The 72,089-nt window shown below is 47.9% G+C and overlaps 2 protein-coding genes across 3 annotated transcripts; one reads left to right on the forward strand and one right to left on the reverse strand.

The window, feature by feature from the left end:
• Positions 1-12,543: 12,543 nt before the first annotated feature.
• Positions 12,544-25,016, forward strand: HAUS5 (HAUS augmin like complex subunit 5). Of its 2 annotated transcripts, none has more exons than XM_063942173.1 (20): positions 12,544-12,841; positions 13,368-13,467; positions 13,545-13,607; positions 14,174-14,206; positions 14,955-14,979; positions 16,642-16,774; positions 16,914-17,064; positions 17,155-17,233; positions 17,349-17,428; positions 18,003-18,060; positions 18,291-18,484; positions 18,632-18,698; positions 19,357-19,502; positions 19,882-20,044; positions 20,146-20,226; positions 21,102-21,247; positions 21,563-21,677; positions 22,039-22,177; positions 22,703-22,835; positions 23,550-25,016. In XM_063942173.1, the coding sequence occupies exons 2-20, from the start codon at positions 13,370-13,372 to the stop codon at positions 23,674-23,676; spliced, it is 2,031 nt and encodes a 676-aa protein (XP_063798243.1). In that variant the 5' UTR covers positions 12,544-12,841; positions 13,368-13,369; the 3' UTR covers positions 23,677-25,016. The 2 variants fall into 2 exon arrangements, with proteins under 2 accessions (XP_063798243.1, XP_063798244.1); XM_063942174.1 differs by having other exon boundaries at positions 12,546-12,841; positions 16,917-17,064.
• Positions 25,017-28,121: 3,105 nt separating this feature from the next.
• Positions 28,122-37,033, reverse strand: LOC134965809 (protein c-ets-1-B-like). Its single transcript, XM_063942175.1, has 7 exons — positions 36,904-37,033; positions 32,397-32,466; positions 31,588-31,758; positions 29,786-30,145; positions 29,347-29,484; positions 28,815-28,936; positions 28,122-28,656 (listed from the first exon to the last, which is right to left on the reverse strand). Exons 2-7 carry the CDS (start codon positions 32,464-32,466, stop codon positions 28,441-28,443), a joined length of 1,077 nt encoding a protein of 358 aa, XP_063798245.1. The 5' UTR covers positions 36,904-37,033; the 3' UTR covers positions 28,122-28,440.
• Positions 37,034-72,089: the final 35,056 nt, after the last annotated feature.

Raw genomic sequence — 72,089 nt, forward strand, 5'->3', positions numbered from 1 at the left:
CCTGGCCCATCTAGGAGTGGCACTGCAGTGTCAGACAGGATGGCACTTCAAAAAATAGTCCCCAAACAGCACATGATGCAAAGAAAAAAAGAGGTGCACCAAGGTCGCTGGATGGCTAAGCTAAGCGACTCAAGTGGCCGACACAAACACCTGGCCCATCTAGGAGTGGCACTGCAGTGTCAGATGAGATGGCACTTCAAAAAATAGTCCCCAAACAGCACATGATGCAAAGAAAAAAAGAGGCGCAATGAGGTAGCTGTGTGCCTAAGCTAAGCGACCCAAGTGGCCGACACAAGCACCTGGCCCATCTAGGAGTGGCACTGCAGTGTCAGACAGGATGGCCGATTTAAAAAATAGTCCCCAAACAGCACATGATGCAAAGAAAAAAAGAGGTGCACCAAGGTAGCTTTGTGACTAAGCTAAGCGACACAAGTGGCCGACACAAACACCTGGCCCATCTAGGAGTGGCACTGCAGTGTCAGACAGGATGGCACTTCAAAAAATAGTCCCCAAACAGCACATGATGCAAAGAAAAAAAGAGGCGCAATGAGGTAGCTGTGTGCCTAAGCTAAGCGACCCAAGTGGCCGACACAAGCACCTGGCCCATCTAGGAGTGGCACTGCAGTGTCAGACAGGATGGCCGATTCAAAAAATAGTCCCCAAACAGCACATGATGCAAAGAAAAAAAGAGGCGCAATGAGGTAGCTGTGTGACTAAGCTAAGCGACACAAGTGGCCGACACAAACACCTGGCCCATCTAGGAGTGGCACTGCAGTGTCAGACTGGATGGCACTTCAAAAAATAGTCCCCAAACAGCACATGACGCAAAGAAAAAAAGAGGTGCACCAAGGTCGCTGTGTGACTAAGCTAAGCGACCCAAGTCGCCGACACAAACACCTGGCCCATCTAGGAGTGGCACTGCAGTGTCAGACAGGATGGCACTTAAAAAAAAGTCCCCAAACAGCACATGATACAAAGAAAAAAAGAGGCGCAATGAGGTAGCTGTGTGACTAAGCTAAGCGACCCAAGTGGCCGACACAAATACCTGGCCCATCTAGGAGTGGCACTGCAGTGTCAGACAGGATGGCACTTCAAAAATAGTCCCCAAACAGCACATGATGCAAAGAAAAAAAGAGGCACACCAAGGTCGCTGGATGGCTAAGCTAAGCGACACAAGTGGCCGACACAAACACCTGGCCCATCTAAGAGTGGCACTGCAGTGTCAGACAGGATGGCACTTCAAAAAAATAGTCCCCAAACAGCACATGATGCAAAGAAAAAAAGAGGTGCACCAAGGTCACTGGATGGCTAAGCTAAGCGACACAAGTGGCCGACACAAACACCTGGCCCATCTAGGAGTGGCACTGCAGCTTTCTAGCGAGAGGATGAGTGCTTCCATCCTCATGTGAATCTGAACCACTAGCCATGAACATAGGCCAGGGCCTCAGCCGTTCCTTGTCACTCCGTGTCGTAAATGGCATATTGGCAAGTTTACGCTTCTCCTCAGACGCTTTTAATTTTGAGTTTTGGGTCATTTTACTGAACTTTTGTTTTTTGGATTTTACATGCTCTCTACTATGACATTGGGCATCGGCCTTGGCAGACGATGTTGATGGCATTTCATCGTCTCGGCCATGACTAGTGGCAGCAGCTTCAGCACGAGGCGGAAGTGTATCTTGATCTTTCCCTATTTTACCCTCCACATTTTTGTTCTCCATTTTTTAATGTGTGGAATTATATGCCAGTAATATATCAATAGCAATGGCCTACTACTATATATACTGCGCACAACTGAAATGCACCACAGGTATGGATGGATAGTATACTTGACAACACAGAGGTAGGTAGAGCAGTGGCCGACTGTACCGTACTGCTATATATTATATACTGGTGGTCAGCAAAATTATGCACTGTCCTACTACTATATATATAGTGCGCACAAAAACTTTTTTCAGGGCCCTGAAAAAACTTAACTGTGAAACACGTGTCAGCGAGACACACTGTGCTGCTGTGTATAATAGCAATGTGCTAAATGTATTGTGTTGTTAGGAATAGAGCGAGATCTATACTAAAGCTGAGCTGGCTATTGTGAAGCCTCATGACACTGATGGAGCTCACAAGCTTTCCTGCACTGAGAGGATTATTTAACCACATAAGACTCAGCAAGCTGCATGTACTAGCAACATTGTAGCAAGACTAAGATACACTGCTTAATGTAGCAGCTGAGCAGAAGCGGCTCTTGCCCCGGGCAAGCAGTACTTTTGCCCGGGGCGCCGCATCTACGAGGGCGCTGCCGCATCCTATTGGGCGCCGCCATGTTACTGTAGGACTGGAGTCCTGACTGAGCACAGCGCAGTCAGCGCTGACCCTCCCTCCCTTCCGCCCACTTTCCCGCCCACTTTCCCATGATGCATTGCGCACCATCGCACGGTGCGCGATGACATCATCGCGCACCGCCTGACGTCATCGCGCACCGCATCGAGGAAGGAGGCGAGCGGCAGCACTGATAAGGGCACTCTTGAGGCGGGAGGCGGGCGGCACAGCGGTCAGCGGCACGGCATGATCATGGCGGTGGGCGGCACAGCACAGCATCATGATCAGGGCGTCTTGTTCCTGCACTGTCCCACTGTCTTTTAACAAGTTCCATCATTGCAAAACTGCAAGCCTGGTGATTAAACAGTGATATATGAAGTACTTTTCTTCTATTAAATCTCAGCTTTCTGTGAGCTATTATTTATTTACCTCTGCCACCACCTCCGGGACCATGTAATAACTACTACTTTATGAGCTTCTAATTTCTACTGTACATATTATCTTTAATTTTCCATTCTATGACTTCTCCCTGAAATAAGTACTACTTTGTGGTAATGGGACTGTTGGACACCACTGTGGCATGTAATGTGAATTGGTGCAATTATGTGGCCACGCCCCTTCATCATTAAGTTACGCCCCTATTTGGCATGCACTGTCCCTGTTTTGAATGGGGGGCGGTGGGGTGCCGGGGGGGGAGGGGGGGCTGGGTGTGGCCAAATGCCACATGGGGCGTGGCCAATGAAAATGGGGGCGTGATACACATATGGGGGGAGGGGCAGATACACGTATGACCCCAATAGTGCCAGATACACATTGCCCCACAGTGCCAGATACACATTGCCTCACTGTGCCAGATACACAAATGCCCCCAGAGTGCCAGATATACATTGCCTCACAGTGTCAGATACACATTGCCCCACAGTGCCAGATACACAAATGCCCCACTGTGTCAAATATACATTGCCCCCCAGTGCCAGATACAGAAATGCCCCCACAGTGCCAGATACACAAGTATGCACCCAGTGCCAGATATGCCCCCAGTGCCAGATACATAAATGCCCCCAGTGCCAGATACACAAGTATGCCCCCATTGCCAGATATGCCCTCAGTGTCAGATATGCCCCAGTGCCAGATACACATGTCTCCGCAGTGCCAGATATGGCCACAGTGCCAGATACACATGTCCCCCCAGTGCCAGATATGCCCCCCAGTGCCAGATATGCCCCCAGTGCCAGATACACATGTCCTTCCAGTGCCAGATATGCCCCCAGTGCAAGATATCCCCCAGTGCCAGGTACACAAGTCCCCCCCCCAGTGCCAGATATGCTCCCAGTTGCCAGGTATACATGCCCCCCCAGTGCCAGATATGCCCCCAGTGCCAGATATCCCCAGTGCCAGGTATAACACGCCCCCCCAGTGCCAGATATCCCCCAGTGTCAGGTATACATGCCCCCCCCCCCTGCTCACCGCTGCCGCTGCCGTCGCCGTCCTGTCTGTGTGAGGGAAGGAGAGCGCAGCCTGCACCCTCTCCTTCCCCTCAGTCTCCGGCGGGTGTCTCAGTTTAATTCAGCGCCGATCCGTGAGCCAATCAGAGCTCGCACCGGCGAGCACTGATTGGCTCACAGATCGGCGCTGAATTAAACTGAGACAGCCGCCGGAGACTGAGGGGAAGGAGAGGCGCAGGCTGCGCTCTCCTTCCCTCACATCAGCGGCGATGCGGCGGGGACGGCGGGGAGCAGCAGAGGGAGGGAGGGAAGAGGAGCGGCGGCCCGTCGGTGTGGGTATGGCGTACCCACGGCTAAATTCTTACGGGTACGCCGTACCCACCCGTACCCACACACTTGCACCACTGCTTGGCACACAGCGCAGTTGCCCTGAGGGCGCACGGCCAGCGGCATGTAATGAGTCAAATTGACTCATTACATGCCTCTGAAGTCTGCGCCGTGCGCCGCCGCGCTGTGGAGGAGAGCTACAGCGCCAGGCAGGTGAGAAGGAGGAGGAGGGAGGGGGAGCAGGTATTGGCTGCCCGGCGCTGCTGTGGATGCTGGGATGCGGTTCCTCTATCCCAGCATCCACAGCAGCGCCTGGCAGCCAATACGGAAGGAGAGGGGGATGCTGCAGCGGCGCTTACTACCAATGAAATAGCGCTGCTGCGGCTCCAGTCCCCCTCCCTCCTCCTCCTTCTCACCTGCCTGCACCGAGGGAGCTGCACGAGGAGCCTGTCAGCGGGGAGATGGTAAGTATGTCTCTCTCTCTCTCTCTCTCTCTCTCTCTCTCTCTCTCTGGGGGACACCGTCTGCCATAATGTGTAAAAAGGGGGCCTGGCTGCCGCAATGTGTAAAAAGGGGGACTGGCTGCCGCAATGTGTAAAAAGGGGGCCTCGCTGCCGCAATGTGTAAAAAGGGGGACTTGCTGCCGCAATGTGTAAAAAGGGGGCCTGGCTGCCGCAATGTGTAAAAATGGGGACTGGCTGCCGCAATGTGTAAAAAGGGGGCCTGGCTGCCGCAATGTGTAAAAAGGGGGACTGGCTGCCGCAATGTGTATAAAGGGGGACACCGTCTGCCGTAATGTGTAAAAACGGGGACGCTGTCTGCTGTAATGTGTAAAAAGGGGACGCTGTCTGCCGTAATGTTAAAAAAGGGGACGCTGTCTGCTGTAATGTGTAAAAAAGGGGACGCTGTCTGCTGCAATGTGTAAAAAGGGGGACTGGCTGCCGCAATGTGTTAAAAGGGAGACTGTCTGCTGTAATGTGTAAAAAGGGGGACGCTGTCTGCTGTAATGTATAAAAGGGGCTCTACCTGGTGTAGTGGCGCTACTGTGCAGCGTAATTTGAATAATGTAGACTACTGTCTACTGTGGCCACGCCCCTTCCCCATGAAGCCACGCCCCTATATATTTTTCACGCGCCTACGGCGCGCACTGCCCCTATCTTACATGGGGGGCGCCAATGTCGTTTCTTGCACACAGCGCTAAAATGCCTAGTTACGGCACTGACATTGAGATCACTAATGAGGAGAAACACGGATTCACAGCTATATAAGCATATGAATGCATATAAGTGAGGGGTCATAGCGCCCAAACAGATTATTCACTTAAAGTGACACTGACTTCAGATATTACCTGCTGTAAATTGATTGAGAACAGCTAATTACATTGAGATCACTAGTGAGGAGAAACACTGACTCATAGCTGTACAAGCATGCACACAGTGGTGTAACTAGAAATTTTTCTCCCCCGAGCCAAAAAATTCTTTGGCGCCCCCCCCCCCCCCCCCCCCCCATAATTGGCACTAGTAAAGGGACAAACATGTGCGCGCCGCCAAAAAAGGGGAGTGGCTACGTTTAAATGGGCGTGGCTTCGCATAAAGGGACGTGGCATTGCAGGAAAAGACTACATTATACCCCAGTTTTGCAACCTGCACGCCCAGACGTTAGCCACCACAGGAAAGAATAATAATCCTGATTCATGCCCCTTACATTATTTGTCATTTTCCCTCCTCATAGTAATGCCCAGTATACATTATTCCACATACTGCAATGGCCTTAGCCATTATGCCACACACAATAATACACATGACACAATATGCACACACTGTAATGCCCCCGACACATTATGCCACACACCGTAATGCCTGTGACACATTATGACAGGAATCGCAATGCCCGTTATACATTATGCTACACACTGCAATGCCCCTGATACATTATAGCACATACAATGTCTGTGACACATTATGACACACACCGCAATGTCCGTGATACATTATGCCACACACTGCAATGCCCGATACATTATAGCACATACAATGCCTGTGACACATTATGCCACACACTGCAATGACCTTGAGACATTATACCACAATGCCCGTGATATAGTATACCATACACCGTAATGCCTGTGACACATACCGCAATGCCCTGCCCGTTATACCCTATGCCACACATCGCAATGCCCGTTATGTATTATGCCACACTGCAATGACCCTGAGACATTATACCACATACCACAATGCCCGTGATATAGTATACAACACACCGTAATGCCTGACACATTATGACACACACCGCAATGTCCGTGATACATTATGCCACACACCGTAATGCCCATTACACATTAAGTTCTACAGTAAGGCTTCTAATTACTTTTAAATTACCTGCTCGTTGCCAGGGGTTTCATGCTCTTGGTTCCATGCACGGTGCCAGGGGTTTTCATGCTCAGGGTGTCATGCTCGTTGCCAGGGGTTTCATGCACTGGGTGTCATGCTCGTTGCTAGGGGGTAGTGCTTGTTGCTAGGGCCGTGCTCCCAGTGCCACATATGCCCCCAGTGCCAGATATTCCCCCACAGTGCCAGGTACATGCCCCCAGTGCCAAATATACCCCCCCCCAGTGCCACATATGCCCCCAGTGCCAGATATTCCCCCACAGTGCCAGGTATATGCCCCCAGTCCCAGATATTCCCCCACAGTGCCAGGTACAAGCCCCCAGTGCCAAATATACCCCCCCAGTGCCACATATGCCCCCAGTGCCAGATATTCCCCCACAGTGCCACATATGCCCCCTCAGTGCCTGCTCCCCTCAGTGCCAGATATTCCCCCACAGTGCCAGGTATATGCCCCCAGTGCCAGATATCCCCCCACAGTGCCACATATGCCCCCTCAGTGCCTGCTCCCCCCAGTGCCAGATATTCTCCCACAGTGCCAGGTATATGCCCCCAGTCCCAGATATTCCCCCACAGTGCCAGGTACATGGCGCCAGTGCCAAATATACCCCCCCCAGTGCCACATATGCCCCCAGTGCCAGATATTCCCCCACAGTGCCACATATGCCCCCTCAGTGCCTGCTCCCCTCAGTGCCAGATATTCCCCCACAGTGCCACATATGCCCTCCTCAGTGCCTGCTCCCTCTACCCCCACCACTCCTTTGTGTTGGAGGGACACGGAGCGCATAGCGCGCGCCTCTCACGTGTCCCTCCTGGCTCTCCGGCCGGTCTAATAAAGGAAGTGCCGGTTCGTGAGCCAATCAGAGCTCACGAACGGCACTTCCTTTATTAGACCGGCCGGAGAGCCAGGAGGGACACGGGAGAGGCGCGCGCTATGCCCTCCGTGTCCCTCCAACACAGCAGCGGAGGGAAGGAGACCGCAGATTGACTCGCCCCCAAGCCACCGCGAGGACTACGGGGGCAGTAGTTACGCCACTGATTGCACATAAGTGAGGGGTCACAGCGCCCAAACTGAGGGGGAGCTTTCTATTGGAATATTGCACTTTATAGTACCCTCAGTAAGCCTATCTAGTACAACTGATCAGTGACTTCAAAGCGCCATTGGGCACTCAGCCTAACAAAATATATAATTTGATTCAAGGGTCATAGTACCTATAATATATTATATATGTGTAGCACTACACAGTTAGCACAGTGTGTGTGTTTTTATTCACACATATCACACTTTGTTTTGTCAATTTATATGTTTTTGGTTTTAATATTTCACAGCTACAGGTCTTTTTAACAAATATACTCTAATAAAAGTTATAATTTATGTATCAATTTAATGTTCAAGTGCGCCACTTCAAGTCCAATCCTTCTCTGTTTCTTTTTGTGCATAACTATATATTGGCAACAATATATTCAGTGGCAGCACCCCCTATATAATTCAAATATCTGATATAGGATATAACTAGGGGTTTCCTTTGTTCTAATTTGGAACTTTTCTATAATATGCTAGTGCAGTAGTATCCCTTTCCCTGCTAACGTATGGATGGATAGTATACTTGATGACACAGAGGTAGGTAGAGCAGTGGACTACTGTACCGTACTGCTATATATTATATACTGGTGGCCAGCAAAATAATGCACTGTCCTCCTACTATATATACTGCGTAAAACTTAAATGCACCACAGGTATGGATGGATAGTATACTTGACGACACAGAGGTAGGTAGAGCAGTGGCCTACTGTACCGTACTGCTATATATTATATACTGGTGGTCAGCAAAATTATGCACTGTCCTCCTACTATATATACTGAGCAAAACTTAAATGCACCACAGGTATGGATGGGATAGTATACTTGACGACACAGAGGTAGGTAGAGCAGTGGACTACTGTACCGTACTGCTATATATTATATACTGGTGGTCAGCAAAATGATGCACTGTCCTACTACTATATATATACTGCGCACAAAAACTTAAATGCACCACAGGCATGGATGGATAGTATACTTGACGACACAGAGGTAGGTAGAGCAGTGGCCTACTGCACCATACTGCTATATATTATATACTGGTGGTCAGTAAAATTATGCACTGTCCTACTACTATATATATATACTGCGCACAAAAACTTAAATGCACCACAGGTATGGATGGATAGTATACTTGACGACACAGAGGTAGGTAGAGCAGTGGCCTACTGTACCGTACTGCTATATATTATATACTGGTGGTCAGCAAAATTATGCACTGTCCTCCTACTATATATACTGCGCAAAACTTAAATGCACCACAGGTATGGATGGGATAGTATACTTGACGACACAGAGGTAGGTAGAGCAGTGGACTACTGTACCGTACTGCTATATATTATATACTGGTGGTCAGCAAAATTATGCACTGTCCTCCTACTATATATATACTGCGCAAAACTTAAATGCACCACATGTATGGATGGGATAGTATACTTGACGACACAGAGGTAGGTAGAGCAGTGGACTACTGTACCGTACTGATATAATACTGGTGGTCACTGGTCAGCAAAATTCTGCACTGTCCTCCTACTATATACTACAATGCAGCACAGATATGGAGCGTTTTTCAGGCAGAGAATCAGAGGCGGAACTACCGGCAGGGCAAGCAGTGCGTTGCACTGGGGCCCGCCTCTGTCCAGGGGCCCAAGCATGTAATGAGTCAAACTGACTCATTACATGCCACTGTGCGCTGCGGGCAACCGCTGCCCGCAGCGCACAGCCGCCCACAAAGGAGAAGAGCAGCGGCACGGACGGGGGAAGGAGGAGGACGGAGGTGAAGGAGGGAGCCGCAGCAGCGCTTTGTTACTGGTGGAGGCGCTGCTGCTGCTGCCCCTCTGCTTCACTATAGGCTGTCTTCTGAGAACAGCCTATAGTGAAGCAGGGGGGCAGCAGCAGCAGCGCCTCCACCAATAACACAGCGCTGCTGCGGCTCCCTCCTCCACCTCGTCTACTGCCCGGGAATCGTCAAGCTGCACGAGGAGCCTGAGCCAGCGGAGAGGGTAAGTATGATTCTACTTTCTTTCTTTCTTTCTCTTTCTTTCTGTCTCTTTCTTTCTTTCTTTCTTTCTGTCTCTTTCTTTCTTTATTTGTTGGGACTGCCTGCCGCTATGTGTAAAAATGGGGGACTGCCTACCGCAATGTGTAAAAAGGGTGGACTGCCTGCCGCTATGTGTAAAAATGGGGGACTGCCTGCCGCAATGTGTAAAAAGGGGGGACTGCCTGCCGCAATGTGTAAAAATGGGGAATCTGCCTGCCGCAATGTGTAAAAATGGGGAATCTGCCTGCCGCTATGTGTAAAAAGGGAGAATCTGCCTGCCGTAATGTGTAAAAATGGGGAATCTGCCTGCCGTAATGTGTAACAAGGGCACGCTGTCTGCCGTAATGTGCAACAAGGGCACGCTGTCTGCCGTAATGTGTAACAAGGGCACGCTGTCTGCCGCTATGTGTAAAAAGTGTACGTTGTCTGCCGTTATGTGTAAAAAGTGTACACTGTCTGCCGTAATGTGTAAAAAGGGGACGCTGTCTGCCGTAATGTGTAAAAAGGGGGACGCTGTCTGCCGTTATGTGTAAAAAGTGTACGCTGTCTGCCGCTATGTTTAACAAGGGCACGCTGTCTGCCGTTATGTGTAAAAAGTGTACGCTGTCTGCCGTAATGTGTAAAAAGTGTACGCTGTCTGCCGTAATGTGTAAAAAGTGCACGCTGTCTGCCGCTATGTGTAACAAGGGCACGCTGTCTGCCGTTATGTGTAAAAAGTGTACGCTGTCTGCCGTAATGTATAAATAGGGGGACGCTGTCTGCCGTAATGTGTAAAAAGGGGACGCTGTCTGCCGTAATGTGTAAAAAGAGGAATCTGTTCGCTGTAAGGTGTAAAAGGGTCTCTACCTGGTGTAGTGGTGCTACTGTGCGGCGTTATTTGAAGAATGGAGACTACTATGCACCGTTTTAGGAATTGGTATTATTTTGTGGCCACACCCCTTCCCCGCGAAGCCACGCCACTATGTATTTTTGCGCGCGCCTACGGCGCGCACTGCCCCTGTTTTGTATGCAGGGGTGGGGCTCCGATGCCGTTTCTTGCACACAGTGCTAAAATGTCTAGTTACGGCACTGTTGCTAGGTATCCATTTCTCTGGCCCTGAGCAGGTCCCCCTCACCAGATCCTCTCAAGCAGTGGCGCACCCAGGGGGGGTTTCCGAGTACCCAGAAACCCCCCTCCACTAAAAAAAAAAAAAAAAAAAATTTTTTTTTTTTTTTTTTTTTTTAGCTGCATGAGTATTATTAATGACTGTCTAGCGTCCTCTGCAGCCTGCTAACTTCCTGGTGGCACTTGCAAGTGCAATAAAAGTTAACTTTTTTTTAATTATAGTACATATATATCCATGTGCCTACAAATATACACATGTATATACATACATACATACGTACGTACGTACATACATACATATAAACACACACACACACACACATATGATATATATATATATACATGTGTATATATATGTGTACTGTATGTGTGTGTGTATATATATATATATATATATATATGTATGCATGTTTAATATGCTATGTATATGTGTATATGGATTCACTACGATCTCCCGGCGGCCGGCCTCCCGGCGACCAGCATACCGGTGCCGGGAGGCCGGCCGCCGGCTTACCAACAGTGTGGCGAGCGCAAATGAGACCCTTGCGGGCTCGCTGCGCTCGCCACGCTACGCGCGCCACACTATTCTATTCTCCCTCCAGGGGGGTCGTGGACCCCCACGAGGTAGAATAAGTGTCGGTATGCCGGTGGTCAGGCTCCCGGCGCCGGTATGCTGGTCGCCGGGAGCCCGACCGCCGGCATACTGAAGACCACCCGTGTATATGTATGTGTGTGTGTATGTGTGTATATATATATATATATATGTGTGTGTGTAGATATATGTGTATATATATATATATATATATGTGTAGATATATATATATATATACACACACAGACACACTAGTTTTACGGACCCAGCATATACTGGGTCACCTCAGTCCCCACCCCCGTGATTGGCTCCGCCCAGTTCTGGAAACCCCCCCAGGCAAATCCTGCGTTTGCCACTGTCAAGGGGTGAGGGGGTGGACTTGGATGGGATGGGGGGGGGCCAAAGCATTTTGTCGCACCTGGGCCCACCGCTTGCTAGTTCCGCCACTGCAGAGAATGTATAATACTGGTGGTCACTGGTCAGCAAAACTCTGCACTGTACTCCTCCTATATAATACTGGTGGTCCCCAGTCCCCACAATAAAGCAGTGTGAGCACAGATATTTGCAGCACACTGAGCACAGATATGGAGCGTTTTTCAGGCAGAGAACGTAGATATTTGCAAGCACACTGAGCACAGATATTTGCAGGTACACTGAGCACAGATATTTGCAGCACACTGAGCATAGATATTTGCAGCACACTGTACAAACTGAGAGAACGCCAGCCACGTCCTCTCCCTATCATCTCCAATGCACGAGTGAAAATGGCGGCGACGCGCGGCTCCTTATATAGAATAGGAATCTCGCGAGAATCCGACAGCGGAATGATGACGTTCGGGCGCGCTCGGGTTAACCGAGCAAGGCGGGAGGATCCGAGTCTGCTCGGACCCGTGAAAAAAGGGTGAAGTTCGGGGGGGTTCGGATCCCGAGGAACCGAACCCGCTCATCACTATAAATGACCCAAGGCTATTTAACCCTTGCACAACTACAGCTACTTATTAAAATTAATAAAATTAGTACCTGTGCTTTCCTGCAGAGAACAAAGGACAACACAATAAAATGTTTCCTTTCTTTCCTGCAGAGAACAAATAACACAATAAAATGTTTCCTTTCTTTCCTGTAGAGAACAAATAACAACATAATAAAATGTTTCCTTTCTTTCTTTCTTGCAGATAACAAAGGACAACGCAATAACATAAATTAATAATAATAATAATAATAATAATAAATATAATATAATAAATAAATAAATAAATACATAAATACATAAATACATAAATACATAAATACATAACAGCCATATGAGAGCAGCTGCAGTTCTCCTTTCTGGCCACAAGATGGCGCGCACAGCACACACGACAGCCATAGCCTAGACCTGCGGGAATCTCACGCCACTGCCGGCGCTGTGCGGGCTCCCCCTGCTGGCGGTTCTGAGCTGTCGTGACGTTGAAGTAGCCGGAGATGACACGCTAGGATCGCGACTGGCGGGAGAACTGAATTCTCCGGGGCGAGAGCTGGCTGAGGTCACCGTCACCCGCAGGCGATAACCGGTGAGTGCCGCTGCAGTGCAGTGATCCCTGACAGCCAGCTGTGGGCGCTGTACCTCACTGCTGCAGCTGCTGAATGTATATCCTGTATTCCCTGGGTGTGGGGCCCGGACTGTGCTCTGCTTCCATATACTGGCCCCTCTCTGCTGGCCAGTGCCTCCCTACTGGTGCTACTATGTTATGCAGATTGAGAAGAGTCACACTGAACAGCAGATCAGCAGTTCCCATTTTGCAGGGGTTACTTAGATATGTGGCAGCCAGAAGGCGTGCGGTGTGTCGGAATGACTTGCCCTGTACTGATTGGGGGATATAGGACTCGGGAGGTTTAGTGAATGGCATCAGTGCAAGTCTGATGGGAAATGACTGGTGTGCTGGGGTTTGTCATTTCAGCTTTTTGCCTCCTCCGTCCGATCGTCCTTTTACCCACAGTCTCTATGTTCATAAATTAATACTCCTGCATTAATCTTTAACATCCACCTTTAGGCGTTCTAGCGTCGTCTGCCTTGTATTATTCTCCTGTGTTTCCCAGGGATGGATCGTAGGAACCTGGCCCAGGAGCTGCGGAGATGGGTCGTGGAGGAGATGGGTCTCCCGCAGCAGAAAGCCCCGTCGGAGGAAATGCTGCAGAGGTAAGGAGAGGAGGCTGCAGACGCAAGGTGACCGTCTCTCTACACAGCCAATCTCATAACATGTATCTGTCATACAGGCTGTTCATAGGACAGTGTGCCGACATCTGGAAGTATGTGATCCGGCACGTGCGCAGCCAGAGGTAAGTCTGTATTCCTGCCGGGACCCAGCGGTTATATAACCCATATATACCTAATAGTGTATTAAACAATGCAGAGTAGGAGAAAGCGACACGGGACAACAATCTCAAGTAGCAAAGCATAGCGTGTCAGTCATTTTACACCAGACTTTGTTGCTGCGTGAATAACCTCTCTAGCTTCCTAGAATGATGCAGGATACAGAAGCACCACCACACTAAGCTCCGCTTATAGCGACTGTATGAGATGGAAAGCATTCAAGTTAGATTTAATTAAGTATATATAGTATGTTATGTCCGATATTCATTATCCATCCATTGTACAATGCACAGACATTACTGCGGTTTATCATAATTGGCTCTTACTAACCTCTGACGTTTGGGTTTATTAGTTGCTGACATCTGTAAATAAAACTTAGTTTGTAAACTTTGTATGTGTTTCTGTAACTCTGGAAAGTACATAGAGAAGGTAAATGAGGGAAAGCTGCTGCTGGAGAGCCAACACGTAAGGGGGCGTCATGCGGAGTCACAGGTGCCCGCTCAGTAAACCTCTTTTTCTACTTTTTTTCCAGGACCGTGAGGAACATAGAAGGCAATCTGATGTGGTATCCTTATAGCAGTAGTTGTGTGAGGTCGTCTGCTGTAGATATAGACCGCCCTGTATACATATGTTCTGTGCAACTATTTTCCATTGGGTTGCTGGCCTTCTCTGCAACCACCCGTTTCCCCTGGGTCGCTGGCCCTCTGCAACCACCCCTTCCCCCGGGTCGCTGGCCCTCTGCAACCACCCCTTCCCCCGGGTCGCTGGCCCTCTGCAACCACCCCTTCCCCCGGGTCGCTGGCCCTCTGCAACCACCCCTTCCCCCGGGTCGCTGGCCCTCTGCAACCACCCCTTCCCCCGGGCCGCTGGCCCTCTGCAACCACCCCTTCCCCCGGGCCGCTGGCCCTCTGCAACCACCCCTTCCCCCGGGCCGCTGGCCCTCTGCAACCACCCCTTCCCCCGTGCCGCTGGCCCTCTGCAACCACCCCTACCCCCGTGCCGCTGGCCCTCTGCAACCACCCATTTTCCCCCACCCCCCTGTGCTGCTGGCCCTCTGCAACCACCCCTTCCCCCGGGCCGCTGGCCCTCTGCATCCACCCATTACCCTGGGCCACATTTCCCCCCCCCCCCACACACATTGTGTCATTGTACAGACATCTGTCGAGTCTTGAGTAAATTGAAGGAAAATTTTTAACCAGCACTCCTGATGATGATTGGTTGGCTCCGTAGAATGGCGCATATAGATGCGCCATGCCCTAAGTCTGTCGGCGGATACTATTTTTCACTGCGTATCCTCCTTCACTCCTACTCAGGTATCAGCAGCTCCAGCACTCAGTGGTGAGTAATCAAACACCCCGTTTCTATGGAGATTTGTGGTGATGTCTGTATAAACATCCCGTTTCCATGGAGATTTGTGATGTCTATATAAATACCCCGTTTCTATGGAGATTTGTGGTGATGTCTGTATAAACATCCCGTATCCATGGAGATTTGTGATGTCTATATAAACACCCCATTTCTATGGAGATTTGTGGTGGTCTGTATAAACATCCCGTTTCCATGGAGATTTGTGATGTCTATATAAATACCCCGTTTCTATGGAGATTTGTGGTGATGTCTGTATAAACACCCCGTTTCTATGGAGATTTGTGGCGGTCTGTATAGACCCCCCATTTCCATGGAGATTTGGGCGTATAGACACCCCATTTCTATTGAGATTTGGGCGGATGTCTGTATAAACACCCCGTTTCCATGGAGATATGTGATGATGTCTGTATAAACACCCCGTTTCTTTGGAGATTTGGGCGGATGTCTGTATAAACACCCCGTTTCCATGGAGATATGTGATGATGTCTGTATAAACACCCCGTTTCCATGGAGATATGTGATGATGTCTGTATAAACACCCCGTTTCTTTGGAGATTTGTGATGATGTCTGTATAAACACCCCGTTTCTATAAACACCCCGTTTCTATGGAGATTTGGGCGGATGTCTGTATAAACACCCTGTTTCTATGGAGATTTGTGGGGATGTCTGTATAAACACCCCGTTTCCATGGAGATATGTGATGTCTGTATAAACACCCCGTTTCCATGGAGATTTGTGATGTCTGTATAAACACTCCGTTTCCATGGAGATTTGTGATGTCTGTATAATCACCCCGTTTCCATGGAGATATGTGATGTCTGTATAAACACCCCGTTTCCATGGAGATATGTGATGTCTGTGTAAATATTCTGTTCCTGGGGCTCATCTGCAACATGTTCTGCGGCTCCAGAGCGGACGTTTGTCATTCCTGTACTTTATCATGTGCTGCAAGGGCAGACAACCTGCCGCACTATAGCTGCTGTGGCACTACACATCCCAGCACGTCTTACCACCAATTTAGCATGCCTTAACAGCACAACTGTGACTGGGCATGCTGGAATGTGTAGTTCCACAGCAGCTGGAGTGCCGCAGGTTACCTACCCCTAATGTATGGTACAGGGGGGTATCCAAATGGGCATGGTATATTATGTCGACAATCAGGATGTCGGCTTGGGAGTTACGTCGATATGCCCATAGTGTCCACATCACATCTTTCTAGTATCTGGGCTCTAATTGTACCCGCAGCCTAAACCTGACCCTAAATCTGTAATGACGACATAATGACTACATACCGTCCAGACCTATGGGAAGTGCCGTTGTGTGGTCTAAGCCTGGTAGGGGCCACTCTGTATTGCTCATGGTCCACGTACCATGGTTCATTAGCTGCTAAGCCCACGTAGGGCTCCTGGACGCAGCCTGGCGGGTGTCCAGAGGTCTCAACAGGAGAACTGACCGTTAGACGCAGCAGTGGGGCCACTTCATTGAGGGCAACCGGGACACTGGTCCGCTGCCAGCGGGTATCACTTAGTGTCAGGCTAATGTATGAAGATTGGCAGCGGGTGCAGCTGGTATGGGGTGACTGCCCGGGGGCAGTGATGTAAATCCTGACCTATTCCCTCTTCCGTTGGCAGGCGCAGCGCTCGGTGGAGGAGGAGGAACTGCAGCACAAGAAGCAGCTGTGCCAGGAGATACTGGAGCTGCGCTCGGAACTTCACCATCTACAGGAGCAGATCAGCAGCGCTGAGAAGGAGATAGTCAGCCAGGGTAACCCGGGGTTACGGCGATGGGACTAGAAGAGGGACGCAGTTGGTGTAAAGGTCCAGCGGTCTGTGGACAGTCCCGGCACTTGGTGGACCGTTGCTCATACACTGGATAATAAGCGCTATGTGTGTGTTTTTCCCAGCAGAACTGAACAACGAGAAATCGCAGGATTACCGCCGTCGGTCGCTGCTGCTGCGCGCTTTCAATAAGAAGAGGGGGGAGGAGTGCGAGGTTCTGCGGGAGAGCAACGCGCGTATACAGTATCGCTGCGAGCAGCTGCAGGATGTCAGCCGGTGAGTGAGGGCGTTATTGCAGTACGTGGCGCAGGCCGGATGGTGGGCGCAGCCTGTCCATTGTTAATTGTTCTGACTTCACTCCTGCAGAGCATCGCAGAGGGAGCTGATCTTCCCTACGCTGGATGTGGGCTCAGCCGGGGTTACATTTCCCGAGCCAGAAATCCTGGTACGCGCTAATGTTTGCACCTCGCAGTTATTGTAACGACCTCTTCCTGCCAAGTATAATTGCACGTTTCTTCCCCCCCCCCCCCCCCCCCCCACCCACCTCCCTTTCTTGCTAGAGAGATGTGAGAGACGTCTGCCAGATGCGGAAGAAGTTTCTGCGATCTCTTCATGATGACTCCATTTCTGGCTCGTTGCTGTAAGCGTAGAGATTCTCTTCCTTCTACTAGTCATGTCTAGTTTCCCTGCTGTAAGCATAGAAGTTCTCTTCCTTCTACTAGTCATGTCTAGTTTCCCTGCTGTAAGCATAGAAGTTCTCTTCCTTCTACTAGTCATGTCTAGTTTCCCTGCTGTAAGCATAGAAGTTCTCTTCCTTCTACTAGTCATGTCTAGTTTCCCTGCTGTAAGCATAGAAGTTCTCTTCCTTCTACTAGTCATGTCTGGTCTCCCTGCTGTAAGCGTAGAGATTCTCTCACTTCCACTAGTCATGTCTAGTTTCCCTGCTGTAAGCATAGAAGTTCTCTTCCTTCTACTAGTCATGTCTGTTCTCCCTGCTGTAAGCGTAGAGGTTCTCTTCCTTCTATTAATCATGTCTGTTCTCCCAGCTCCCCAATGAGCTTGTTGCTGTAAGCACAGAGAATCTCTTCTACCCACTAGTCCTGTTTGTGCACTCGGTTCCCTGTGTTCACCAGTGACGTTGCTTCCTGCTGCTGTAACTGTAAAGATTCCCTACCATACTTCAGTGATGTCTGTGCTCTCCCATCTCTCCGCAGCACTGGAGGGGAGGAGCTACGCTCGCTGGCGCACCACCAGTGGATGTGCACGGCAGAGGTGAGAGGAGAGTCGGGATGCCACATGTGACTTTGTCATCCATTTTGTTAATAATGTTTATTGGTCACAATGCCCAGTACAAAGCATGATCCAGTAATGCCCAGCGTATACTGTCTGTACCCAGGGGACGGTATACAGGATATGATCTTGCATTCCTCTCCAGTCCTATGTATTAATCCTTGTGGGAAATCCTCTTCTGGTAGTGATAAAACTGTCTACCTGTTCTGCAGAAAATCTGGAGCACGTACCCACCAAACCACATCGTCTCGTCCCTGGAGCATCTTGCATTAGAGACCACCCGGGACATGAGAGATCTGCAGACTTCCCTCGTCGTGGACCCCGCAGAGACCTCCTGCAGCCTGTCCGAGACCACGTGTGATGCCCAGGGATCCAAAGACGCCTTGGAGACCTCGAAACGCGCAAGGTGATCTCCCTTACATAGGATCCTGCTGTGACAGAGCACTTTACTCCCCGCCATCCTCTTATTAGAAGGGAAAAGTCACAACAAAAGATTATCTTGTTTTATCTGTCCTGTGACGCGTCTCTAGCACTCTATTTACCTCTGTTTCAGGTCCTTTTGTGAGAGCAGGCGTCCCGATTCTCTGGCCGTTCTCCCATCCTTCCGTTCCCTGATACAGGTGTGTGTCATCTGCAGTGTTGGCATCTGCGGTTGTCTGGCTCTGGTTTAAGGTAGAAGTGCCCAAACCACGGGCTGGAATCCCAAGTGAGGTCCCAGAATGGGGTTTATCCGATTGTCAGCTAAGCAATGCGTAATAGGGGGAAAGTGTTCTTTATGGTGTCCCGGGGAGCGGAGGCGCACTGACGCCCCGGGCAGCGGAGGCGCACTGACGCCCCGGGCAGCGGAGGCGCACTGACGCCCCGGGCAGCGGAGGCGCACTGACGCCCCGGGCAGCGGAGGCGCACTGACGCCCCGGGCAGCGGAGGCGCACTGACGCCCCGGGCAGCGGAGGCGCACTGACGCCCCGGGCAGCGGAGGCGCACTGACGCCCCGGGCAGCGGAGGCGCACTGACGCCCCGGGCAGCGGAGGCGCACTGACACTTGGGGTCCCAGCTAAAACAAACAACCTGCTAAAGTGTATATATATATATATACTGTATAATAGGCAGCGATGTGCGGAGAGTAAGGAGTACACCCTCTGGCAGCGCTTGCTGATGGTGACGCGGTGACATGGTCTTGATGGCAGCTCCTCGGTAATGTCGCCGCCCGCTGCCGCTGTAGAAGCAGTAAGGGTGTGCGCGCTCACACATGGCTTCTCCTTCCCGCTGTCTCCCCAGGAGGGTTGGGCAGAGTCCATCAAGGTCTTCACGGAGCTGCGCCTGGTGCAGCATGAGACGCAGGAGCTGTCGGAGCAGTTGGCGGCCAAGATACAGGAGATACACAGGACGCTGTCAGATGGAAGCGAAGCCTCTCTGCTCTGCAGGTCAGCGATGGCGGCGCCCCATGTCCTTTCCCTTCACCAGATTGCCTCCCGACTCTGTAGTTATTGGCTGTATTGCATACGTCTACCACTGAGTGCAGTACCGCCTTAGCAACAGTAGGTGGTGCTAGTACTGTTTGGAATGAGTTTTCCACCTATACAGATCTACTTGTAAATCTCTGATCTCTGGACATGCTTAGCCCAAACATTGTAATGTCAACATCATTATTTTAAATTAAAGGAATGCAGCGCCATCTACAGGCTTTACCAGTATACTGCGCCCCAGTAAAGTTTGGTTCATGCCCATTACAGTTATAAACTTGCTTGTGTTTCTCCCCATGTGCCTTGCGTGTAACTTGTCCCCCCATTGGTTGTTCGCCAGGGCCGCCTTTGATGCGGAGCTCCGCCTGGCGCTGCTGCAAGGATGCCGGGACGCTCTGCTGCAGGAATGCCGGGCGCTACAAGCGGAGGCTTCGGACAAGAAGCAGGAGGTGAAGGTTCTCCAGCAGCAACAGCGGAACATCCAGGAATCCTGCGCTCTGCTGGTGGGTGTGCGCTGCGCTCTGTCGACGCTGCGCGCAGCTATCAGTCGCAGTCTGGGGTAGGTGCGGCGCTCTCCTCACCCTCTCTGGTTTGTGTCTTGCAGGAGAAGAAGCAGAAACAGATCCAGGTGCTCATTAAGGGAAACTCCTCCTCCAAATCCCAGATATGGCGCAGCGGCGTGGAGGTGAGGCCGCGGCACACTGACGGCAGACATGACCGGGATAGGAAGTGAACGCAGAGCGTGTTTATGGCGTCCGTCTAGTGCTGAATCGAAGTTTGACCATTGTACGAGCTGAAACGTGTTCCTGCAATTTGCCGCCATGTTTAGCTCTGATGCTGGGGATCTTTGAGTTACTTCCTAGCGCTTTATGCCGGTGTTCTGCCGTGTGTTAGAAGTGAGCGCTAAAGTGCGAGCGGCCACTGCCAGGGAGGGTTTCTAAGGATCCCTCTCCCAGTAATTTCGGCGGTGTGTCGCCCATTGACTGCAGCGTCTGACACCGTCAGCCACCGGGCCAAGCTCGCTTGGTGAATCAGACATCCTAGCAGCCCTTATAGAAACTTATGGCGGATGCTTCTTCTCTCTGACATGGGGGGGAGGGTTAGGGTCAAGCTGCGGGTGGGTTAGCGGGACAGGAGGTTGGGGTTAGCATACTTACCTTCCAGGTGTCGGGATCCCAATACCATCCCAAATCAGGTGCTTAATTCCCCAAACTAGCCTCAGGATGTGACCTTAATCTTCCTTACTGAGGGGCGTGCGCTGAAAACAAACGACCGCTTCAATCCTTTGTTTTGTTCCGCTGATTTCAAGAAGCTTTGCGGCTGCTACATACCCTGATAAGGCTCGTAGGAAAGTATCAGTAGCCCAGCTCTCCTGGGCCAGATTTTCTCAGAAATATGGCAGCTTGTGGTTGTCAATTAATTACTTTTTTTTTTTTTTTTTAATGGTTTAAAACAAAATATATGTCTTTGTTTAGCAAAAAAGTTGATAAAATGCGATTTTAAGGAGATATTTCTGGGTCTCACTGGGGAGAGCTGATCCCCCTTCTCTTGTCTCGCCAGGTGCAAAAATATGTGCAGGACAAGCTGCTCCAGCGGCCTCGGGAGGTCGTCCAGGAGTCTCAGCGGCTGCAGGACTCCATCATGAAAGACGTGAAACACTTCGCAGCCGTCTCCCTCCCAGCGCTGCAGAAAGTATGCGTGGACGGGTGAGAGCGCTTTTCTGTACATTATACCGCAAAGACACATCCCTAGCTGGCCTGTAGGGGTCCCTCTTCTAGTACTGCGCTGCAGGCGGTCCTGAAGAATTGCAGGGTAACATAGGGCGTAGCGACTGGAGGTAACGTTTTAAACTTTTCCACCCAGAAGTTAGATATAAACATTTATGCCATCAAAAGTTCTAGAACATGAAATCTAGGCTACTGAAACCCCCACCCTTAGGTTATGGTGCCTATAAGACAGTCGCTCCCCTATACTCTGATGCTTTTCCTACATTATGTTTTCTGGGTTTCCCTCTTGTGCAGCGTGTCCCTCGTCCCATCCAAGGAGCTCTCCATAAATCGCGTCTCCAGCCCGCACTGTCCGTACTACAACATCTACAGAGGGATCTACAACAGCGTCGGCCTGTCTTTATATAAGGTAAGCTTTATCTGTAGGGTCGGCTACACCTGCGCACAAGGATGCAGGTAGTTCACGCTGGTCACTGGACCTGCGGAAAGTTTCTACGTTCACAAATCTATACGGAATGAGTCCCGGATCTTAGCGTTAAAGCTGCCCGTGACATGGGGATATTTCCTTACACGCTGCAGACGTCTTGTAGATGGTGCCTATAGTAACTGGAGCCTCGGCGCAAAATATCATCAAATCTGTAAGAGTATCTGTTAACGGCAGACATTGTAAGGATCCGTCATGATCTTATCCAACATTTGATGACTGTATTTTGACCATGAACCTCTGAGCATAGAGAGAATTTATAAATGAGCCTTTCTCCGTCCTGCAGGCCCCGGAGAACATACTATGCCACGTCGCTGATATCAAGAAGCAACTGCGTTTCCTGCGGGCTCAGTTGTGTAGCCGAAACCAAGCGGTTGCTAAGATACAGAGGCAGATCCGCGAGAGCCAGAATCCCGACACGGACAGTAAGTGGATTATTCCTTAACGCCCGCTGGTCCCTCCCGCCGATCCTGAAATATCTGCTCTTCATATATCCATATAGAATCCAACATTAGCCGGTGTCTGATTGGATGAGCCGTCATGTAAATGAATGTATAGGCCCTCCCATTTCATCTTTTTTTCAGCAAGTGGTCCTATGCACTGGCAGCTCCAGAGTTGAGGCTGCAGTGCAGTCCAATATTCAAATAGGGGAGCCGCACCAACTGCCAGTGAGTCCCAGCTTGGCAGTGTGTTGAGTGGCAGTTGGAGGCAGCTGGTGCCGCTCCTGTTTTTGAATTTTGGACTACGCTGCAGCCTCCACCTCCGGAGCCGCAACTGGTCCCCTGTCACTTTTAAATGGACAGCATAACATATAATTTAATTTACACTACAAGCTATAAACATGTTAGACAAACTTTTTGGTTTCCAGCCACGTGCCCGTTCTCTGCCCCCTCCCGCCAAATCGCTTACCTTGTGCGCCTCCGTTTCTGACCTCCTTCCTTATCCCCCAGCTCTGCTGCACCTCTTGTCTGTTCACTACGCTCACCAAATGGACCAGCTGATCCCCATACTCCAGCGCCTCATCCAGCAGTGCGAGAAGAGCCAAGAGTACGGGAAGGAGGTACAGGCGACCGTGTCCGACTGGTGAGTACCTGGTGACTGAAACTTGCTTTTTATAGGAAATTTGCGGCCATGGTTCCCCGCCCTATTTTGTCCTGACCTCGAGTTTCAGAACAAATTATATGCCCTTCGTAACAACCGTAGGGGGTCATTCAGATCTGATCGCACGCTAGGTTTTTTCGCTGCGCTGCGATCAGGTCATAACTGCGCATACGTATGCACCGCAATGCGCAGGCGCGTCGCACGGGTACAGAGCGGATCGATGGATTTAACGAAGAATCCATTCGCACAGCCGATCGCAAGGAGATTGACAGGAAGAGGGCGTTTGTGGGTGGCAACTGACCGTTTTCTGGGAGTGTTTGGAAAAACGCAGGCGTGTCTAAGCGTTTGCAGGGCGGGTGTCTGACGTCAATTCCGGGCCCGGACAGGCTGAAGTGATCGCAGCGGCTGAGTAAGTTCTAGGCAACTCAGAAACTGCAGAAAACTTTTTTGTACCGCTCGGCTGCACATGCGTTCGCACACTTGCAAAGCGAAAATACACTCCCCATAGGCGGCGACTATCTGATAGCAGCGCTGCAAAAAATAGCTAGCGAGCGATCAGGTCTGGATTAGGCCCATAGAGCTACGTGATCCAATATATACGAAGGTCTAGGCAATTATTGCTCCCAGGAAATTAATTGTGGTATTTTAGGGCATCTTTCCTCCCGTGTGACTGTTTTTGGTTTTCCTTCTCCACAGGTGGGAGCAGCCGGCGCAGCTGTGTCTGCCAGCGGAGCAGAGAGGCGGTCTGACCTTGCGCCAGTGGCAGGATCGCTGGACCGTGGCGGTGACGGCGCTCCAGAGGGCAGCCGGCAGCCGGAGTTGAGTTATTTTTAAATTGGGCCGTTTAAGCGGGCGGGACTTCTAGCAGGGAAGATAAATGACGTGACCCCCCTGGCAGTGCGTCACTGATAAAGTGAGGAGCGTGATAAGTTGTGTGCAGAAGACTTGTATACGGAAACCGTATATGAGCCTGTGTCCCATGGTATCTCCAAGCAATATTGACATATTAGACCTTCACGCGGATCCCAAGTACCGTGTGCGCAGACCTCTACGGTTTGGCCACTTATGTGTTTGATTTTGGCTCGAAGGCTGAACACCAAGATCAACCCTTGTGTTTTGTGGACGTTATGGTGGAATCGGACGCTGGTCTGGACTACGGCTGAGTCGGTAAACTTGGCTCATCTATGGCCTCTTATGGATTATTAAGTGTCTTCCACTTCACTCGTAGTTTACACTGGAGACGAGTGTTTCCAATTCTGTACAAGGACGTCCGCCTGGTGAGCCGTGAAGACCAGGAATTGTCATGTGATACATCCTATAATAAATGCAATTGTACAAACGCATTTCATTCCGACCAATCACACTGCTGCATCTGTTCTAGAAAGGATCCAACGCACATTGTGACTTTATTATTTTTTAGTTTTTATTTCCTATCCATCCAGTAATTATCTTAGTTGTCAAAGTATCGGGTCTCCGTTTAAACCAAGGCAGCCGGTCTACGCTGCTTTCTCGCTGTTAGTCAGACTTTGGCGCTGAACCTGTTGTGGCGTAGAAATTTCCACTTCCCTTACAATATATTTGCTGAATGAATTCATCATAAGATGACGTCTTTCCACAGAGATCAATCTGACGGCTGCTTATCTGATCGCAATAAATCGTCACGTCTGTAGAATATTATTCAGTGTGCTAAAAATATAAGGGGAGAATTCAGTTGCTTTTTGGGTGCCCGACATGACCATTCAATTGTTTGCCCCGATTTTTTTTTCTGCTTTTGGACACAATTCACAGGGTGCACAGTATTTTCCGATGGGTGTAGCCGCGTTACGTGCCTATACCCAGTCCATTTGGGCGCAACGTGCGTGAAGATTAATGGTTACTCGCACCCACCGCAACAACCAATTGAATATTCCCCCATCTAAAGTGACGGGCAAAAAAAAAAAAAGTGAATCGCTTCCCTTAGGGTCAAGTTCACAGAAGAGGGTATTAATAATTTGCTACTCCCAAAAAAACGTATAAGGTAATTTAAACGGCTGCCGTCGGACTGAACCGGGGATTGGCGCCTTGTGCCAGGGGGATTGTCACGAATGTTTGTTGATACAATGAACTATTTCCTTTGGATCTGGTGTTTGTCAATTTGCTATAAATCCATATAATCTGCCCGCACCAATCTCTCCCGTGCGCTATAGTGTTTGCGGCCGTACGCTCCCTTTTATCCGTATGCTATATTGTGTATGCTGCTTTAGGTTTGTATAGGGGGTGTGTAAGTAAATGTACACCCATGTACACACAAGTCAGAAGCTGTGCTATGTAATATAAGGAATTGTTACCACAGACACATGGAAGTAAAGTATTTGCTGTAGTCCGTGACAACGGCACAGTTTATTAGCAGGCAAACGAGCGATGCCTTATCTTGCTTCCCACGCTGTGTCCTGCAGGCACCCTTACAGTCCAGCTTTTAAGGATATCCTTGCTTAAGCAATGGTAATTTAATTATCACCGCAGTCATTTTAGTTATAACATTTGTGCACAAGCATGGGTATCCTTAAAACCTGGCCTGTCAGGGAGCAATAAGGGCTGAGTTTGGTAAACCCCGCTGTATGGTGTTGACTTTTCTTTGGTATTGCACTCTAATACACAGGCCGTGTTCATGGGGGAAGATATTTTCCTGCACACAGCAGACTTCCTGTCCATGGAGAGGGCAGGGCAGCCGGCTGAACTGTAAATATTCCTCCGTTCAGTCAAGATTTGGAAACTTTTACATATAGACCTGTGCGTGATGTTAGTGGCTTCTGTGGGCTCTGACCGGAGGGTGTGATCTGTCTGTAGTCACAAATATAGGTTTTTGTTTTTTGTTAAGGTGCAGATTAATTTAATGATGTTTGCATTGACTGTAATAGATCCTTTGTCCCTGCGTTTTGCACGCGTTAGACTTCATGCTCCGCAAACGCGTAGACTTGCACATCAAAGCTCTGTCTAGATCTGAAGGTCACAAAGTCTCTGCCGCCGCTCTGCTTCAGTGTTCCACAAGCAGCAGGGTTCTAAGAAACGCACAGGAAGCCCTAACCCCATCTCCTTCTAATCTACACGAGCGGTGACAGCTGTGCTGCAATCTCCGCCCCCACCTGTACGCTATATATATATATATATATATATATATATATATATATATATATATATATATATAATGTGTGTGTGTGTGTGTGTGTGTGTGTGTGTGTGTGTGTGTGTGTGTAATACTCTCTCTCTGTGTTAGATGTTGGTAAAAACGGAACACGTGCATATTAGAAGACAGATGATTAGGATGGACAGAGTACCACCAGTACGCTTTCATATTCTAGGGCAGGTGCTGCTCTGTGGAACTACACATCCCAGCATACCATGCCACAGGTTTGCTATTAGGGCAAGCTAAAACAGTGTCGGGGCATGCTGGGATGTGTAGTTCCACACCATCTGGAGACCCTCCAGATGATGTGGAACTACACATCCCAGCGTTGCTATTGGGAGCAAAGCAAATTACTGTGCACCTCGGTGGAGACCGTGCTGCACTGCAGGAGGGGCAGAGAGATTTGGGAGGGGCGCTCGGCTGTACCTATATTGTAGATGGTACCAGCTGCTTGGTACTATTGACGCCATACGGGTGGATTTTTCCCGTATCCAAAATGCTTGGGACCAGAGGTATTTTGGATATCTGCTCTTTCCGTAGTTTGGAATATTTGCAGACCATAATGAGAGATCCTGGAGGATGGGACCCAAATCTAATGGCAGAATACATTTATGTATCAAACACCTTATACACGCAGCCTGAAGGTCATTGTATATAATGTATTTATTAATTGTGTGCATTAAACAGTGTGTGTACATTAGCCATCGGAAAGCAGAGGTGTCACTATCTCAGTCGCCCTCCAAAAGTTCTGTATCTTGGAATATTCTGTATTTCAGAACTTTGGATATGGAAGACACAACCTGTATATGTAAATAAAACTGAGACTTGCTATCTGCGTTAATATACTGCAAATCGGCTTGTATCTAGCAATTAAAAGCATGAGGATGTTCTTATGTTTAGCAAAATATTTAGGGATCTATGGGGGTCATTCTGACCCAATCGCACGCTGCAGTTTATCGCAGCGCTGAGATCGGGTCAAAACTGCGCTACTATCGCCTCTGCCTGATTGACAGGTGTGGCTGGACCGAACGGGGGGCGGGTCGCAGCGGCTGCGTGACGTCACACGCAGCCGCTGCGGGCCGGGGAGCGATGAGTAGCTCCCGGCCAGCACGCTAAAGCTGCGCTGGTCGGGAGCTACTCTTGAAGTGCAAAGGCATCGCCGCTGTGCGATGCCTTTGCACTTCTGCGGGGGGGCCGGCACTGACATGCGGGGCGGACTAGCCCTGTGCTGGGCGTCCCCCCGCATGTCAGTGTGGATGATCGTAGCTGTGCTAAATTTAGCACAGTTACGATCATCTCGGAATGACCCTCCTATGTACGAGTAGGCCTTGGAGAGAGAGAGAATGCCTTTCCTTCTGTATTCATTCCTATTTCACTATAGATTGAAAGCCTCCTTACCTCTATGACTGTATATTACCCAGTTTTGTTTCATCATTGTGTCCAAGCGCAACGGAATTTGCTGCGCTATAAAAGAAACTGTTAATTGATAATAAATAATGCACCAGCCAATCAGCTCCTAATTGTCATGTTACAGGCTGTGTTTGAAAAATGACAGTTAGGAGCTGGTTGGTTGGTACTTTATTCCGTCCACTTTATCTCTCTCCAAAGCTTAGTACATAGACCCCCTTAAGTTTTGCATTTAGCTTGAGCCTTTGGGGAAGACCTGTTGTATGTCAGCGATCACTGCTTTTCCTATATATAATAGGGCGATGGCTTTATATCCACCATTGTTGTTATCTGAGCTATTATGCCGTGGTTCCTCTTTATGTTCTGTTTCGTGCGTGTCCGATATCTCTATGAGAGAGGGTGGAGGAGATTTTGCACAGAACATCATTACCCCGATGTGCTGACGTTTTGAGCTGAACGCTGGGCCGCAGTTTTTGTTTGCGATGTTTTTTTTTTCTCCTGGACTATGCACCTGACCACACGTCTTCCATTTATGACCGGTGTGATAGGACCAGTATCTTTCCTTTTCCAGTGATCCCAATACTAACTTCCAGTGGACAAATTATATAAATGAAACAAAAATGTTTCTTGGTAAAAAAACAACAATATTTTATTAATCTGAAAATACATAACAGAATATCTTAATATTTACATGATAATATAAAAGGGAATGTACCTGAACAAGAGCTTGAGTAAATTCACAGTAAGGCAGGAAGAAGTTGGCTAGGAGAGGCCTGAGAAGGTCTCTTGCACCAACCAGCTCTCCATACTTGGTTTCTGAATCCATGAGAAGCCACCACCCCGTCCCCCTGTGACCAGTATCTACAGTGTTTTTCAGTGCTTTGCTAAGACCTGTCTTCTAGTGCTTGGCAGTGGTCTAGGGCTTTACCCCGTTTCATACAGTGGGTCCCCAGAATCAGTCCCGTCCTGAAGGCCACTACAGTTCTGAGTGTTTATTGTGAGATCATGGTTGTCCATCTACACCTTCTTGGGTCTTTGGCTTTTGGGTTCCTGTTGAAGTCCTTGTGCCGGTCGGTTGAGAAGATCTTGGATGTCGCACACAAATTTGTACACGTACCGCTGGCCACCGGTTTTATGGATAATGTTCTTGTGGTAGTAATATCTCAGCCCTCGGCTAAGCTTCTCGTAGTTCATCCTGGGCTTGTTCTTTCGCCTTCCCCATATCCGTGCCACCTGGAAGAGCACATACAGACATGTCAGGAGGAAGCTGGGACAAGGTTTAGGTCTAAAACCATCAAATATTAAAGAAATATGGAAGACTAATAGACATACTGTAGACCTCAATACAAAAGAGACAATTGCTTTTTCAGGGAGGTGGACAAGTTACATACCTCATTAGGATCCGAAAGCTTAAATTCCCATCCATTTCCAGTCCAATTAATTAGCTTTTGACAGGTGGAATCTTGGAGTAATTCCAGAAGGAACTGCCAGAGCTGTATTGGGCCAGACCCGCCTTTAAGCAAAAGACAACAATTTGGTCAGATGGGTTATATAGGAAGTGCCAAAGGCAAGAACAGGCGGTTTAAAAAGTTTTCCTTTGGAAATCTGACAGGCCAGATTTTAAGGATATCTCTGGTCCAGTTCTATAGACAATAATGATACTGTGAATGTGACTTTAAAGGCAAGTTTTGAAGCCCTCTGCAAACATTTTATCGAGGCGTTCGCAAAATCTAGAGTTTATTTGGGCTTGGCATCGAGCATTGAAACCTGTACTTTGGGTTCATGGCATGGGACAGAGATTACACCACATTCTCAGGCTGGGTAAACCGCCAAACATGCAAAAAGTGGCTGAGCATCTACTTGAAACATGGTATAGGCATGAAGCAAAGGAAGCTGGAATGGTCTGTGTATAGAGGGGCTCACCTGGTGTGGGAGGCTTGCTGTTCTTGACCCCTGCTGCCTTCTGACTGTAAGTTGAGTAGGCGCCATCTTTTTCGGCTCCACATTGGCGCCCTGCAAGGCTGGACGTCTGATGGAAGCTTGTGTCGTTGTAGGCGACTCCTGGAAGAGGAAATAGGTTACTCACCCAAGTCTACACTGGTCGCGCTTATGGTACCACCCCCTATATATCTATGTAGAAGTTGTAGGAGCTCTTTATAGCTGAAGATCAAAGTTGTGCTTGTGCGGCCAGTTTTTCTCTAGCTAATTTCCTGTGTTTAATGCAACTAATAGATGTGGAAGGGATTTCGGCACTAGAAATGGCTGATGACTTCAGACAACGTCTGTTGTATTCTTTGTTAGATGTTTATTACTGTATGTTACTGTGTTTTCTAACTCATCCGAAGACCACCACCGTCCTCACCTGTTGTGTAGGGGTCTCTGTGTACCACTGGGCGCTGACTGCTAAGGTTTAGTTGCGGACAGGTCTCGGAAGACTGGGTACCACTCATCCAGGCAGAATCGTCCCAGCTGGCCCAATCATGGGATGCCCAGGCGAAACTCTGATCTCCCACCGAACCGGTGCATGAGTTCTGGGAGAATGTGTCAGACGTTGGGGTGAAGGGTAAAGGGTCCTGGTGGGTTTGGTACAAGGATTCCTCGTCATAGGGGATCGGCTCTGGCATCTCCTGGTGGGAGGAACGGTTCTGTATTTCCTCAGCCAGGGCAGGTAATAAAGACTGGAACGACGGCAGATATCCCTCCAGGTGACCTTGCGCTGTTTCTTTAAAAAAAAGATGGGGGGGGGGGAGACAAGTTTATATCAATTGCAGCCGCCTTAAAGAGACACTAACCCCCCAAACATCTTTGCAGAGGGTACTCCCAAGAGATAGTGTTCTTTGTTTTTCCCTAAAAGCCTACCTGGGTTGTAGTTTCCCTAGTAATACGGGGACTGGGATTAAATGGGAGGCTACCTACCTGGGTTGTAGTGTCCCCAGTAATATGGGGACTGCTCTGGGATTAGATGGGAGGCTACCTACCTGGGCTGTGGTGTCCCCAGTAATACGGGGACTGCTCTGGGATTACATGGAAGGCTACCTACCTGGGCTGTAGTGCCCCCAGTAATACAGGGACTGCTCTGGGATTAGATGGAAGGCTACCTACCTGGGCTGTAGTGCCCCCAGTAATACAGGGACTGCTCTGGGATTAGATGGAGGGCTACCTACCTGGGTTGTAGTGCCCCCAGTAATACGAGGACTGCTCTGGGATTAGATGGAGGGCTGCCTACCTGGGCTGTAGTGTCCCCAGTAATACGGGGATTGCTCTGGGATTACATGGAAGGCTACCTACCTGGGCTGTAGTGCTCCCAGTAATACAGGGACTGCTCTGTGATAAGATGGAGGGCTACCTACCTGGGCTGTAGTTCCCCCAGTAATACAGAGACTGCTCTGGGATTAGATGGATGGAAGGCTACCTACCTGGGCTGTAGTTCCCCCAGTAATACAGAGACTGCTCTGGGATTAGATGGATGGAAGGCTACCTACCTGGGCTGTAGTTCCCCCAGTAATACAGGGACTGCTCTGGGATTAGATGGAAGGCTACCTACCTGGGCTGTAGTGCCCCCAGTAATACAGGGACTGCTCTGGGATTAGATGGAGGGCTGCCTACCTAGACTGTAGTGCCACCAGTAATACGGGAACTGCTCTGGACTTAGATGGAAGGCTACCTACCTGGACTGTAGTACCCCCAGTAATACGGGGACTGCTCTGGGATTAGATGGAGGGCTACCTACCTGGGCTGTAGTGTCCCCAGTAATACGAGGACTGCTCTGGGATTAGATGGAGGGTTACCTACCTGGGCTGTAGTGTCCCCAGTAATACGGGGATTGCTCTGGGATTACATGGAAGGCTACCTACCTGGGCTATAGAGCCCCCAGTAATACAGGGACTGCTCTGGGATTAGATGGAGGGCTACCTACCTGGACTGTAGAGCCCCCAGTAATACAGGGACTGCTCTGGGATTAGATGGAGGGCTACCTACCTGGACTGTAGAGCCCCCAGTAATACAGGGACTGCTCTGGGATTAGAGGGAGGGCTACCTACCTGGACTGTAGAGCCCCCAGTAATACAGGGACTGCTCTGGGATTAGATGGAGGGCTACCTACCTGGACTGTAGAGCCCCCAGTAATACAGGGACTGCTCTGGGATTAGATGGAGGGCTACCTACCTGGGCTGTAGTGCCCCCAGTAATACAGGGACTGCTCTGTGAAGTCATCGCATGACAGGGGGTTGCTGGCTGGGCACTGAGCAGTATTTGGGTACAGTCCCTTCCCTGCAGTCACAGGTACCGTGCTCAGCCCAATATCTCGGAGGAAACCTGGATCTTCATGTCTGAAATCTAAGAAAAAAAATACTGTAACCTCCCCATGTGTAAGACACCCACTCCTGTGTATATACAATAATAAGCAACAGGCAACTGTTACTATGTAACATAAACATATAACTTACTCAGTCCTGGGAAATAAATATCATGTAACCACTTGGACAGAGGGCCGAATTCAAGGTTGATTGCAAATCTTTGTTCACTGCAGGTGGGGCAGATGTAACATGTGCAGAGAGAGTTAGATTTGGGTGGGGTGTGTTCAAACTGAAATCTAAATTGCAGTGTAAAACTAAAGCAGCCAGTATTTACCCTGCACAGAAACAATATAACCCTCCCAAATCTAACTCTCTCTGCACATGTTATATCTGCCCCACCTGCAGTGCACATGGTTTTGCCCATTAGAGGAAAATGTTGTTCTGCAATCAGCCTTGAATTAGGCCCAGAATGTAATAATATTACACCATTAATAGTGCAGCAGTGTCTGATTGCAGATACCTATTTTAGGAGGTGTTTGCATTGCTCGGCCCTATCCCAGCTCTGCAGGAGACTGTTCCAGGCTCAGGCCACCTCGGGTAGGCAGGGATTGCGGTTAGAGCCCCAGGTAGCCTGTAATTAGCATCCTATACACAGCACAGTCATTATGTGGCCATTACCTGAGCCAAGCTCCATGTTTGGGACCTCCTGTGGTGCCAGCTCCTGGCTGTAGAAGCTGCTTAGTTCCATCTGTGAGAAAAAGGAGATAACGTCACTTATCATGTGTGGCTGAGGCCAGGAATATGGTCTGTGCGCTGGGGTACGGCCAATAGTGGGGAGGGGGCTCTGGTAAAGGGGGCAGTTACAGGGGGTAATATCCAGGTGGTTGCAGTAGTGGGGAGGGGGCTCTGGTAAAGGGGGGCAGTTACAGGAGGTAATATCCAGGTGATTGCAGTAGTGGGGAGGGGGCTCTGGTAAAGGGGGCAGTTACAGGGGGTAATATCCAGGTGGTTGCAGTAGTGGGGAGGGGGCTCTGGTAAAGGGGGCAGTTACAGGAGGTAATATCCAGGTGATTGCAGTAGTGGGGAGAGGGCTCTGGTAAAGGGAGGCAGTTACAGGGGGTAATATCCTGGTGATTGCAGTAGTGGGGAGAGGGCTCTGGTAAAGGGGGGCAGTTACAGGGGGTAATATCCAGGTGGTTGCAGTAGTGGGGAGGGGGTTCTGGTAAAGGGGGCAGTTACAGGGGTAATATCCAGGTGGATGCAGTAGTGGGGAGGGGGCTCTGGTAAAGGGGGCAGTTACAGGGGTAATATCCAGGTGGTTGCAGTAGTGGGGAGGGGGCTCTGGTAAAGGGGGGCAGTTACAGGGGGTAATATCCAGGTGATTGCAGTAGTGGGGAGAGGGCTCTGGTAAAGGGGGCAGTTACAGGGTCTAATATCCAGGTGGTTGCAGTAGTGGGAATGGGGCTCTGGTAAAGGGGGGCAGTTACAGGGTGTAATATCCAGGTGGTTGCAGTAGTGGGGAGGGGGCTCTGGTAAAGGGGGGCAGTTACAGGGGTAATATCCAGGTGATTGCAGTAGTGGGAATGGGGCTCTGGTAAAGGGGGGCAGTTACAGGGGGTAATATCCAGGTGATTGCAGTAGTGGGAATGGGGCTCTGGTAAAGGGGGGCAGTTACAGGGGGTAATATCCAGGTGGTTGCAGTAGTGGGGAGGGGGCTCTGGTAAAGGGGGGCAGTTACAGGGGGTAATATCCAGGTGATTGCAGTAGTGGGAATGGGGCTCTGGTAAAGGGGGGCAGTTACAGGGGGTAATATGCAGGTGGTTGCAGTAGTGGGCTCTGGTAAAGGGGGCAGTTACAGGGGGTAATATGCAGGCGGTTGCAGTAGTGGGGAGGGAGCTCTGGTAAAGGGGGGCAGTTACAGGGGTAATATCCAGGTGATTGCAGTAGTGGGAATGGGGCTCTGGTAAAGGGGGCAGTTACAGGGGGTAATATCCAGGTGGTTGCAGTAGTGGGGAGGGGGCTCTGGTAAAGGGGGCAGTTACAGGAGGTAATATCCAGGTGATTGCAGTAGTGGGGAGAGGGCTCTGGTAAAGGGGGGCAGTTACAGGGGGTAATATCCTGGTGATTGCAGTAGTGGGGAGAGGGCTCTGGTAAAGGGGGCAGTTACAGGGGGTAGTATCCAGGTGGTTGCAGTAGTGGGGAGGGGGTTCTGGTAAAGGGGGCAGTTACAGGGGTAATATCCAGGTGGATGCAGTAGTGGGGAGGGGGTTCTGGTAAAGGGGGCAGTTACAGGGGTAATATCCAGGTGGTTGCAGTAGTGGGGAGGGGGCTCTGGTAAAGGGGGGCAGTTACAGGGGGTAATATCCAGGTGATTGCAGTATTGGGGAGGGGGCTCTGGTAAAGGGGGCAGTTACAGGGTGTAATATCCAGGTGGTTGCAGTAGTGGGGAGGTGGCTCTGGTAAAGGGGGGCAGTTACAGGGGTAATATCCAGGTGATTGCAGTAGTGGGAATGGGGCTCTGGTAAAGGGGGGCAGTTAGAGGGGGTAATATCCAGGTGATTGCAGTAGTGGGAATGGGGCTCTGGTAAAGGGGGGCAGTTACAGGGGGTAATATCCAGGTGGTTGCAGTAGTGGGGAGGGGGCTTTGGTAAAGGGGGGCAGTTACAGGGGGTAATATGCAGGTAGTTGCAGTAGTGGGCTCTGGTAAAGGGGGCAGTTACAGGGGGTAATATGCAGGCGGTTGCAGTAGTGGGGAGGGAGCTCTGGTAAAGGGGGGCAGTTACAGGGGTAATATCCAGGTGATTGCAGTAGTGGGAATGGGGCTCTGGTAAAGGGGGCAGTTACAGGGGGTAATTTGCAGGCGGTTGCAGTAGTGGGGAGGGAGCTCTGGTAAAGGGGGGCAGTTACAGGGGTAATATCCAGGTGCTTGCAGTAGTGGGGAGGGGGCTCTGGTAAAGGGGGCAGTTACAGGGGGGTAATATCCAGGTGATTGCAGTAGTGGTGAGAGGGCTCTGGTAAAGGGGGCAGTTACAGGGTGTAATATCCAGGTGATTGCAGTAGTGGGGAGGGGGCAGGTAAAGGTGCAGTTACAGGGGGTAATATCCAGGTGATTGCAGTAGTGGGGAGGGGGTTCGTAAAGGGGGCAGTTACGGGGGGTAATATCCAGGTGGTTGCAGTAGTGGGGAGGGGGCTCTGGTAAAGGGGGGCAGTTACAGGGGTAATATCCAGGTGATTGCAGTATTGGGGAGGGGGCTCTGGTAAAGGGGGCAGTTACAGGGGGTAATATCCTGGTGATTGCAGTAGTGGGGAGAGGGCTCTGGTAAAGGGGGGCAGTTACAGGGGGTAATATCCAGGTGATTGCAGTAGTGGGAAGGGGGCAGTTACAGGGGGTAATATCCAGGTGGTTGCAGTAGTGGAGAGGGGGCTCTGGAAAAGGGGGGCAGTTACAGGGGGTAATATCCAGTTGCTTGCAGTAGTGGAGAGGGGGCTCTGGTAAAGGGGGGCAGTTACAGGGGGTAATATCCAGGTGATTGCAGTAGTGGAGAGGGGGCTCTGGTAAAGGGGGGCAGTTACAGGGGGTAACATCCAGGTGATTGCAGTAGTGGAGAGGGGGCTCTGGTAAAGGGGGGCAGTTACAGGAGGTAACATCCAGGTGATTGCAGTAGTGGGGAGGGGTCTCTGGTAAAGGGGGCAGTTACAGGGGGTAGTATCCAGGTGGTTGCAGTAGTAGGCTCTGGTAAAGGGGGCAGTTACAGGGGGTAATATCCAGGTGGTTGCAGTAGTGGGGAAGGGGCTCTGGTAAAGGGGGGCAGTTACAGGGGTAATATCCAGGTGGTTGCAGTAGTGGGAATGGGGCTCTGGTAAAGGGGGGCAGTTACAGGAGGTAATATCCAGGTGGTTGCAGTAGTGGGGAGGGGGCTCTGGTAAAGGGGGCAGTTACAGGGGGTAATATCCAGGTGGTTGCAGTAGTAGGCTCTGGTAAAGGGGGCAGTTACAGGGGGTAATATCCAGGTGGTTGCAGTAGTGGGCTCTGGTAAAGGGGGCAGTTACAGGGGGTAATATCCAGGTGGTTGCAGTAGTGGGGAAGGGGCTCTGGTAAAGGGGGGCAGTTACAGGGGTAATATCCAGGTGGTTGCAGTAGTAGGCTCTGGTAAAGGGGGCAGTTACAGGGGGTAATATCCAGGTGGTTGCAGTAGTAGGCTCTGGTAAAGAGGGCAGTTACAGGGGGTAATATCCAGGTGGTTGCAGTAGTGGGGAAGGGGCTCTGGTAAAGGGGGGCAGTTACAGGGGTAATATCCAGGTGGTTGCAGTAGTGGGAATGGGGCTCTGGTAAAGGGGGGCAATTACAGGAGGTAACATCCAGGTGATTGCAGTAGTGGGGAGGGGTCTCTGGTAAAGGGGGCAGTTACAGGGGGTAATATCCAGGTGGTTGCAGTAGTAGGCTCTGGTAAAGGGGGCAGTTACAGGGGGTAATATCCAGGTGGTTGCAGTAGTGGGGAAGGGGCTCTGGTAAAGGGGGGCAGTTACAGGGGTAATATCCAGGTGGTTGCAGTAGTGGGAATGGGGCTCTGGTAAAGGGGGGCAGTTACAGGAGGTAATATCCAGGTGGTTGCAGTAGTGGGGAGGGGGCTCTGGTAAAGGGGGGCAGTTACAGGGGGTAATATCCAGGTGATTGCAGTATTGGGAAGGGGTCTCTGGTAAAGGGGGGCAGTTACAGGGGGTAATACCCAGGTGATTGCAGTATTGGGGAGGGGGCTCTGGTAAAGGGGGTAATATCCAGGTGATTGCAGTAGTGGGAAGGGGGCAGTTACAGGGGGTAAGATCCAGGTGGTTGCAGTAGTGGGGAGGGGGCTCTGGTAAAGGGGGGCAGTTACAGGGGGTAATATCCAGGTGATTGCAGTATTGGGGAGGGGGCTCTGGTAAAGGGGGCAGTTACAGGGGGTAATACCCAGGTGATTGCAGTAGTGGGAATGGAGCAGAAGGAGTGGAGTGTCTGCAGTTTTTAGGGTGCAGTATAAAGTTTGCAGAGGAAATGATTGGCTGGGGCATGGGGGGCAATGGTGCAGGCTGGGGAGTGGGGGGCAATGGTGCAGGCCGGAGTATATGCATTAGTGTGTGTGTGCACATGGATGTTATTATGGTACAGGCAGTATGTGTGGGTGCATTGCTGATGTGGGTCACTTACCTCTATAGCTGCTGGTCAGTGCTTCTCTGCAATAACCTGTGGAGTGTCCCAGAGCCCTAGCCTTTCCATCCCTCCTGTATCCTGCTGCATCTATATATACATACAGCCTGCTGCTGATTGGCTGCCAGAGATGTGACGTTTCCAACCTACAGGGGGGGAGAGTTTCCGTGACGTCAGAAAATCACAACTCCAGACTCCTGTCCCCCTATGGGGGCTTATCAGTGGGGTCATATGGCAGCAGCCTGACACCAGGGGGAGGAGGAGGGGGGCTGCCTGTAGCCCATCACTCAGAGCAGAGGAAGAGGGTCCAGGACTCATTATTCACATCTATAAATATCCAAGTGTATACAGTGTGTAACCCCGGCAGCCCCCTTGCCCTATTCCTACCTGCAGCAGCATATACCAGCTACTATCTATCTGCCCCATACATAGAGGAGATCCAGCCTAGATGTGACATATGTGTATATATGTGATAGATATAAGACATACAGTATAGACAGATAAATGAGCAGCGCGGATGGTGTAATGGCTAGCATTGCTGCCACACAGTATTAAATTCCCACCACAACCTTAACTGTGGAGTTTGCATGTTCTCCCCGTGCTTGCATGGGTTCCCTCCCAGGTGCTTGTGTGTGTGTGTGTGTGTGTGTGTGTGTGTGTGTGTGTGTGTGTGTGTGTGTGTACACACACATGTGGTGGGTTACATAGCGGCAGAATGTGTGCACTATAAAAGTAACTGGTTATACATTAATAATAGAGAGATACAGTATATAGATATGGGACCTATAGACATAAAGTATACATAGATCTGTGGCCGGCACAGAGGGTGTAGTGGTTAGCACAGCACTGGGGCAGGGACTGATGTGAGTGACTAAGTATTCTCTGTACAGCGCTGCGGAATCTGTGTGCGCTATATAAATTAACTGGCCATAGCTAGATAGATATTAGATTGATAGAACAATAGCTAGATATGAGACATGAGAGATTATGTGATAGATCGATCTTAGGTAGATTGATATGTGACAGATTGATGATAGATAGATATGACAAAAATAATCTGGATAACCACGCCCCCACGCCTCCGGTTGGACCGGCCCAGGATGCATCAGGGCCATCCTAAGCATTGTTGCTATCTGTAGACAACTGTGAAGTCAATTCAAGATCTGTTCACAATGGGTTAAAGTTAGAACTCTGTGCCCATTGGCAGTGCAGTACCTAGCAGTCCAGGGGTATCCGGACTCCGGGTCAACACCATTTAGGTTGACACCCATTGATCGACAGTGGGTAGGTTGACACTAGAAAGAGGTCGAGACGGCCATTAGGTCGACTTGAGTTTTTCACATTTTATTTTTTGGGGGACTTTTTCATACTTTGCGATCCACGTGGACTACGATTGGGAACGGTAACCTGTGCCGAGCGCAGCGGTATCGGAGAGAGGCACCTTGCCCGCAGCATGGCGAGCGAAGCGACCCATGCAAGGGGACGCGGTGCACTAATTGGGGTTCTCGGTCACTTGACGGAGAAAACGACCCCAAAAATACATTTAAAAAAAACTCATGTCTACCTTTTTTCATGTCAACCTAATGGCCGTGTCGACCTACCCACTGTCAACCAATGAGTGTCGACATAATTGGTGTCGATCCTGAGTCCCATAGCCCGGTCCAGGCACCCCTCCCACCCCCCATTATCCATATAATAATTGTTGCTGTATAGGGATATTATTAAAGACCCTGCCCGTCAAAACTAAAAATGTAGAAGGAGGGGTAAGATACATTAGTTGGAGGCAGCACAATGCACTTGGTGGTCTTTAGGGGAGACGAGGAGGATGAGACTGTGCAGTAACAGTGGCAGGAGGGTAGGGGTGTTTGGAAAGAGGGGGGGCAGGAGAGGGGAGTACAAAAGAGTAAGATGTGAGGCCTTGTAGGATATATGCAAACATTGGGGCAAATATTAGAGGATGCAAGGAGGTCATGACCCGAGTTACAGTGTAGACAGCAGAGCATCAACTGAGTTAGAGTGTAGAGGGGGCATGATCAGAGTAAGAGTGTAGAGAGGGGGGCATGACGAGAGTTTCAGTGTAAAGGGGGTCATGATCATAATTAGAGTGTAGAGAGGGGTGACATGACCTGAGTTAGACTGTAGAAAGGGAGGCAGGACCAGAGTTAGAGTGTAGAGTGAGAGGCATGAACTTAGAGGGTAGCGAGGTGAGCATGACCAGAGTTAGAGGGTAGAGAAGGGGCATGACCTGAGTTAGAGGGTAGAGTGAGAGGCATGACCTTAGAGCAGGCATTCCCAACCACGGTCCTCAAGGCACACCAACAGTGCATGTTTTAGTGATATCCAGGCTTCAGCACAGGTGACTTAATTATTAGCTCAGTTATTTTGATTTAACCATCTGTGCTGCAGCCTGGATATCACTAAAACCTGCACTGTTGGTGTGCCTTGAGGACCGCGGTTGGGAATGCCTGCCTTAGACGGTACAGAGGAGGGGATGACCAGAGTTAGAGGGTAGTGAGGAGGACATGACCAGAGTTAGAGAGTAGAGTGAGGGACATGACCAGAGTAGTGAGGGGGCATGACCAGAGTTAGAGGATAGCGAGGGGGCATGATCAGAGTTAGATGGTAGAGAGGGGACATGACCAGAGTTAGAGGGTAGTGAGGAGGGCATGACCTGAGTTAGAGCGTAGAGTGAGGGACATGACCAGAGTTAGGGGGTACAGAGGAGGACATGACCAGAGTTAGAGGGTAGTGAGGAGGGCATGACCTGAGTTATAGGGTAGAGAGGAGGACATGACCTGAGTTAGAGGGTAGAGAGGAGGGCATGACCAGAATTAGAGGGTTGAGTGAGGGGCATGACCTGAGTTACAGTGTAGAGTGAAGGGCATGACCTGCGTTAGAGGGTAGAGAGGGGGTCATGACCTGCATTAGAGGGTAGAGAGGGAGTCATGACCTGAGTTACAGTGTAGAGTGATGGGCATGACCTGCGTCAGAGGGTAGAGAGGGGGACATGACCAGAGTTAGAGGGTAGAGTGAGGGACATGACCTGAGTTAGAGGGTAGAGAAGGGGACATGACCAGAGTTAGAGAGTAGAATTAGGGGCATGACCTGCGTTAGAGGGTAGAGAGGAGGGCATGACTTGCATTAGAGGGTAGAGAGGGGGGCATGACCTGAGTTAGAGGGTAGAGAGGGGGACATGACCTGAGAGGGTAGAGAGGAGGGCTTGACCTGAGTTAGAGGGTAGAGAGGGGGACATGACCTGCGTTAGAGGGTAGAGAGGAGGGCATGACTTGCATTAGAGGGTAGAGAAGAGGGCATGACCTGAGTTAGAGGGAAGAGAGGAGGGCATGACTTGCATTAGAGGGTAGAGAGGAGGGCATGACCAGACTTAGAGGGTAGAGAGGGGGACATGACCAGAGTTAGGGGGTAGTGAGGAGGGCATGACCAGAGTTAGAGGGTAGAGAGGAGGGTATGACTTGAGTTAGAGGGTAGTGAGGAGGGCACGACCAGAGTTAGAGGGTAGAGTGAGAGGCATGACCTGAGTTAGAGGGTAGAGAGGAGGACATGACCTGAGTTAGAGGGTAGAGAGGAGGGCATGACCTGAGTTAGAGGGTTGAGTGAGGGGCATGACCAGAGATACAGTGTAGAGTGAGGGACATGACCTGAGTTACAGTGTAGAGTGAGGGGCATGACCTGCGTTAGAGGGTAGAGAGGAGGGCATGACCTGAGTTAGAGGGTAGAGAGGGGGGCATGACCTGAGTTAGAGGGTAGAGATGGGGGCATGACCTGCGTAAGAGGGTAGAGAGGAGGGCATGACCTGAGTTAGAGGGTAGAGAGGGGGACATGACCTGAGTTAGAGGGTAGAGAGGGGGGCTCCTCACTTCTGAGTCTTCAGTACCGATGTCACTTTCATCATCAGTGACAGAGCCCGACATTCCTGCGATGTGCTGTCTGAGTACAGCCACCGGGACCACCCAGTAAGATGCAGAAGCCGCAGCCAGTACTGGACATGGGATGCTCCGCCCCCTCCCTGCGATGTGCTGAATACAGCCGCCAGACTTACCCACTAAAGCCGGGTCCACACCTAAACAATACAGATCGTGCATATCGTTTAATGTGTATGCACAATTGCGCACTCCCATGGGTCACATGCGATCTCTTCTGGTTGGCCACACTGCACGGCCAATCAGAAGTTATCGTGTGTCACCTGGTGCAGTTTAATGAAGGACGGAGCGAGAGTCCATTTCCTCGTTAATCACTCAGTGTGTATCGGGCATTAGACTTGGGATGCTCCGTTCCCTCCCTCTGAGCCAGGTGTTGCCCCCCTGAACCAGCTCCCCTTGCAGGTGCCATCCTGGCCAACCTCTAGTTTCGGCCCTGCCCATAGGTCTGCCATCATTTTGCTATTCTACTAAAAATAAAGTTATAATTAATTAGTCTACTAAGCCTTAATTCTAAATTTTTTTATACCTTTTGTCAACAAAACATTATCAGGCCCTTACAAAAAAGTTAATTACAGCCGTCCCCATCCAGGCTGCATAAGTCGTCCCAAGTAATATCTGCCCCAGCCCAAAATAACCCCCAATTCTCTGACCCTAATGATCTCATCACCAATCTGGCCTTTGGGGCTTATACATCCATATGCCCGTTTCTCCAGCCATTTTCCTGCCATATATCCCAACCATGAATATCCCATATCTCTGCAATTTATGAAACTAAATATTGGCAAGGCATCTGGGCGTGCGCAAATCTGTTCTCACATGTGTGGTGGAATGTAAAACATGGACCCGGTTCCACTATTATGAGGTCAAATAAAAGAAAAAATTATTATTATTTTTTTTATAAAATAAACTTTATGTATTAAATGAATGGATACAACTGGAGGGAGTGGGGGTTACTGCTGGCGATAACAGTGATATCGCCGGCTGTATAGCATGATGCAAGTACATTTCTAATTATTGGTGAAAAAGACACATTCATAAATCTGCCCCTATATGTGCGTTCATATAATCAATATTGCCTAATAGATTGTAAGCTTGTATGGCTAGGGACCTCTCCACATTTCAATGTACGTGTATTGGTGGTCATTCCGAGTTGATCGCTAGCTGCATTAATTCGCTGTGCAGCGATGAGGCAAAAAAAACGGCACTTCTGCACATGTGTATGCGGCACAATGCGCACACGTGACATACTATTACAATGAACTATGTAGTTTTGCACAGGGGCTAGCGAAGCTTTTCAGTCGCACTGCTGGCCGCAGAGTGATTGACATGAAGTGGGCATTTCTAGGTGTCAACTGACCGTTTTCAGGGAGTGCTAGAAAAAACGCAGGCGTGCTAGGAAAGACGCAGGCGTGGCTGGCAGAACGCAGGGCGGGTTTGTGACGTCAAAACAGGAACTGAACAGTCTGAAGTCATCGGAAGCACTGAGTAGGTTTTGAGCTACTCAGGATCTGCACAAAAAAACTTTGTCGCTGCTCTGCGATCCTTTCGTCCGCAGTTCTGCTAAGCTAAAATACACTCCCAGTGGGCGGCGGCATAGCGTTTGCACGGCTGCTAAAAACAGCTAGCGAGCGAACAACTCGGAATGACCCCCATTGTTCTGAATGAGTTGTACTGTACACCTAGAGTTATCCGACCACAGTTATAGCCTGGCCTTTACCGGATGACCTTTACCGGATGACCTCAGTGGAGGGAAGGGGGCTCCCCCCGTTGTGTTTTTTGGGGCCAACTGGTCTGCAGACTATTTACTATAATGCTACATATAACTGAATAGCCTTGCAAAGCCAACGGTGCATTATTACATATTGTATTCCTGCCAGAGCCTCAGATTTATCTGTCGGCCCCCAATGCGTTGCACGTGGGCTCACAATCTTTTTTTCCCCTTTTCAAAGTGTTGGAATCCCCAGCGTTGCAGTTTTGTAGGGACCTCACATATCAACAGGGGGCTGAGGTTGCTACTTTCAAAATCATGTAGATCCAATTAGTGTAGATAAGAAAGTGCTGATCGCAAACCTGGTGGAGAAGATAAGCTACTGGAATCCACCCCACCCCAGAGCCCAGGGGTCCGCCGCCTGCAGAACCAGGGCACAGACCCTTCCCTGCTACAGAGTAACCTCAGATGTACCACAATAAGCAAATCTGCGCTGATAGTGCCGTCTGTATGGTCATGCAGAAATCACACGTCTCTGATACCAATATCCAGCCTTGGGACATAAAGATTCACTGTGCAAACCCAAAGCCTCTTCTGCTAATAAAGACCATGGGCATAATTCAGACCTGATCGCTTCTCTGTGAATTTGCAGAGGTCTGCGATCGGATAGTCGCCGTCCAGACAGAATAAATACCGGCCCCGTGCAAGTCTGCGTACGCTGTGCGAAAAGCTTTGCAAACGCCGGGCAGCTGCAAATCCGTTCACAACTCACCAGCTAATGATTTTGCAGTGTGTGCGCAGCCCAGGACTTACTCCTACAGTGTGATACAAACAGGCTGAGCGGGACCGGAGCTGATGTCACACACCCGCCCTGAAAACGCTTGGGAACGCCTGCGTTTATCCTGACACTCCCAGAAAACGGGCAGTTACCACCCACAAACGCCCGCTTCCTGTCAATCAACCTGCATTCTCCTACCGATCAAAAGAGACGCAGGATTTTTTTTAGCAGTTTGGCCTCGCGCCTGCGTATTACGATCCGTATGCATTCGCAGTCATTCGATAATCGGCCGCCAGCGATCAGGTCTGAATTAGGCCCCATATACTGTATAGATAAATTAATTTGCAAATTACCGACACGAAATACAAGGGGAAAGGGATGATTTTTAGGACGGGAGCTATGAGGTTCTTGATGGTTCAAATGAGGCCATAGCTAGTTCTCTGCACAATAGAAACATATCCGGGGAAACACACGCAGGCACGGGGAGAACATACAAACTCCACACAGTTAGGGCCGTAGTGGGATTCTGATGTCCGATGAGGTACCTGCCTACACCTGTAAGCTCAGAGGCACAGGAGACGGGCAGAGTGCCGCAACACGTTGCATAAGCACCATACAGGCTACTTCCACTATTGCTGAGATTAAGCTCTGTCCTATATTGCTACACGATTTCACACTGCTTCCTCTATGTACAAAGCTGTGTATCGTGTTACCTGCCTAATACACAGCACTGTATAACGCACACTGAGGTCCTCATACCTTTATCATATTACAATATCATCAGGTGTAACATGGCGGAAACATGGCCAGTCGTACACTACAACGGCTTGTTTTATATTTATACAGTAGCTTGCAAAGGTCTCCAATGTTGGCTATACCGTCTCCGCCAGATGTAAACTGCAAATTCCCCTTTCATCAGCGCGTTGGATGGAAGAATAACTTGACACAGTAATGAACGGCAAGTGTGCATGTATCTGTTGCTTAAATACATTGGCTTGCATCTGAAATCTGCTGCTTGCATAAGTATTCAACTCGGGTGCTGTGGAAGCTCCAAGCTTAAACAGATGAAAGATATCGGCTTCCAATTAGCCTCTACCTGTGAATCGTTAAATTAAAATGGCCAGCTTTTATGGATTTTAGTGGTGTATCTATAATGGCTGCACCCATGTATTAGACTCATCCCTCCAGAGTCCTGCATTTGCGGCGGTGGCGCAGTATGCATCACCGGGAAATGGCATGCGGCAGTAGACTCGTACAGCGCCAGCGTCTACTCATATGTGCCACCCACAAGAGAAGAGCAGGCCTGCACGGAAACTGCACATGGGCCCTCTCCACTCTTAGGGGGTCATTCTGACCCGATCGCACGCTGCAGTTTTTCGCAGCGTAGCGTTCGGGTCAGAACTGCGGCCACGCCGCAGTGCGCCGGCGCATGGCCGCCCGTCGCTGCGCTACGATCGCCTCTGCCTGATTGACAGGCAGAGTCGGTCGATGGGCAGGAGGGGCAAAACGGCGGCGTTTGGCCGCCGTTTCGTGGGCACGGTCCGGCCAACGCAGGCGTGGCCGGACTGTGCGGGGAGTGGCGGGCAGCGGCTGCGTGACGTCACACGCAGCCACTGCGGGCCGGGGAGCGATGAGTAGCTCCTGGCCAGCACGCTAAAGCTGCGCTGGCCGGGAGCTACTCTTGAAGTAAACTTCTGCGGGGGGGAGGCGGCACTGACATGCGTGGCGGACTAGCCCTGTGCTGGGTGTCCCCCCGCATGTCTGAGTTCATGATCGTAGCTGTGCTAAACTTAGCACAGCCACGATCAACTCGGAATGACCCCCCTAGTTCCAAGAGACCCCTTAAGTCAAATATATATAGTATTTGTCTTATGTACAGTGGGTTGTTTTGCTTGTGGGACTTTCTTACGTACCCATGGAGTGTAAGCTTGCGAGCAGGGCCCTCCTACCTCTATGACTGTTTGTAATTACCCAGTTATGTTTTATCATTGTTGTTTCCAATTGTAAAGAGCAACGGAATTTGCCGCGCTATATAAGACACTGTTAATAAATAAATAAATAATTAGATCTCTGTGCTGCCCCCCCCCCCCCCCCCCCCCCCCCCCCCCCCCCCCCCCCCCGTACCCGGCACACGCACTTACCCTCCCCTCATTTGACCCTTGAGCTGCAGGAACTCCTGCTTAAGAGACTTTGGTGTTTACATAAGTGTTTTTTTCCCCTCTCCCAGAGTTTCCAGCAGTAAAGGTTTGTGTGATGGACATTTCCAGGCCTTTCATAGTGAACCCTTATTTTGGAAATTCTCATTGACAAATGATGTGGAATTGGTTTCAAATGCAGCATTTAAATCACAGGGGAGGACAGAACATGGCTGCGCATACATTACACCCCAGAGTGAAAGTGCTTTTATCAGGATCAAATTCCAGGTCTCTCCAATTCATGCCCCCTGCTAATCCCCATGCTGAACGCTTGAGATGCCGAAATGAATTCAGTGGAACCATATAATTAATTAATGTTGTGGAGTATATAAAAGTCAGCAAACAGTAATTGCAGCATACTGACATTACTATAACACTATGATAGGGTATGTGTTTTTATATTATATATATATAATTTATTTTATTATTATTACTATTTTTTTATGATTATTTTTGATCGGAGGACAATGAACCAGCGAGAGGTAACAAACTGTATTTTTTTGCTTTATTCGATAAATAGACCCCTTGATCTTAATGAGATATTTCGGAGTTCCAGTGAGGTTTATTCAGTTTGGACATTACATGGGTTTTGCTATTATAACAAAGGGGAGACAGGGGTTGGTTGGTTGGTTGGTTGGTTGGTTGGTTGGTTGGTTGGTTGGTTGGTTGGTTGGTTGGGTTGCAAATTAATTAAGATAATTCTTACAATTCAATGAGCAGTTGTTGGCCAGATTAAATACATGTTTATAGGCTTAATTAATAAACCTTTCTGCTTAATACACCTAAACCATACTTACCTACCCTCCCGGCCCCCCGGAAAGGTGGGCAAGCCTCCCGCTTACCCTGCAGCCCCTCTACGACCCTCCTCGACCGCCCGCAGCAGAGAAGAAGTGGGCGGTCCGATGACGCGATTCGCGCTGAATCACGATATCGTAGCTCCGCCCCCCACTGCACCTTTTTTCTCAGCACTGCACAGCGGGGGGCGGAGCCACGATGAAGCGACCCTGATGCCACGCCCCCGTACTGTCCACTTCCCTGTCGGCCACGGTCCCCGGACGACCCATCCTGCTGCCAGCCACCCCCCTATGCACCTACAACGCTGCCTCCTCCCGGAGGAGGGGGCAGCAAAGTAGGTAAGTATGACCTAAACCATTGGCGTTTCTATAGTGGGTGCAGTGTGTGCGATGCACACGGGCCCCTTGGTCCAGAGGGGGCCCACTCTGCACACACTGCACCCATTTCTTCTATACTTACCTTTCCGGCATCCATCGGCGACTTTGTGCGGGCCCCCTCCTCTCCCGTAGCCGTCACCGCTGCTGCTAGCGCACTGACCGCTAGAGACTCTGGCACAGTGTCAGAGTCTACTGCGCAGGGGCAAGACTCCGGAAAAATAGCGCAGGACAGAAAAATTAGCAGCCCAGCGTTCAGGTCTGAATTAGGCCCCACGTCAACAGGGAAAGTATATTCTCTCTCCAGTGTAGCCGTATATATATATTGTTATACGTAGTTTTACTGATTGATGCGTGTGTTGGGTATTGACAACATGTTATTATTTGCACATTGCTATAATAAGACCAATACCTAATACACCCGAGGGTCTTTCTATCAAGAAATATCATCTAAAGTATATGACGCGTCGGGACAGATCTGGGTCCTGGGCTGATGACACAACTCAAGAATAACTCAATAATATTATTAATAATAATAATGAACAGTAGGTTTTTGTGGTTCGTCATAAGCAGAACCGTAAATCAGACATAGACATTAGGGGAGTCAGTAGACACTTGATAGTCATCATCATCAGCCAACACTTCTTCAGACATCAGCAGACTAGATCAGATAAGTAACCTATCTGCTGGAGAGACACAGGCTCCTGGATACCAGGCCAGCAGGAGACCCACGTGGGTTCCAGAATTTAGCACATTCCCTATTACAGAGGACAACAGACCATACTTTAATCCCTTGATGAGAAGACAAACAGAGGCCAGAGCACTTCTCGCCTCTGCTGGAGACACGAAGACCCTGTTTAATTGTGAAATACCCTGATCTGCCAGAGAAAATGAGACACGGCCTATGGGGGCAACCTGTCTGCTTACAGGGGGAACACAGCTATAACAGGAGACTGGTCCTCTGATTCCTGAGGGAGTCTGGAGGACAGGGGGACAAGGCCTGACATCAGCAGAAAAAGAATAGCTATGACTATTCTGGTCTAGAATCCGCCATGGTGCCCAGGAAAGTCTTGGGTTTCCAAGTTTAAGTGGTCGCTATACCTATCCTGCCTCTAGTTGAACATCTGTGGTTGCCTACAGCTGGTATAGAGGCATGTGCCCATATAACATGTCAAATTGAGAATTCCTTGGAGGGTAGAGACAATCTGGTCTCCTCAGGACAGTAGGACAGTAACTGTGCTCCATTCATGTTCTACAAGGTCATTTTACTCCAAGAGTTGTCCAATACTCCAATTTTCTGTGTGACCAAGCCTCACCTGCAACTAGTCATTTATTACAGTGGGGGGGGGGCTGCATCTACAGTAAGTGATGCCTGGAAAGTGGTCAATTAAGTCTCCATAATGCCCAGGAACTCTAATAATCAAGTTGTTTTTCTGCAGGCTATGCTATGCGGCTAGAACCAGGAACATTGCAGTATTGATGATCCCCACCTTCCTGAACTGCTACGGCAGCTGATTCATTTTTGAGAGGTGTTCACCGGATGTAGGTGATCGCCAGAAGCTGCCAATCCCCTGACAAAGGGGGTAATTCTGAGTTGATCGCAGCAGGATTTTTGTTAGCAGTTGGGAAAAACCATGTGCACTGCAGGGGAGGCAGATATAACATGTGCAGAGAGAGTTAGATTTGGGTGTGGTGTGTTCAATCTGCAATCTAAATTGCAGTGTAAAAATAAAGCAGCCAGTATTTACCCTGCACAGAAACAAAATAACCCACCCAAATCTAACTCTCTCTGCACATGTTATATCTGCCCCCTCTGCAGTGCACATAGTTGTGCCCAACTGCTAACAAAAAATCCTGCTGCGATCAACTCAGAATTACCACCAAAGTTCCTTCCAGTTCCCAAGTCGCTGGCAGTGTTTTTGACCAGCTATTGTCTTGCCCAAATGGGAATAAGAAAAAAAAAATATTTCAATGGAGCTTCTACATGTAGCTTACACAGTGGGAACACCATTGAAATTAATGTGCCGTTGAAATGAACAGAGGAAAGCTTTGTGTTTCTTAAACATTGCAGATACCAGCGCATTTGCGCTTTGAAATTTGGCGCCAGGTGACATCTTTCGGGCTGCCCTTATCGAATTCTTGCTGCTCCTTTGCACTGCTAGCGGTGGTGCAAGTGCAGCACAGCGCTGGGGGGTGAGTTAGCGCCCCTTTGAGATGCGTGTTATTTTGGGCGTATTGTGCCATGAGAAGAGTAAACTCTGTGCCTATATAAAAGGGGTGCAGTTTTTGTGTTGATGATAATGAATATATTTTTGCGCCATACTCGTAACGTAAGCGCGCAGACCCCTATGTCACGTGAACAAATGCCCATTTTTACATTCAGCTCTAAATCCCAACGATACGTTTAACGTTGTGTTGGAAAATCTCTATAAATGACCCTGACGATTGTATGGGGAGGGGGCTTGTAAAACGCATCGGAAAAACAAATAACATCTTCTTTACATAAACCGTCCGGTCGCCAACTCATAAAGATTGCCCTCTGGATCGACACTTCTTTTAATGTGTGATATTAGGGAAGCAGGGGTTGCAACGAAGGTGATACCTTTATTGTCCCTCAGCTGTTTATAGATGGGACCTCGGCCTCTTCCTTACCCATTAAACGCATCTTGTGAAGAGTTTGTTGTGTTTTCCTTTAGCTAACGCTGTTTCCTGCTGTTTTCCTACCTCTCCTACTACAACAAATAAACCTCTTCATGTTTTTATTCTGTTTTTTTCCTTTTATTTTTACAAGCATTTTCCTTTTAGCTCCTAACAATGAAATCTGCGTCTCGCAGCACTTTACATTCAGGATCATATTACCCACAGTATTAAATAAACCCAATTTCTGCATTTATCTTGTTCTGGAATAATCCCAAACTTTTATAGTGTTATCTCGTAACTTATTAACAATTGTTTTGTTTTGTTTTGTTATTTTAAAACAAATATTTTTTATTATTTAGTTTATTTTGTTGTTTGTGTTCTTTTATTTGCAGTTATTTTATTGGGTGTGAATGACAAACAGATATTGTGGAAAGACGTTCGCAGCCCTTAAACCCGGCCGGTGTTTAATTGGTTACTTGTAATAATCTTGCACAAATAGCACTATTTACAGAGAGACTTGTTAATGGGTTTATGTAATTAGGACTCATTGTAATGTGACCTCGTCGTCATTAAGAATTTGTAACCATTTTCTCACTTCCCAACGCTTCTAGCAAATAATAACAGTGTTACTGCAGAAAGAGGGACAGTTAGGAGCCGATTGGTTGCTACTTTATCTCTCTCCAGGGTTTCATTATCTGCTCTCCCCCCCTCCCGCCAGTGAGCACAACGAGGCCAATTTGGCGCAATGCTCTAGTCTGCCGCTATTACAGCCGCATTGCGTACACAGGGGGTAATTCTGACCAGATCGCACGCTGTAGTTTATCGCAGCAGTGCGACCGGGTCAGAACTGCGCCGGCGCCGCAGTGCGCCGGCGCATGCCAGACGGCCGAGGCGGTCGCTGGGTGGGAGGGGGCAGAACGACGGTGTTTGGCCGCCGTTTCGTGGGCGCAGTCCGGCCAACGCAGGCGTGGCCGGACAGAACGGGGGGCTGCGGGCCGGGGAGCGATGAGTAGCTCCCGGCCAGCACGCTAAAGCTGCGCTGGTCAGGAGCTACTCTTGAAGTGCAAAGGCATTGCCGCTGTGCGATACTTTTGCACTTCTGCGGGGGGGGGTGCGGCACTGACATGCGGGGCTGTCTGGCCCTGTGTTGAGCGTCCCCCCGCATGTCAGGGAAGAAGATCGTAGCTGTGCTAAATTTGGCACAGCTACGATCTCTCTGAATGACCCCCACAGTACTGAATGCAGGTATTCACCTATATACTCATATAGGGACAGCACTAGCCCTACTTGGTGCAGTAGCTGTCGTTGCTAAAATCACCCAAACTAAACCAAGGAACAGCACAGTGGCATAGGGGTTAGTATTGCTGCTTCACAGCACTGGGGAACGGCATACTTACCTCAGAGTTGACGACTTTCTCTCTGACCCCTCCAGGCAGCAGGGGGTGGGGAGGGTGGGCGTGATGTCACATGGGGGCACAGTGTGGGGGGCGTGCCTATGTAGCCGAGGCTGCACAGGGGGTGTGGAGCTAGCGGTGGTGTCACTTTGGCCACGCCCCCCGCTATACAGTGCCGTTATTGCAGGCACTGAACGGCGGGAGGCGAGACTACGATGATGCATATCAGCAGGAATCGCGTCGTCGGGTTCCCTTGGACCGCCCACTTGTGCTCTGTAAGTGGGCGGCCGAGGGGGGTTGCTGGGGAGCTGTGGCGCTGCGGGAGTCTTGCCCACCTTTCCGGGGGGCCAGGAGGGGCACCCGATTTTCGGTAGCCTCCCAGCCATTCCGGGAAGGTAGGCAAGTATGACTTACCTACCTTATTAATTTCATGCTGTGTGTGCTCATTTTCTTACACACCTTATAGTGGGATTCAAACCCATAACCTGTAATACTGAGAACTGCATCCTGTATACAGAACATGAGAAGTGATACTGTGCAGTTGCCCATACATACACAGTAAGAGCAAAGCTTACAATTGCATCCAACATGCACAGCCAGATAAGAGGGAGGCTGTGGATACAGACACACCACAGAGTAAGATCAGGCACTGAGAATTGCATCCAGCATAAAGACTGAGGTGATACTGTGCAGTTTACCCTGTACATAGAAAAGGTACAGATATTGAGAATTATATTGTGTATACCGTACATACAGTAAATGGCTCTGTGCAGTTGTGTAGATAGAATAAGAACAGATTATCACCCTGCATAAGTTGTACTGTGCAATTGTCCCTACCTATAGAGTAAGAAGGGATGCTGAAATTACACTGCCTATACAGAACAGAAGTGGTACTGTGCCGTAACCCCTCCTAATAGAATATGAACAGATATTGATAATTACACTGCCTATACAGAACAGAAGTGGTACTGTGCCGTAACCCCTACTAATAGAATATGAACAGATATTGATAATTGCACTGCCTATACAGAACAGAAGTGGTACTGTGCCGTAACCCCTACTAATAGAATATGAACAGATATTGATAATTACACTGCCTATACAGAACAGAAGTGGTACTGTGCCGTAACCCCTCCTAATAGAATATGAACAGATATTGATAATTACACTGCCTATACAGAACAGAAGTGGTACTGTGCCGTAACCCCTACTAATAGAATATGAACAGATATTGATAATTGCACTGCCTATACAGAACAGAAGTGGTACTGTGCCGTAACCCCTACTTATAGAATATGAACAGATATTGATAATTACACTGCCTATACAGAACAGAAGTGGCACTGTGCTGTAACCCCTACTTATAGAATATGAACAGATATTGATAATTACACTGCCTATACAGAACAGAAGTGGTACTGTGCCGTAACCCCTACTAATAGAATATGAACAGATATTGATAATTACACTGCCTATACAGAACAGAAGTGGCACTGTGCTGTAACCTCTACTAATAGAATATGAACAGATATTGATAATTACACTGCCTATACAGAACAGAAGTGGCACTGTGCTGTAACCCCTACTTATAGAATATGAACAGATATTGATAATTGCACTGCCTATACAGAACAGAAGTGGTACTGTGCTGTAACCCCTACTTATAGAATATGAACAGATATTGATAATTACACTGCCTATACAGAACAGAAGTGGCACTGTGCCGTAACCCCTACTTATAGAATATGAACAGATATTGATAATTGCACTGCCTATACAGAACAGAAGTGGTACTGTGCTGTAACCCCTACTTATAGAATATGAACAGATATTGATAATTACACTGCCTATACAGAACAGAAGTGGCACTGTGCCGTAACCCCTACTTATAGAATATGAACAGATATTGATAATTACACTGCCTATACAGAACAGAAGTGGCACTGTGCTGTAACCCCTACTTATAGAATATGAACAGATATTGATAATTACACTGCCTATACAGAACAGAAGTGGTACTGTGCCGTAACCCCTACTTATAGAATATGAACAGATATTGATAATTACACTGCCTATACAGAACAGAAGTGGTACTGTGTTGTAACCCCTACTAATAGAATATGAACAGATATTGATAATTGCACTGCCTATACAGAACAGAAGTGGTACTGTGCCGTAACCCCTACTAATAGAATATGAACAGATATTGATAATTACACTGCCTATACAGAACAGAAGTGGTACTGTGCCGTAACCCCTACTTATAGAATATGAACAGATATTGATAATTACACTGCCTATACAGAACAGAAGTGGCACTGTGCTGTAACCCCTACTTATAGAATATGAACAGATATTGATAATTACACTGCCTATACAGAACAGAAGTGGTACTGTGCCGTAACCTCTACTAATAGAATATGAACAGATATTGATAATTACACTGCCTATACAGAACAGAAGTGGTACTGTGCTGTAACCCCCTACTTATAGAATATGAACAGATATTGATAATTACACTGCCTATACAGAACAGAAGTGGTACTGTGCTGTAACCTCTACTAATAGAATATGAACAGATATTGATAATTACACTGCCTATACAGAACAGAAGTGGCACTGTGCTGTAACCCCTACTTATAGAATATGAACAGATATTGATAATTACACTGCCTATACAGAACAGAAGTGGTACTGTGCTGTAACCCCTACTAATAGAATATGAACAGATATTGATAATTACACTGCCTATACAGAACAGAAGTGGTACTGTGCCGTAACCCCTACTAATAGAATATGAACAGATATTGATAATTACACTGCCTATACAGAACAGAAGTGGTACTGTGCCGTAACCCCTACTAATAGAATATGAACAGATATTGATAATTACACTGCCTATACAGAACAGAAGTGGTACTGTGCTGTAACCCCTACTAATAGAATATGAACAGATATTGATAATTACACTGCCTATACAGAACAGAAGTGGTACTGTGCTGTAACCTCTACTAATAGAATATGAACAGATATTGATAATTACACTGCCTATACAGAACAGAAGTGGCACTGTGCCGTAACCCCTACTTATAGAATATGAACAGATATTGATAATTACACTGCCTATACAGAACAGAAGTGGTACTGTGCTGTAACCCCTACTTATAGAATATGAACAGATATTGATAATTACACTGCCTATACAGAACAGAAGTGGTACTGTGCTGTAACCCCTACTAATAGAATATGAACAGATATTGATCATTACACTGCCTATACAGAACAGAAGTGGTACTGTGCCGTAACCCCTACTTATAGAATATGAACAGATATTGATAATTGCACTGCCTATACAGAACAGAAGTGGTACTGTGCCGTAACCCCTACTTATAGAATATGAACAGATATTGATAATTACACTGCCTATACAGAACAGAAGTGGTACTGTGCTGTAACCTCTACTAATAGAATATGAACAGATATTGATAATTACACTGCCTATACAGAACAGAAGTGGCACTGTGCTGTAACCCCTACTTATAGAATATGAACAGATATTGATAATTACACTGCCTATACAGAACAGAAGTGGTACTGTGCTGTAACCCCTACTAATAGAATATGAACAGATATTGATAATTACACTGCCTATACAGAACAGAAGTGGTACTGTGCTGTAACCCCTACTAATAGAATATGAACAGATATTGATAATTACACTGCCTATACAGAACAGAAGTGGTACTGTGCCGTAACCCCTACTTATAGAATATGAACAGATATTGATAATTACACTGCCTATACAGAACAGAAGTGGTACTGTGCCGTAACCCCTACTTATAGAATATGAACAGATATTGATAATTACACTGCCTATACAGAACAGAAGTGGTACTGTGCTGTAACCTCTACTAATAGAATATGAACAGATATTGATAATTACACTGCCTATACAGAACAGAAGTGGTACTGTGCTGTAACCTCTACTTATAGAATATGAACAGATATTGATAATTACACTGCCTATACAGAACAGAAGTGGTACTGTGCTGTAACCCCTACTAATAGAATATGAACAGATATTGATAATTACACTGCCTATACAGAACAGAAGTGGTACTGTGCCGTAACCCCTACTTATAGAATATGAACAGATATTGATAATTACACTGCCTATACAGAACAGAAGTGGTACTGTGCTGTAACCTCTACTAATAGAATATGAACAGATATTGATAATTACACTGCCTATACAGAACAGAAGTGGTACTGTGCTGTAACCCCTACTAATAGAATATGAACAGATATTGATAATTACACTGCCTATACAGAACAGAAGTGGCACTGTGCCGTAACCCCTACTTATAGAATATGAACAGATATTGATAATTACACTGCCTATACAGAACAGAAGTGGTACTGTGCCGTAACCCCTACTTATAGAATATGAACAGATATTGATAATTACACTGCCTATACAGAACAGAAGTGGTACTGTGCCGTAACCCCTACTTATAGAATATGAACAGATATTGATAATTACACTGACTATGTAGAACAGAAGTGGTACTGTGCTGTAACCTCTACTAATAGAATATGAACAGATATTGATAATTACACTGCCTATACAGAACAGAAGTGGTACTGTGCTGTAACCTCTACTAATAGAATATGAACAGATATTGATAATTACACTGCCTATACAGAACAGAAGTGGTACTGTGCTGTAACCTCTACTAATAGAATATGAACAGATATTGACAATTACACTGCCTATACAGAACAGAAGTGGTACTGTGCCGTAACCCCTACTTTTAGAATATGAACAGATATTGATAATTACACTGCCTATACAGAACAGAAGTGGTACTGTGCCGTAACCCCTACTTTTAGAATATGAACAGATATTGATAATTACACTGACTAAGTAGAACAGAAGTAGTACTGTGCTGTAACCCCTACTTTTAGAATATGAACAGATATTGATAATTACACCGACTATGTAGAACAGAAGTAGTACTGTGCTGTAACCCCTACTTATAGAATATGAACAGATATTGATAATTACACTGACTATGTAGAACAGAAGTGGTACTGTGCTGTAACCTCTACTAATAGAATATGAACAGATATTGATAATTACACTGCCTATACAGAACAGAAGTGGTACTGTGCTGTAACCTCTACTAATAGAATATGAACAGATATTGATAATTACACTGCCTATACAGAACAGAAGTGGTACTGTGCTGTAACCTCTACTAATAGAATATGAACAGATATTGATAATTACACTGCCTATACAGAACAGAAGTGGTACTGTGCCGTAACCCCTACTTTTAGAATATGAACAGATATTGATAATTACACTGCCTATACAGAACAGAAGTGGTACTGTGCCGTAACCCCTACTTTTAGAATATGAACAGATATTGATAATTACACTGACTATGTAGAACAGAAGTAGTACTGTGCTGTAACCCCTACTTTTAGAATATGAACAGATATTGATAATTACACTGACTATGTAGAACAGAAGTAGTACTGTGCTGTAACCCCTACTTATAGAATATGAACAGATATTGATAATTACACTGACTATGTAGAACAGAAGTAGTACTGTGCAGTTGCAGATAAAATAAGAACAGATACTGAGGATTACCCTGCACATACAGAAGTCCTTTGCAATCCCTACAGATACAGTAATAACATACTGAGAATTGCACTGCCTATACAGAACAGAAGCAGCATTGCTTCTGTATCCCTACTTATAGAATAAGAACATATACTGAGAATTGCACTGTCTATTTATAACAGAAGTGGTATTATGCAGTTCTCCCTGCAGATAAAATAAGAACAGATGCTGAGAATTGCCCTGCGCTTACAGAAGTTGTACTGTGCAATCCCTACACATAGAGTAATAACGGATACAGAGAATGATGCTGCCCTTACAGAACAGAAGTGGTACTGTGCCAGCATCCCTTCTTATCGAATAAGAACAGATACTGAGAATGACACTGCCTATATAGAACAGAAGTGTTACTGTGCCAGCATCCCTACTTAAAGAATTGGAATAGATACTGAGAATGACACTGCCTACAAAGAACAGAAGTGTTACTGTGCCATCATCCCTACTTATAGAATTAGAACAGATACTGGGAATGACACTGCCTACGAAGGACAGAAGTGTTACTGTGCCATCATCCCTACTTATAGAATTAGAACAGATACTGGGAATGACACTGCCTACGAAGGACAGAAGTGTTACTGTGCCATTATCCCTACTTATAGAATTAGAACAGATACTGGGAATGACACTGCCTACGAAGAACAGAAGTGGCACTGTGCCATTATCCCTACTTATAGAATTAGAACAGGTACTGAGAATGACACTGCCTACAAAGAACAGAAGTGTTACTGTGCCATCATCCCTACTTATAGAATTAGAACAGATACTGGGAATGACACTGCCTACGAAGGACAGAAGTGTTACTGTGCCATTATCCCTACTTATAGAATTGGAACAGATACTGGGAATGACACAGACTACAAAGAACAGAAGTGGTACTGTGGCATTATCCCTACTTATAGAATTAGAACAGATACTGAGAATGACACTGCCTACAAAGAACAGAAGTGGTACTGTGGCATTATCCCTACTTATAGAATTAGAACAGATACTGAGAATGACACTGCCTACAAAGGACAGAAGTGTTACTGTGGCATTATCCCTACTTATAGAATTAGAACAGATACTGGGAATGACACTGCCTATGAAGGACAGAAGTGTTACTGTGACATTATCCCTATTTATATAATTAGAACAGATAGTGAGAATGACACTGCCTACAAAGGACAGAAGTGTTACTGTGCCATTACCCCTACTTATAGAATTAGAACAGATACTGAGAATGACACTGCCTACGAAGGACAGAAGTGTTACTGTGCCACTATCCCTACTTATAGAATTAGAACAGATACTGAGAATGACGCTGCCTACAAAGAACAGAAGTGGTACTGTGCCATTATCCCTACTTATAGAATTAGAACAGATACTGAGAATGACACTGCCTACGAAGGACAGAAGTGTTACTGTGGCATTATCCCTATTTATATAATTAGAACAGATAGTGAGAATGACACTGCCTACAAAGGACAGAAGTGTTACTGTGCCATTACCCCTACTTATAGAATTAGAACAGATACTGAGAATGACACTGCCTACGAAGGACAGAAGTGTTACTGTGCCACTATCCCTACTTATAGAATTAGAACAGATACTGAGAATGACGCTGCCTACAAAGAACAGAAGTGGTACTGTGCCATTATCCCTACTTATAGAATTAGAACAGATACTGAGAATGACACTGCCTACGAAGGACAGAAGTGTTACTGTGCCACTATCCCTACTTATAGAATTAGAACAGATACTGAGAATGACGCTGCCTACGAAGGACAGAAGTGTTACTGTGCCACTATCCCTACTTATAGAATTAGAACAGATACTGAGAATGATGCTGCCTACAAAGAACAGAAGTGGTACTGTGCCATTATCCCTATTTATAGAATTAGAACAGATACTGAGAATTACATTGCCTACAAAGGACAGAAGTGGTACTGTGCCATTATCCCTACTTATAGAATCAGAACAGATACTGAGAATGACGCTGCCTACAAAGAACAGAAGTGTTACTGTGCCATTATCTCTACTTATAGAATTAGAACAGATACTGAGAATTACACTCCCTACAAAGAACAGAAGTGGTACTGTGCCATTATCCCTACTTATAGAATTAGAACAGATACTGAGAATGACGCTGCCTACAAAGAACAGAAGTGTTACTGTGCCATTATCCCTACTTATAGAATTAGAACAGATACTGAGAATGACACTCCCTACGCAGAACAGAAGTGTTACTGTGCCATTATCCCTACTTATAGAATTAGAACAGATACTGAGAATTACACTGCCTACGCAGGACAGAAGTGTTACTGTGCCATTATCCCTACTTATAGAATTAGAACAGATACTGAGAATGACACTGCCTACAAAGAACAGAAGTGTTACTGTGCCATTATCCCTACTTATAGAATTAGAACAGATACTGGGAATGACACTCCCTACAAAGAACAGAAGTGTTACTGTGCCATTATCCCTACTTATAGAATTAGAACAGATACTGAGAATGACACAGACTACAAAGAACAGAAGTGTTACTGTGCCATTATCCCTACTTATAGAATTAGAACAGATACTGAGAATTACACTCCCTACGCAGGACAGAAGTGGTACTGTGCCATTATCCCTACTTATAGAATTAGAACAGGTACTGAGAATGACACTGCCTACAAAGAACAGAAGTGTTACTGTGCCATTATCCCTACTTATAGAATTAGAACAGATACTGGGAATGACACTGCCTACAAAGAACAGAAGTGTTACTGTGCCATTATCCCTACTTATAGAATTAGAACAGATACTGGGAATGACACAGACTACAAAGAACAGAAGTGGCACTGTGCCATTATCCCTACTTATAGAATTAGAACAGATACTGGGAATGACACAGACTACAAAGAACAGAAGTGGTACTGTGCCATTATCCCTACTTATAGAATTAGAACAGATACTGAGAATGACACTCCCTACAAAGGACAGAAGTGTTACTGTGCCATTACCCCTACTTATAGAATCAGAACAGATACTGAGAATGACGCTGCCTACAAAGAACAGAAGTGGTACTGTGCCATTATCCCTACTTATAGAATTAGAACAGATACTGGGAATGACACTGCCTACAAAGAACAGAAGTGGTACTGTGCCATTATCCCTACTTATAGAATTAGAACAGATACTGGGAGTGACACTGCCTACAAAGAACAGAAGTGTTACTGTGTCATTATCCCTATTTATATAATTAGAACAGATACTGAGAATTACACTGCCTACAAAGGACAGAAGTGTTACTGTGCCATTATCCCTACTTATAGAATTAGAACAGATACTGGGAATGACACAGACTACAAAGAACAGAAGTGGTACTGTGCCATTATCCCTACTTATAGAATCAGAACAGATACTGGGAATGACACTGCCTACAAAGGACAGAAGTGTTACTGTGCCATTATCCCTACTTATAGAATTAGAACCGATACTGGGAATGACACAGACTACAAAGAACAGAAGTGGTACTGTGCCATTATCCCTACTTATAGAATTAGAACAGATACTGGGAATGACACAGACTACAAAGAACAGAAGTGGTACTGTGCCATTATCCCTACTTTTAGAATTAGAACAGATACTGGGAATGACACAGACTACAAAGAACAGAAGTGGTACTGTGCCATTATCCCTACTTATAGAATTAGAACAGATACTGGGAATGACACTGCCTACAAAGAACAGAAGTGGTACTGTGCCATTATCCCTACTTATAGAATTAGAACAGATACTGGGAATGACACTGCCTACAAAGAACAGAAGTGGTACTGAGCCATTATCCCTACTTATAGAATTAGAACAGATACTGGGAATGACACAGACTACAAAGAACAGAAGTGGTACTGTGCCATTATCCCTATTTATATAATTAGAATAGATACTGGGAATTACACTGCCTACGCAGGACAGAAGTGGTACTGAGCCATTTTCCGTGCATTAAGAATAAGAAAAGATACTGAGAATTACATAACTTATACAGAGCAGTAGTGATACTGTGCAGCCACCCGCACATATAGCATTGATAATGAATTAGCATGAACATATGTAATTAGATTGGATACTGATTGCGGGCCGGGATTATGTGTGAGGCCGTACGCTGTGCAGACATTTTGTTTTTTAGGATCCATATTTTTCCAAAACGGTCTCTATGTTACCTGCATCCACCAATAGTAACTCAGTGCGTGTAGCCGGGAATGTACAAATATCACAGGGAGACAGAATGTATATAATAGCTCAGTAATCTGGATGACCAGATAAAGGGCTGAACCCGAATCTCCCGCTCCTCGGTGCTCCAGATACGACTGATAAGATGATAGGGCCATTAAAAGACAAACAGAAGCCGGAATCTCAGCGTGAGGCCAATGTGGCTCTAATTACCCACAGGGCCCGCTAACATACATCACTGGGCCTGACGCTGCCCTGAAAGCCTGGCACTTATATTGCGCCAGCTGTGAACTCATCATACCCGCTGTTTTACCAGGCCCTGCAGAGTTAATGGGGCCCATTTGTCAATGGGTGCGATATTAGCGGCCGAGGTTACGTTGCAGAATGTGATCACATCGGGTGAATGTATCACCAGGCACAGGCGGGAACAGGGGTTCTGAAAGGAGGCCGTCCCTGCCATGTGCTGAGTGTGGTGCCGGTCTGCTGCGCCCGCACGGTCAGACTGGCCAGCGGACATTTCCGGATACGGGTTTCTGGAGAACCCTGCCAGAACTACATCCCTGATCTGTAGCCCATAGACTACAATGTGCTAACGCTATCTGAAGATGACGGTAGCTGCAAGGGCCAATATCGGGAATACTTTGCCCCATCGGATCATTTGTGGCACCATCGGATAATCTGTGGCACCATCGGATTATCTGTGGCACCATCGGATCATCTGTAGCACCATCGGATTATCTGTGGCACCATCGGATTATCTGCGCCAACATTGGACAACTGAGTGACCCTCAGCTTACTCAGGTTGTCCGGGCCAAATCACGCTGCCAGGGCCCATGGAAGCAGCATCTGAGGACGCAGCCACCGGCGTCAGCACACCCATAAAATGGGTCTGACGCCGCTCTTTTCTGGAATGCTCCGCCTCACCGCCCCCAAACCCAGCAGCATGTCATTTGTGCTGCAGCTTTTGGGGCACTGCGAGCGACATGGCAGGACTTCATCCTTACTCGCCTACTCTCCCGGATTGGCTGGGAGGCTCCCCAAAATTGGGTGAACTCCCACCTCCCCAGAAGAGTGGGAAAGTCTTCAGGATTGCCACCACCCTGCGGGACCTGCACTCAAGCCCCCCGCACTCTGAAGGAGCCGATGATGCAATTTGCGCAGAAATGCGTCATCATGGCCCCGCCCCCCGCCAGACATTGTCAGTAATCTCGGCATTGTGCAGTAGGGGGCGTGGCCACAATTACACAATTTTGCCATCAAGCCTCTACTCCGCCCCCTTTGCATCATCTCGCCCGCCGGAACGCCCCCCATATGCTGCGCTGTGCCCCCTGGAACGCATCCATTTGCGGTTGACCCCTGCCTGCGCTCCGGTGCCATTTTTTTTCTCTGAGCGGCTGCGTGTGACATCACGCAGCGGCCCCCCGAAAAATGGTCCGGACACACCTGCGATGACTGGACCACGCTGCGAAACGCTGCATTGATACCCCCCTCTCCATGGCCTCCGCTGTCAATCACCATGCGGCCACATCCCGGAATGATGGCCAGTGAGCGTGCAGACCCGATGGATGCGGCCGCTGCATACGAACGCAGCGGCTGCGTCCATCTCTGAATAAGGCCCAATGACCCAGCATTCCCTCTGCGCATGCACATGCCCCAGGGGACATGGCGAGGGATCCTATCCCGGGAGCTTTGTACATATGGTACATACGGTTTTGACCATATTTTCCCGTTAGTACATCCCAAGCTAGATGAGATAATTTTTCCCCCCAAGTATAATAACTTGTTGGTGCTTTATAAATGTCTGTAAAAATAGTAGTAGCAACAACAACAATAATATTATTATTATTATTATTATTATTATTATTAATAATAATAATAATAATAGTAATGATAATAATAATAGTAATAATATAATAATAATAATAATAGTAGTAGTAGTAGTAGTAATAATAGTAGTAGTAGTAATAATAGTAATAATAATAGTAGTAGTAATAATAATAATAATAATAATAATAATAGTAGTAGTAGTAATAATAATAATAATAGTAGTAGTAATAATAATAGTAATGATAATATTAATAATAATAATAGTAGTAGTAGTAGTAGTAGTAGTAGTAGTAGTAGTAGTAGTAGTAATAATAGTAAGAATAATAATAATAATAGTAGTAGTAATAATAGTAATAATAATAATAATAATAATAATAGTAGTAGTAGTAATAATAGTAATAATAATAGTAATAATAATAGTAATGATGATAATAATAGTAGTAATAATAATAGTAGTAGTAATAATAATACTAGTAATAATAATAATAGTAGTAGCAATAATAGTATTAATAATAATAATAATAATAGTAGTAGTAGTAGTAATAATAGTAATAATAATAATAGTAGTAGTAGTAGTAATAATAATAATAGTAATAATAATAATAGTAATGATGATAATAGTAATAATAATAGTAGTAGTAATAATAATAATAATAATAATAGTAGTAGTAATAATAATATATTACAATAATTTGTTGGTGCTTTATAAATATTTGTAAATAATAATTATAATAACAGTAAATTATAATAAATTACTGCTCACAGGACAATTTATTAATTGGTTCAAATTATTATAGGATGTGTTTATACAGAAATAAATCAACGCTATCCAAATATAAAGAGCGCTTCATCGTTTTCTAAAAACAAATAACACTTTATTTATACAATAGGTAACTTTACGGTATGTTGAGTCACTTTATCTGGTCTTTTTGCCTTTTCATTTTCCTGGAAGATAAAACGCCATCCACAAAGTCTCTAACGTGACTATGTAAAAGTATTTTGTGTTGATGTTGTCGTTATTCTTTCCGCTGAACAATGAAATAACATAAAGACAATGGAAATTCCTATTTTTTTTGGTGCATTGTAAACAAGTTGGGTCCAGGTTTGAGGATGTGGCCCAGCGGCCGCAGATCCCAGCTCGCCCACTTCCTGCTGCCCAAGTAGCTGAAATGTTACATGTTGTTGAACAAGTTGGGGGATCCAGTTTCAGGCGTGCAGGGGGACAGGTTAGCCGTCACATCAATCAGCGTTGCTTTATAAAATAACAGCAAAGTGAAGGGATTTAACCTGCTTCCTCCCTCCGCCCCCCCCCCCCCCCCCCCCCTTGTACCCTCTGTCTGTGGCTATTTTAAGAGTTCTTGTTTGAACTTCTTGAGCCCCAGAGGGGTCTGCGGAGAGGACAGCCCTGGCTGGGACCCAGAGATAAGGGCTCTCTGATTTGGAAACTTTTTGGCTGAAATAACATAAAGGGAAGAGGCTGGAAAATGAGCCCCAGAGTTGCTCCCCTGCTCAGCTTTCTCCACCTCTTCCATCATTAGTTAGGACACATTATACCAGATCACTAATACCCTGACCCCCGTCACCTCCCTCCCTGCCCTCTGCTGGTGTCTGTGATGGGGAAACGTGATGTCAGGAGGGTGAGGTAACTAGTGAAGGGGAAAATGAACCTGAGATGGGGGGGGCGGCGGTGATAGGGAGAAGGTAGGCCAGGTGCTTATCTGTCTGCCGTCACTAATTTACCAGGATTAATGCAGACAAATGCCATCCCTGACCTGTTGCTGAAATTGGGGCGGATACAGGATTCAATGGCAGCCGGCTGTAATTGCTCCCTCATTGCACCCCTGGAGCTAAATGCGCAACTGTGCAAAGTTGTATGCAACTTGTTGCCCCTGGCCATCAGGGCTGTTATTGGGGGGTGCGCAACCGGTGCTGCCACACACAAAGGCTGCAAGGCCAAGGGAGTGGCATGGTCACTATGGCAACCCAAATGCACTGTTTTACCTTGAGGGGTGCCTGGCACCCCGCGGCAAAAAAAAACCGCAGGGTGCATCCTAAAAGCCACCTACATGCTCCTCCGCAGCTCCCCCAAGCGCTGGCTGTGTGATGTCATGACATCACATGCCCCAGGGGCGAGGGTGCTGGGCCGAGGAGTACAGTTACCCCACCACAGCGCTGCCGTCCATATGCTCGGTGTGACATCTGTCTACATCACTCAAGCGCAATGCTTAAACATGTAAAGCAAAAAAGACTTGGGCGCGGTTTGCATCGTTGCTGCATCCCTGCATGCAGGAGCAATGCTGACTTATGCGGATGCAGCTGGAGGCCCCTGGTGTAAATGGACGCCTCCTGCCTGCGTGCGTGATCCCATGCTGAATCCGAAGAAGCAGCGTTGGATCACTCTTTGCGACCGACGGCCGGCTGAGTAACCTTCAGGTTTCCCAAACTGGCAGCTGCATAATAAATGAGGCCAGGAAATCTGCGTCTGCAGCTCCGACCCTGGCCTCTGCACTCCTTGGAAATGGGGGTGACATGCCCCCATTTTTGGAAACTCTGGCTGGCACCACCTCCTCTCCGCCCCCAAATGGCTGCAGATTGTTAATCAGGCTGCGGCTGTCGGGTACTGCTAGTGCGATCGCAGGACTCGTTCTGCACACGTGCAGATCGCCCACCATCGGATATACCATGGGGTTTTCATACTAACCTGAAGGCGGCCTGGAGTCAGGGGTATATTAAGAGGAGGGGGCCCGTATGCGGTCTCTCTCCAGGCCCCCCTCTTCTCTAGCAGGCAGCGGTAAGTGACAGTGACTCTGAGCATTAGGTGGTGCACAGATCTCCAGGAAAATGGCACGTTGGCCATTTTCCCAGTGATTTTCCCTACTGTGAATGCTCAAAAACCCTGGGAAAATGGCCACCAAGTCTTTGCCGAAGCTACGGGACTCCGGAGTGGTAAGTATTGAAAGAATGGGTGTATCAAAAGTCAAAACCCCACAACAATATTTGGATAAAGCTGAAATAATCACTCAGTCGCTGGTCTTCATAATGTGCAATCCATGAGATCGCATGTTGGGGGCCGCCCATCGCCCGAGCAAGGCTGCGGCCAGCATGCTGACCGCCACCTCCACCCCCCTTTATCAAGTAGAAATTGTGATCGCAAATCTAACTCTCTCTGCACATGTTACATCTGCCCCACCTGCTCTGCACATGGTTTTGCCCATTAGAGGAAAATTTTATTTTGCAATCAACCTTGAATTAGGCCCTATATTGCATTATTTGTTGTAATTAGTCAGGGATTGGATGCTTCTTAGTGTATAGTTAATACTACACAATACTGTGTCATGTCATACTAATATTATCCTGCTTTATAATCATCTTGTTCACAAAGAGACTGCAATCTATGCTGGTCCCACCATTGTAAGATGGATCGTATTTACAATTCCAGAATCAACGTTATACACTAGTAGAGAGTTTTAAAATATTTTTATCAACAGGACACACGTTGTGTGCATGAAGCGCGTTTCACCCTGACGCGCGTTTCACTACACAGCTCAGTCATAGGATCCGGGCAAGATACGCTCTGCAGACATGGGTAAACTCTGTATGGGTCTCTTTGGTGGACATTTATAAAGAGTAAAATGGCTGAGGCACAGCGTAACCTCTTCTTACATGACGGCGCACTGGCACAGTCAAATTGCCACCAATGCGGAGAAGCCGCACTGTTTTATCAACAGGACACACGTTGTGTGCATGAAGCGCGTTTCACCCTGACGCGCGTTTCACTACAAAGCTCAGTCATAGAAACCAGGCAAGATAAGCTCCGTAGACAGGGGTAAACTCTATATGAGCCTCATTGGTGGACATTTATAAAGAGTAAAATGGCTGAGGCACAGCGTAACCTCTTCTTACATGATGGCGCACTGGTACAGTCACATTGCCACCAATGCTGAGAAGTCGCACTGTTATGGCTGTTTTGAAGAAGGCTGCACAGCGATTTTCATTGAAAAGAAAGTACTTAGTTTTGCAGCAGTCCATAACTGGCGTAGAGGTGGGGTCTCCGAATCTTTTAATGGATTTTGATGTGATGTTTTCACTTTTACAAAATTGCTCAAATCAAGATTGCTTCCACTAACCCTCCTGCAAAAACGGTACAACACTAATTGCTCTAACTTGCTCAGGCTTAACGTGGAAACCTCTCAGAATTTTCATTCCAAGATATACAAGGGTGTCTGAGCTGCAACGCTATGTCGCTGTTAGACGTAGCTCTCTAGAAGGTGGTGGGGGGGTTACTGTGAATGCATCTAAGTCGCACCGTGAATGTGTCCAACGTGCTCATACAGATTCGCAATTGTGATTTCAGATGAACACACAGAGAAGTGTACTGACACAATGGGGGTCATACCGAATTGATCGCTAGATAAAAATTTTCGCAGCGCAGCGATTAAGTGAAAAAGCGGCACTTCTGCACATGCGTATATGGCGCAATGCGTATGCGGCGCAATGCGCACGCGCAACGTACTTTCACAACAGCCGATGTAGTTTTACACAAGCTCTAGCGAGGCTTTCATTTGCACTGCTGGCCGCAGAGTGATTGACAGGAAGGGGGCGTTTCTGGGTGTCAACTGACTGTTTTCAGGTGTTCGGAAAAACGCAGGCGTGCCAGGAAAAACGCAGGCGTGGCTGGGTGAACGCTGAGCGGGTGTGTGATGTCAAATACGGAACTGAACAGTCTGAAGTGATCGCAAGCGCTGAGTAGTTCTGGAGCTACTCTGAAACTGCACAATTTTTTTTGTAGCCGCTCTGCGATCCTTTCGTTCGCACTTCTGCTAAGCTAAAATACACTCCCAGTGGGCGGCGGCATAGCATTTGCACTGCTGCTAAAAACTGCTAGCAAGCGATCAACTCGGAATGACCCCCAATGTATTGGGCATTTCTTGGTGGTGACTGGGAGGTTGCTATCCGAACACATGGAGTTGGTCGGTCTTACCGGTGTGACACGGGAGTGTTGCAGGCGAGTCGCTAAAATATTTGCATATGCTGTGGCTTAATCGCTCGCACTGGAGGCCACACTCAGACGGACAATCTTCACCTTGCATAGGGCAGGAGCAATTTACGATTTGGCGACCGATGGTGGTGACTAAAGATGCACAAAGCACAGTTCTAGCATCTAAAGAGGGGCAAAGTGGACGTCTCAGTCCTTGTACAGTCAGACGCAAACCTGTACCCCAGGAAAGTGATTGTAGCTGTATTGGCATAACGCTGCTGCATCCAACTCGGAATCAGCCCCAGTGCGTATAGTTCCTGTAGATAATTTGCATATTTCCCCTAAGAGCGGATATTCAGGATTAAATGACGGGGGAAATCTAATTGTTGGGACAATTCCTAGTTCCCAAGTATGAAATGCACTAAAACATGTAATTATACGTATTTGTCACTCGCAGGGTAGCTAGATGACGACAATGTCAACCTACTGGGGTTATAAGAGCAATTTAAGGGGACATGTACTAAGCAGTGATAAAAGTGGAGAAGTCAGCCAGTGGAGAAGTTGCCCATGGCAACCAATCAGCTGCTCTGTATACTTTTATAGTATGCAAATTATAACTGTTATGTCAGTGCTGATTGGTTGCCATGGGCAACTTCTCCACTGGCTCACTGCTCCACTTTTATCACTGCTTAGTACATCTCCCCCTTAGTAACTTAAGAACGAACAATAGAAGAAGTAAAATGGTGTTTTGCTCAGAGAACATTGCGCAATTCATGCAGCAAAGACTCTCTGCCTGGCGGGCAGCACGATGGACCCCTGTGGTATATCGGGGAAGGAGAATGTGGGTAAGTGGGCGTTTTGCTGGAATGTTCTCAGTATGGAATCAGTCAGTAGCATCACAGAAGCCGTGTTGTTTATTCTGTAGCCCTGCAGTGAGCACTACGGGAGACCCTTACTGTGTGTCACAGGTCAGCGCACGTTCATGGCTCATTGACCACAGTCATGGCCCGTCGGACGTGGCCGTTGGGGTTTGAACGGCGAAGTTCCACAACGCAGGCATTGGGCAAGTGAAAGCGTTGCCTCCAGCGGCACAGTCCCGTTATTCACATCCCCTTACCTCAGCATTGCGCTCAGTACAGCCACAGAGAGATAAAGTACCAGCCAATCAGCTCCTGACTGCCATGTTACAGCAGTGACGAAACATGTATGTGACAATAATGTTGTTCTTAGGGGAGGATTGACCCCGAATTCCGCCCCCGGCATATGCGCATATGGGATGCGGTCAATTTACCTACCTCAAAATCCCGGTGGTCAAAATACAGACAACCATTGCCCGATGGTCAAAATCCTGACATGGATTTTTTTTTTATTGAAACCGACTTGTTCATACTTTACCATCCCAGTGGACCTGGAGGGGAAATATGTGGCGAGCCATGCGAGGGGACGCAGTACACTTATACGGTGTCCACGTCGACCTATGTCGACATACACACCAAAAAAACAATGAAAATCTTGTGTCGCCTTTTTGACCTGTCAACTTTTTAAATGTGGGTATTTTGGCAGATGTATCAAGCTTCGGAGAGAGATTAAGTGGAGAGACCGCGGTGCTGATAAATGTCAAAGTTCAGACTAGTTCTGCAATGTTTTATATATATATATATATATATATATATATATATATATATCAGCCATACACGCTGATTATATAAAGTTTCCCTTGTCACATGAAAGCGTGGGCCTGATTGCGATTTGCACACACGCCTATGCAGCTGCGATGCCTCAGGCTGTCTCAGACCAGAGCCATCGCCGAGTCCTCAGTAACTTCACACTCATGCGCCGGCTTTACACAGTAACGAGGAACATCGACTCCCCGAGTGAGTCTGTGGCTACACAGCCTGGCCGCGGCAATACTGACACTGGCGCCGTTTCTCTGCTTATATGATCGCAGCTGAAGGCGGGTGTGCGCCCCGGAACACCTGTGACAAGTCTGCGCATTGTCACCACTCCCCGTTACCTCCCCCAAATGGTCCTTTCTGTCACTGCGAGTGGCACCTCTGGGCGTACACAGTGCGATTGGGGCACGTGCGCAGGTCTTCCGATAAGTGCTCAGCGGCGTGAACATCGGCATTACGTACAAATCGGAATCACGCCCCGTGTTATTGTGAGAGGAGAACACAATATATTCTAAATAGAATAAGATCTTTATAAACATACGCACCATACATGTAATACTGGCTGTACTGTTATATGTGGATATCTCTCATTAATATTTATATATTTGAAATTGCTACACGGACAAACTTCTAACAGATACTGGGGGTCATTCCGAGTTGATCGCTCGCTAGCTATTTTTTGCAGCGCTGCGTTCAGATAGTCGCCGCCTACAGGGGAGTGTATTTTAGCTTTTCAAGCGTGCGATCGCATGTGCAGCCGAGCGGTACAAAAACAGTTTGTGCAGTTTCTGAGTAGCCCAGAACTTACTCAGCCGATGCGATCACTTCAGTCTGTCCGGTCCCAGAATTGACGTCAGACACCCGCCCTGCAAACGCCTGCGTTTTTCCAACCACTCCCTGAAAACGGTCAGTTGACACCCACAAACGCCTTCTTCCTGTCAATCTCCTTGCGATCGGCTGTGCGAATGGATTCATCATTAAATCCATCGCCCAGCACCGATCCGCTTTGTACTTGTACGACGCGCCTGCGCATTGCGGTGCATACGCATGTGCAGTTTTGCCGAGATTTAACCTGATCGCAGCGCTGCAAAAAGTTGCTAGCGAGCGATCGACTCGGAATGACCCCCCCACATAGCGGCGACTTCTTCTCATTACATTTTATTTATTTTCCACACACTGCACCAGCTGCAGACTCTCTCTATTCTCCTCAGTAATGTGGAGAGAGATAAAGTATCGGCCAATCAGCTCCTAGCTGCCGTGTTACACGCTGTGTTTGAAAAATGTCACTTAAGAGCTGGTTGGCTGATAGTTTATCTCTCGCCACTGTATCACTCTCCAAGCGTCGATAAATCTCCCCCTCTTTATTACGCTATGATTAGTTGTCAGATAAGTTGCTTAAGAGGAATGATGACTAATACCATAACCAACATCTTAATAAAGCCAAAGGCTGGGGCCCGGATAATGTCCTGCAAAGGGGCCCCTGGTAAACTTAGCCCCTGGTTACCCGTCCTGTGCTGTCCATGACGGAGAGTGAAATGGGAATATTATTGGCGCTATTTACAAAAGGATGCTAAGTGCTGTACTAAACTCTCATTGGCTGTAAATAGCAGTGGATGAAAGGAGCACTTAGCACAGCACTGTAAACCCTGGGAACCGGGGGACGGGGTCCCTCTAGGTTTTACAGTTCTGTGTTACCACAGCGGAGAAGCAGAGAGACCATTAGGAGGATGATGCTCAGTCCTGCTCTAACATTGCACCACAGTTACTGCTCGCTAGCAATTTTTTGCAGCGCTGCGATCACATAGTCGCCGCCCACGGGGGAGTGTATTTTTGCTTTGCAAGTGTGCGATCGCATGTGCAGCCGAGCGGTACAAAAAAGCCCAGAACTTACTCAGTCGCTGCAATCACATCAGCCTGTCCGGGCCCGGAATTGACGTCAGACACCCGCCCTGCAAACGCTTGGGCACGCCTGCGTTTTTCCAACCACTCCCAGAAAACGGTCAGTTGCCACCCACAAACGCCCTCTTCCTGTCAATCTCCTTGCGATCAGCTGTGCGAACGGATTCTTCGTTAAATCCATCGCACGGCAACGATCCACTCCATACCCGTGTGACGCGCCTGCGCTTTGCGGTGCATACACATGAGCAGTTCTGACCTGATCGCAGCGCTGCAAAAAATGCTAGCTATGATAGCAGATAGGAAGTGATCCATGTTACTCTGCAGATTGCTGAGCCAAAACCATTTAATTCACAGGGAACTATTATAAAAATATATTGGCTGCAGAACTGACACTTCACTCAGACACTGCCAGGACACCGGTTATCAACACATCAAGACAGCACTATTTGGATAGAATGGACCCTCCGACGTGACACCTTCCACCTGATATAAATACTCTGCTCCTAAATTTCGTACTTAGGGGGTAATTCAGACCTGATCGCTAGCAGGCGATTTTTGCAGCGCTGCGATCAGATAGTCGCCGCCCACAGGGGAGTGTATTTTAGCTGTACAAGTGTGTGATCGCATGTGTAGCTGAGCGGTACAAACTGATCTTGTGCAGTCTCTGCGCAGCCCAGGACTTACTCAGCCGCTGCGATCACATCAGCCTGTCCGGGACCGGAATTGACGTCAGGAATCCGCCCTGCAAACGCTGGGACACGCCTGAGTTTTTCCGGACACTCCCTGAAAACGGTCAATTGCCACCCACAAACGCCCTCTTCCTGTCAATCTCCTTGCGAACGCCCGTGCGAATGGATCCTTCGCACAAACCCATCGCTGACCAGTGATCCCCGTTGCAGCCGTGTGACGCGCCGGCGCAGTGTGATGCATACGCATGCGTAGTTTGGATCTGATCGCCCGCTGTGCGTTTTTGCAGAGGTCTGCGATCAGATAGCCGCCCATAGAGAGTGAAAACCCTCCCCGTGCAAGTGTGCGAATGCATGTGTGCGCCGTGCGAAAACTTCACCAGACAGCTGCAAATCTGTTCACAACTCA

Source organism: Pseudophryne corroboree, chromosome 10 (assembly GCF_028390025.1).
Source record: "Pseudophryne corroboree isolate aPseCor3 chromosome 10, aPseCor3.hap2, whole genome shotgun sequence".
Classification (NCBI taxonomy): domain Eukaryota; kingdom Metazoa; phylum Chordata; class Amphibia; order Anura; family Myobatrachidae; genus Pseudophryne; species Pseudophryne corroboree.

Bases quoted from the DNA above. Each gene is read 5' to 3' on its own strand.
- HAUS5 (XM_063942173.1), top strand. From the start codon at position 13,370: ATGGATCGTAGGAACCTGGCCCAGGAGCTGCGGAGATGGGTCGTGGAG. The intron at 17,429-18,002 runs GTAAGCGTAGAG...ATCTCTCCGCAG, and splicing joins TCCATTTCTGGCTCGTTGCT to CACTGGAGGGGAGGAGCTAC. The intron at 19,503-19,881 runs GTCAGCGATGGC...GTTGTTCGCCAG, and splicing joins GAAGCCTCTCTGCTCTGCAG to GGCCGCCTTTGATGCGGAGC.
- LOC134965809 (XM_063942175.1), bottom strand. From the start codon at position 32,466: ATGGAACTAAGCAGCTTCTACAGCCAGGAGCTGGCACCACAGGAGGTC. The intron at 28,937-29,346 runs GTGAGCCCCTCT...TTTTGCTTAAAG, and splicing joins CAGCAAGCCTCCCACACCAG to GCGGGTCTGGCCCAATACAG. The intron at 28,657-28,814 runs GTATGTAACTTG...GTGCTCTTCCAG, and splicing joins AGCTTTCGGATCCTAATGAG to GTGGCACGGATATGGGGAAG.